The sequence below is a fragment of the Etheostoma cragini genome, chromosome 11, assembly GCF_013103735.1.
Source record: "Etheostoma cragini isolate CJK2018 chromosome 11, CSU_Ecrag_1.0, whole genome shotgun sequence".
Lineage (NCBI taxonomy): Eukaryota > Metazoa > Chordata > Actinopteri > Perciformes > Percidae > Etheostoma > Etheostoma cragini.
Genome location: NC_048417.1, coordinates 19,908,111 through 19,980,199, shown reverse-complemented (window position 1 = coordinate 19,980,199; position 72,089 = coordinate 19,908,111). Strand labels below are relative to the sequence as shown.

Genomic DNA, 72,089 nt, shown 5'->3' with positions numbered 1-72,089 from the left:
TATTTATTTTCTATCTGAGAGTTAGACGAGAAGAATGATGCCACTCTCTTATCTGTTTAATTAAATATGAAGCTACAGCCAGCAGGTGGTTAGCTTAGGTTAGTACAAAGACTAAAAATGTGTAAATAGCTAGCTTGCCTTTGACCAAAGGTAACAAAATCCACCTACCAGGGTCTCTATCGCCCACTTATTCACACTCGTTGGTTTATTTTGAGTTCATAGAGTTCAAAAGATGTTTCGCTAATTTAAAGTGGGTTACGTTCCGGAATATTTCTTGGTTGTTCAATTTTTGTGCAGAAAAATCGTCTCAATCGTAGCTTGCTCTCCGAATGCCAAACGCTGCATTCTATAATTGTTTGAAATTCAGGGCAAACACTTCCTCACGTCTGTTACTTTTAAGTTGTCCCTGTTTCTCTACGTTAGCTAGCAAAGACTAATTGCTTAGCATGCAGTTGGTATAACTTTGTTACACAGTTGCCAGTGAGACTATAAAAAGGGTATTTTGTCTTATCTTGTGTACAGTATCTAGTAGTTTCTATTCTCTAGTTCTTTGTGCATTTGTTATGTAGTTGTTAGTTTCTCCTGAACATTAGAAAACGCTTCCTGTCTCATCATGGCCTATAAATGTGCACATGGAGAGACTGCAACCTGTTCACATTAGCCTTTATAACACATGGGATAAATATATGGATTATTTATTTATTTTAATTTATTTTTTGTCTTATTTTTTTATTTTTTTTACATTTTTGGAGATCTGACACGTGATTCACTTTTTGTGTTTTCAACTGTTCACTGTAGCAGACCCAACATTTGGCAGCGCAAGGACACTTGAAATGTATTACCAAAGGTCAAACCACGCTCTGCATAATTCACCTGTGAACATCAATAGCACTTAAATCAAGCTGGGCACTGAATCAGCAAAACTGTTAACACATCCGAGGTACTTGATAAAAATGAGATGGGTTATACTGCAAAATCTCTAGGGAGCACTGTGCCTCAAACCACATCCTCTCCGTTTTGGTAAAATTTCGATTATGGGTGCAATCCTTTAAAATATTCTTTTCATCAATATTTAACACTGTTTCATCTTGGGGCTCTCATAATACACTATGCTAGAGACTCTGATTAATATGGAACATATATACTCTTCTACTTAAGTTTTGGATCACTACTAGGTAATCAGCCTTGGTTTAAACCAAGCACTGACACCTTCAATGTTAGAAACATTGATGCATTTAAGCCACTGCTCTCATTTAATTCTAGGGGCTGCGTTGTAGGGCAAGAAGTTCACATTTGTTTGGTTTTAAGAAAACTTTGGAAGTGATGATGTAACTGGATTCATTCCTCAAGTCAACAATTTTTGTTTTTCCTTTTTCTGGCACAATTTCTAGTACAAGGAAATTATAATATACAACACATTCTGTATATTTAAATTAAATTAGGTAGTCAGGGAGAATGCTAAAGTTGGTCAACAAAGACTTAAAAATTGTATGTTGGTTGCAGAGGGAGAACCCATGCCTGCAGTGTCTCATCATCTGCTTAGTATTTAGATTATTATATAGGACACCCACTTTAGGGCCATGCCTTTTGGGAAATTGGGTGCCTCATTTAAAAAAAAGAAAAGTTGTTTCACTTGGTTCTTCAAAAATAAATATTGTATGTAATGATAACATACCCCAGAGGCGGAGTTCAGTTTTGATGTTGCAGTGAAAATTGAACTAAATAAATGCCATTTTAAGTTTTGCTGTTTATATCCTAACTTTGTCATGGAGTTCATTCTAATCCATAACTTTTTGCACAAGATTGTATTTTAATAAATGAGGCCCCTGGTCTGTAATCTAGGGCCATTAACTGATAATCTGTCTCTTGCAGAGAGGAGCCAACCAACGGCTGGCACCGAGCAGAGGCCATCAGGCTGGAGCAGGACATTTTCACTGCCCTGGCAGGACAGGGCAAACTCTACGTCTATAAAACCCTCAGCTTTTGGAGCCAGATTAAATCTGCAGGGTGAGTGCACACGTCATCCATTGTCACATTCAACTGGACATACACTTATCTTAGTTACAACTCTGTAGCCTGTAGAAAGGTTGAAGGACAGGAGAGACATTGAACTGTTTAGATTAAACACAGTTGGACACACTTGACTTTCTTTCAGAAACAAACCTCAATTAAGATTTAAAATGTGCTTTGACCATCAAAACCGTACATTACTGCCCTAATCAAAAAGAAACGGTGTCCTATTGATGGTATAGATATCAGTCCTATAATCCTGTAATTTTTTCCTCAGGTCTGCAATTTATGCCAGTCGGTTGTACCTCAACCAGTATCACACAACTCATCCTGAAAGACTGGCCTCAAGTAAGGAGGGAGGGCCCAAAATAAGTGGTAAGATGCATTAGTCTTGTGTAGCTTTGTTCCATTTTCATATTGGAGACAAATCTATTCATACGTTCTCTCGTCTCCCTAGGTAATGTCTATATTCATCCTACAGCCAACATTGATCCCACTGCTATGGTAAGCAGCTTATAAAATTAAAAGCAACACTAGAGAACTTTTCCCACTTCGGTCCCTCTACAGGATGGAAGCAGAATTTTCCTGTACCTTTGCCAGATTGGGTAGCCGATCTGTAGTTTGAATGAACTGGACAATGCAATGTAATGGACAATTCCGCTTCTAACCTGTAGGGAGACCGAAGCGGGAAAAGTTCCCTAGTGTTGCTTTAACAAAAAATGTTTTTAAAAATACACAGTGTTACGAAATACTACAGATTTATCTTACTTTTGTTCCAGTTGGGTCCCAATGTCTCTATTGGCACTGGAGTTACTATTGGTGCTGGGGTCAGAGTTCGAGAATCCATCATCCTTCATGGTGCAACTCTACAGGTGAGCCCCTGTGAAATGGCTTCCTATCACTGCCAAAGAAAAGGACCAGCGGGGGCTTGTTGCAAAGCAGAGCCCCATTTAATACACAAACTAGAGCCTGTGAGGTGCACTATAATCCACAGTATACTGTCTGACAGGAATGGATAATGCCATTTTCAACAGATTGCCAGATAAATTGGATGAAATGTTAAATTTAAGGAGTTTTGTTAAGTAAGAGCAGCCTTTGCGGAGATTATTAACTTCACTCAGTGTTATAACCTCTAAGTCTGGAATTAAACTGGAGCTCAGACTGACTAAGCTGAAGGCAAATGTATCTGCCCATTCACTGCTGGTGACATCTTAACATTTCATTAGAAACATTATCCACACTTTAGCATTGACTAGTCTAGAATTTATCTTTTAGGCCCCACTGTCACACCAGAATTATTGTTGCCTGTGCGCCTCTCACAAAGATGTAATTTTTAACGGTTTGGAGGCTGTCATAATTTAATCCCATGTCTCCACTGATGACTTGGTGCCTCCAAATTTAATTTAGATTGTGGGTGACTTATTGGCTTTCATTGCATACTGCCTTCAAAGACAATTTGTGAGATGAGCTGTACTTCTAAATAAAAACACTACCTGTTTTTAATGTGAAGTTTATAAGTAAAATGATTGAGCCATGCTCGCCGTGTTTTGACCGTTTCTAACACAGCACATGTGGATACTTCCTCTGGATTTCTACAGTCATTGTACAGTTATCTACTGCTGAATGCTTTGATATCAAAAACCGTTTAACTTCAGATGTTTTTTTTGTCATTTGGTTTTTGCTATAGGATCACTGCTGTGTTTTGAACAGCATTGTGGGATGGGACAGCACCATTGGCAAGTGGGCAAGAGTAGAAGGAACCCCAAGTGACCCAAACCCCAACGATCCCTTTGCAAAGATTGACAGCGAGACCCTCTTTAGAGAAGGAAAACTCACACCTTCAATTACTATTCTCGGTAAGCATGCTCTGATCTTAAGCGAAACTTGCAATCCTCAGATGCATTGTATTCAATATGGTAATTGTATTTTTCTCGTGAGCATTGTTTTGTTTTTTAAGTTCTTCTCTGAAATGAAAAGTTAGTTGATTAATAAAGGAAATTATTCAATTTTCTAACATTTGGATGCTTAAATAAGGGTTTTTATAGCTTTATTAGCTTTATTATAGCTTTTTTATCACAGTTACAGTTTTATATAACTGCAATATAATGTCTTATGTCCTCTCTCCTGTATTATACTGCACAGACTAAATACAGCCCTGCTTTTTCTCCTCAGGTTGTAACGTGACCATCCCCTCCGAGGTGATTATACTCAACTCGATCGTCCTCCCTCACAAAGACCTCAACCGCAGCTTCAAAAACCAAATTATTCTCTAGTTAATCTTCCTCGCGCCTCTGTCCACTTACTGTCTCTGATAAAGGATGCAGCTGGGTGCTCGCCTGCACTGCCTCTGAGTTACTGTATATAAGATGTCAAAAATGAAGATGTGCGGCATTCATTAAATAGTTTTTGAAAGATAGATTTTTATATATTTGTCCTCAAGCCTTTATGCATCGTTGGGTGTCAGCAACATTAGAGAGAGGCTAATCACGCATGTTGATTCACCTTGAAAAGTGCTGTCATGCCAGAGGTTTATATATATATTTTTTTTATTAACTTTACTGAACTGTAAAATTACTGCAGACACTAGTGTAATTTATTTGGTTGGATGTAATTTGACATAAAAAAAACAGTTTTCTCAAGGTCATCCTTGACAAACCTGAGACCTGTTACTTCAGCAAGAGAAGAAAATATAAAAAAAAACTGGCTAATGAAGGCTAATTTTTTTTAGAACTGATCATTTGTGTGGAGCTCTGATTAAAACCGTTAAGCATCTTCCCCGTTAGTCTCAAAAATTGACTTCCACCAAAATCAGCAGGCTGGAGATTTACATTGCAATCAAGTAACGTTGCCTTCTTAAAATGTGAACCTGGCAGGGGGCCTTGAGACCACGCCATGCAAGCAGCAACAACAGATGCTTAAATTGTGCATTTGCAATCACTGGAGGAATTGTTCCAATTTATGGATACAGCACATTAACATTTACTTATTAAGCCCTCGAGCACTCATGATCACTTCAGCACTTTTGTTCCAATTATTTTAAAGAGAGTGTCTATTAAGTTGTGATGTAAATTGTGATACAGGAACTGCAGCATAATCAAGTCTCTTCAATGCTACCCTCCAGTGCAATGGGTAAACAAGTTTATGTACATCTTTTTTAATAGAATTTATTTCAGGTTTTACATGTAGGTGCCTGTGCTTTCCATTGTTGATTCAGGTGCCTTACTGTTTCAAAAGAACTGCCTCGTTCCAGTCATTCCAGTGTTTTTATCCTCTTGGTGGGATGTTCATCAATTGGCCTCCGCCCACGCTCTTCACACAAAAGGCAATCCTAAAATTCGTTAGAACAAATTAAAAAAAAAAAGCGTTTCATAAGGTTTAATTGGTTTCCTAATTGTAGGTTATCTTTTGGTTGCTCATATAGAATTTCTCATAGTGTTTATACATTAACAGTATAGGCAATGGTAACAAACCTTTGTAATGTGAAGTCACCTGCTGATGGAAAATGAAAATCAATGTCATTGTCTAGTACGTAGTGTTTATCTAATTAAACAATGTTGTACATGATGTCAGGTGATGTAAGGTTAGGATCTCAAAAAATATTAAAAGTTCAAAACCCCATTTGTGCTGTTATTGTGATATCCTAGGGTGACCATATTTTGATTTTTAAAAGAGGACACTGCCCGGCCTCGAAAGTCAAATTCAGACAGGCTTTTCAGAGTTTACAGAATGTGCGTTATTAAGCCTCAATGGTATAAAAATAACTTATGTAATAAAATATGTAACAACCTGTTACAAAATATTTGCTCTTTTTTTAATTAATATGAAATAATGTTAAATATGACCTATGCTGTGTCTGCTTAAAAATCCAGCTTCAACTGAATATCTCTTAAAACCTTTTCAGTGTAAAAACGTTAGTTTTTTTGGTGTCTATGTGAGCTTTGAGATCTCCAGCACCTTTATTAGACGATGAAACATATGTGCTAGCTTTGCACACGGTGCACTCCGCATCCTTTTTTTTTTTTGTAATTCAATTGTGAAGCTGCACTTAAGCTTTGGTATTTTGTGTGCAGTGCTGCTCCGCTGCCTGATCTGCTTCTTGGATGTACTCCCTGTCTGATCTGCTCCATGTATGTACTCCCTGTCTGATCTGCTCCATGTGTGTACTCCCTGTCTGATCTGCTCCCTGTATGTACTCCCTGTCTGATCTGCTCCATGTATGTACTCTCTGTCTGATCTGCTCCCTGTATGTACTCTGTCTGATCTGCTCCTTAGATGTACTCCCTGTCTGATCTGCTCCATGTATGTACTCCCTGTCTGATCTGCTCCTTAGATGTACGCCCTGTCTGATCTGCTCCATGTATGTACGCCCTGTCTGATCTGCTCCCTGTATGTACTCCCTGTCTGATCTGCTCCATGTATGTACTCCCTGTCTGATCTGCTCCATGTATGTACTCTCTGTCTGATCTGCTCCCTGTATGTACTCCCTGTCTGATCTGCTCCATGTATGTACTCTCTGTCTGATGTGCTCCATGTATGTGCATGTTGCAGAGCCGTCTGCAAGGCAGCCTCTCGGGAATTACGCCACGCAACAAAGTACTGTAGTATTGTGTGCAAAGCGCCAGTCTATTTAAGTACAGACTTAAGGGTCCCATGAAAAACAGTGAAAAGAGTACGTGAGAGTACATAAAAAGTGGACAATGATATCCTTATTTCCCCTACACTATATTGTATGTGTAATGTGTTACAGAGCTGGTCGCTATGCATCTGCCAGAAACATGTCAAACTGAGACACCAACTCAATAAAAATGCTCCTGAGATGTTGCAGTTTAGCAAAATTGAAGAAAAAAAGCAAATTGTTAAGCACCTTGCTACTTCTGCAAACAACTCAATCATCTTTTTTCTCTGTTCTACAAACTGGGGTCACTTGCACACTGTACTCTTAGAGGTAAAGTTGGACGGAGCTAGGCAACATCCAACAAACCGCAAGTGAAAGACCTCAGTGATGCTGAAGCCTTTCTGCAGAGATTTTCCAGGCAACAACCAAATGGTGTTGGTCTAAATATCTTGCTTTGATAGTTCAAAGAGTATTGTTTGTGTCTCTTACAAAAGGTAATTATTTGTGTCTTTAACAATTAAAACCAGAGAAGACTCCTTTAATTGCACAGGGGGAGTTTGGTCTATTTGACACAAAAAAACACACCATTTGTATAAAAAGCTATAAATAAAGGTTTGTTGAAGGGCAACTGGATCAAGCTGAATTATACTGAAGGTGTTGTTTTCTCATGACATTAGCTCCTCATTTCAGGCTTTTGCACTAACCGCTTCAGTAATCTGACCAGTCATTGTTATGCCAGGGGTTGTGTGTACCACAGGGCAGTCAGTACAATCAAACAGGTCTGGTGTAAATGAAGCGTGAGAAAAGACAGAGTGTCTATATTATCTTCTGGAAAGTCCCTAGTGGCTGAATGTGTTTGGTTTTTAACAGAAATCCCTGGTGAGGACACATGTTAGAGTTATGAGTTGATCAGAGGGCAATGAGTTATGGCAGTACCGGCATCCTGGAACTATGGGAATACATGCAAAATATTCTTGCTCAAACTTATGCTATAGGAATGCCAATATGTAGGAAAATTGGATTGATTGAGTTGCTTCTACTGACTTGTGACATTTTAAACAGGAAATAATCTTACAGGACAAATCCAGCACAAAATGTACCTATGGGTTAATAACAGGTGTTCGAGTCAACCATTCTTTGGGATTTGGTTTTCATGCTAATCGAATGTGACCAGTTTTCGCGCAAATCGCTAATTAGCTCATTACGCTTGTCATCGGGGCACGGGTAAAGTAAAAAGAAATAAGTATTTCTACTCTGCTAATAAGGCTCAAAATAGGACCGTACTTTCACGATAGCATAATGAGGGTCCCTACATGTAAACATAAGCCTTGAGAACTTTGTGTGCAGACAGTTTATTAAAAAGATAGTTAATAAAGACATTACTATTCACATATACAGACCATAGACCGTTAATATTAATGGACAGAGCATGTGTGACGTCAGCCATTGGTTTGTGGAGATCAGATATGAGTTTTCGAGTTTGCGTTTATGGGTGCCGCCATCCTGGCTGCGGATGTGACGATTTTAGAGGAGAGGGAGGAGTGAGGGAGGAGCCACAGACCGTTGGGCGGGATCATGGACTGTATATGTATTAATGGTCTATGGTTGCACTGCGTTCATTCTTCAACTGGTTGTGACAGTTTTCCCAAGATGGCCTAAAACGGCTTGGTGTTTGATCATATTAGGATACCAAGGCTTAGATAAGGTCTTCTTTCCTTGTATATATCTTGAAAACAGGTCTCTTTAGCTTCAGCTTTGAGCTCTTATGTTTGCCACTTGCTTGCTCCACCTCAGCACCATTCCACTTCTTTTCTCATTTGCTGAAAATTTTTGTTGTTGTTGCTCCAACCCCTGAAAATATGGAGGTTAGGTTACTGCTCAACTTAAATTCTGGGATTCAAAAAATCTCATCAAAAATAAATGCAGACATTAACTGTCATTGTTGCACTTGGACTTGATGATTGAGAGTGAGGTGATTAGACAGCCTAAAAGCTTTTAAAAATCTGTATTCCTTTTGCGTGTGCTTTGACATCTTAAGTCTGTGATGAGAGGCTCATGTAGATTCTCTAAACAATCCTTGCCAAAGCCACATAAAACAAAAGTCCACTTTTCTGAGCATAAACAATACGCCTCATTCCTCAGCTGCTCCCCATGAGGTTCTCTGTGAACTCTTTCCTCAAATATTAAGGCAAGGAGACAAGGAATAGGAGGTGATCAAACACTATACTAGTCCTAATACTTTAAATCTAACCTCTTCTGGATTTTATTCACACATCCACCTATCAAGCATGTTTTCTTTTGGCTCTTCAAACTCTACCAATATAAATATTCAAAAAGAAAGAAGATCGACAACTGGAGATGTAATTAGAATCACTGCCATTGTAAGAGTTTTTGATTATACTCAAGTCTGGACTTGAGATTTTTTATTTCCTTGTAGATAAAAGGTAAAACATCCCAGTCAGTTGCTCGTCACACTCCAGGTCATGAATGGACGTTAAACTAATTTTCTGTCTTTAACAGTAAATAAATGGTGGTACTAACTTGCAAGCTTGCAAAAGCACTAAAAATCAACCAATGTGAAAAAAGTTGTAAAAAGCCTTTCGTGGCTCCAGAGGAAGTCTGATAAATTTGTCGCCAGTATAGCAGACTTCCAATATGAAAATATTGAAAATGAAAAAACTACTCTGGGGGTTTGGAGTTACCAGCGTTACGATCAAGAAGTGATGTGACCAGACCTCTGTTGCCTGCTTCACATGACAGCTTGAGGCTACATTAGCCACTGTCACTAACCGATCCATAACTGATTTGTTTTAACCCTTCCCCCGGTGGCATGTGGCTCGCTTAGAATGGTAGCCCCATAACAAGGTCGGTGGATCACTCCCAGGCTAAATGTCGGCCATACGTGTGTGTCCCTGGAAAAAACTGAACCGCAAGTGACTCCCCGGAGATATATATCTTAATAATTGGGATTGGTTAAATGCAGTACTAGAATTTGCCTACATGCATTGAACAAATCAGATTTTAATCTGACATCATCAGGGGAGTACTCCTGTCTGGTGTTGGGATCAGCCAAACAAACAGACACTATCACAGGAGTCCATATCTTTCCTGCTTTGGTAGCTTGAATACAGAGACGCTCACAATGATCATTTCCAACTAAACCAGGACCATAAACATACAGATTACAAGGTTAGGTTTGAAAAGGAGCCACTTAAGAGGTTAAAAACCTCAGTATACAAACCAATGTCTACTCATGTTAACGGAAAAAACTAAAATTAAAACAGGTGCAGGGTTTCCTACCAGCTACTGTGTAAGTGTGTGTGTGTGTGTGTGTGTTTATATGTATGTATGTATGTGTGTGTGCGCACACAATGTAAGTGTGTCTGTCAAGGTCTGGCAGCACAGGCCAATACGGCAGTACGGGCAACGGTCCAGGGATGTTTCCACGTGAGAGGACAAGGAGGGTTTGTACACCGAAGGGATGATGCCTTCTAGAAGCCTAGAGGACTGACAAATGACCTGTCAAATAGAAACCGACATCTCATACTGCACAGATTCTTACGGTAAAGAAAAATAACATTTTTTCTGTCATGCATCACCAGTGAATACTAATGTTGTGCTTAACTGTGCTCTATAACATCTTAGTGCCAGTTCCCTACTTCCCCATAGAGGTGTAAAACTGGCGTTTTTGTTCCTCACTCAGCAGATATGCTGTGTTCCAGAAATGCAAGTCTGACTTTTTGACTTCTTACTTTAAAAAATGCATTGTAATGTCCCCTGAAACAGTCAGAAACGCCTACTAGACTACAAACTTGTCTCAACACTGAGAATTTTTAAGTTGCATTTGTGCCAGCGACATGGCAGCACGTTCTGTCAACACTGTGCAGAAATATGTATTTTAACTTGTTAATAAGCCTTATACAGGTTACATACAGGTTCACTTTTACTTGACATACAAAAAAATCTGTATTTTCTTTTAATGTTGATCTTTGAGGTGTCAGTACATGTGTTTGGACTGGAAAGAACATTACTTTTTATAAATAATTTTACATTTCAGTGAAATACAATGTATTAATAAAAGAAAAAAGATTTTGTAGCAAAACAGTATTGTATTATTGTATCATAAATGTGAAGTCGCAAACAATTAGCAACATAAATAAGTCTGATTTTGTCAATAAATTGTCTTATATTTTTTTATTCACAAGATTATGTATATTAGCACCATCTGCCTTTCAGCCACTGCCGGCCATACTGAGTCCACGTTTAGCAAGAGCACTGACCCATTTCTGTTCAAATATGGACAGTCTGACTAATATCGCTATGAATTTAAAACTTCATAGCAATAAATACCAGCTTTTAAAATAAAAACCTGTGTGTGTTTGTAGTAATTCTACCAGTTGGCAATTTTCATCTGACTTTGAATGTAGCATTAGTTACAGTTGTTGAAATATGAAGTCATGAAGTTGCCATGCAGTTTGATTAAAACCCAATGTCCTCCATTTGTGTTTTTGTGCTGTATGCTTTGGCAAGTTTAATACTGAGAAGCTAAGCCAAGTCAGAATCCCCACATTGAAAACAGTCTTAGTTCCACTTCTCAGCAGACTGAACTTCAGCTGCTCTCTCTCTGGTCAAATACGTCTTAGCACAGGATTTAACACAAACAATTAGAGAAATCATTAAATGTGGAGCAGTATGACTGCATGAACGTGAAATTGTGTAAACTTTTTTAAAACTGAAATGCACAATGCTGGGATAAACTTTAGTTTGTCACCTCTGCTCCATTTGAAAAGGCTGACTAGGGCTCCTTGCAGTGTTGTACAACAATTCATAAGCGGACAAACTAATATAGGGTTTGATGCTCCTAAAAACTGTACCCTAAATCAGTAAATGAAATGACTGTTTAATTTACATCACTTCATACAACAATGCAATGGCAGTGGTTAAGGTATATTATATTATGTTCTGGTGTTTAGGACCAACCTACATATCCACATGTGCTACTGGACTACAATAGATGTAGAAATGAATGTCTGTAATTTGGCCAATTCCTTCAGTTTGGAAGATGTATCCTGTGGATTCCCTGTTTCCCAATATAATGTGGTCTACATGTCATACATTATATATTTTGTTGTGTGCTTTTTTTCATTTTGCTCTAATTGGATAAATGTTTTCTTGGCCTGTAAAGCCCACTGAGACACTTTATGTGCTACTGTAGCTTGTTTCAAGACCTCTGAATTACTGGCATCTCAGATAGGATATCCACCTATTATTTAATTTATGGCATAATCATTAAGTGAAATGAAATGGCAATTCAGTCTGGTTGTATCAGGCCTTGTGATAATGAGCTATCAATCATGGTGTTGTTCTACTTTGCATACAGTTGTGTGGCATACTGCAGTTTATCCTCTATTCCCATGTTTAGAATCTGTGTCCAGGTCCAATTTAAATAGAAATCAGAAGGGAAACCTCTGTAGAGTAATTTAATCTAGTTGGTGTCTATGCCATAATTATTGTGTTCTATGAACATAACCATGTCTGTTGCTGATAAGTGTGTACAAATGAACTCATGAGTGACTGACAAATTGTTGAAAAAAATAGGCATTTCAGTAATTAATCACAAAGGACATTTGATATGTTTTTGTTTTTTTGCAAATGGGCAATGAATCTATTTCAGTTTACTGCTCTTGTGCAGAGTGAAATGAACTCCCTTCTGATTAGCCAATGGAGACTTCTGCCCATTATTCAGACAAGTGATGTATTTGCAGTAATGGTTCAGAAACCAGACATCAGCTACATCTACAATTGTTGGAAAACCAAGAGGGTGCCGAAGTCTTAGCCTGCCCTAAGGTTAAAAATACTCAAATTGCCTACTTCTAGTTGAATGGTTAAGTTTTTAACTATAGACTAGCACATATCAAGCACTGATGCAGTGCAAAAATGATTTAAAAAAAATTGACACAACATTCCAGAAGATGACAGCTGAATTCTGGTCTACTGACTACTTAGCCCAGAGGAAAAAAAGTTAACTTTATATACTGCTATACTTTTGATTGATAAATAATTAATCCAGTATTCTACCCCTGCAGAAATGTGATGTAAGTACAGGTGAAAACCAGCGTTGCTATCTGAGAGCCTCACCGTGATAGCCTGACTGCCTCAGGTTTGAATATCCACATCCACCTGGTTGTGGGTTACTGCCGGGTCCAAACTCACCCCTCACCCCTTTCTCTGACCAACTCCCAATTTCTCCCTTAATAAAACTAAATTCTTGATGACTTTTCATTGACTTTGACTATGTCGAAATTGTTGGTGAATTCAACATTCATGTTGACAACTCCCAGGAAAGCAGCTCTAAAGAACTGTGTTGTGGATAACTATGGACTGACTCAGCATGTGTTAGAGCCAATGAGGGGCACACTTTGGACACAGGTGGAGAAAAACAACTCTCCAGGTGCACAGACCTTATTCTCTATGGTTAAAGGCTGACATTCCCTCACTCTATGCACTTCTAAGTCATGCATTGATTTTGCCTCCTGCTTCACACACACAATTCTGACAATTATACAAGCCGTTAGTACCCTCATATCAGCTATTGGTTCTGAATTGCAGTCACTTCAAACCAATTTGCCCAATACCATTTTATCCAATCAACTATGAAACCTTGGAAGAAATTGTGCAACATCCAAAATCCTACAGGTTTTTTCAACACTTCTATACTGTCAAGCTATTTCCTCAGGCCCAGAAGACTAGGCTGCTCTTAAAAGATTGGCGCTTTATTTAACTTTATTGAATGTATATCCCTTTTGTGCTATCTTAAACGTGCAAAATAACTGGTATTGTATAATCTACACTGGATAATGTCAATGTTTTAGTGTTTAGGTGTCAGTAGATTACAGTAGTGGGATGACTGACCTTATATTGTGTATGTGAATAGCAGTCCAGAGCTCATTGGGACCTACCCACATTTTTACAATCAAGTCAGTAGAATACTCATTATTTCTGCTACTGGTGTGATATGTGAAAGATATGGAAACAAGTTAGACTATTTATTTACCCTGTGTGTGTGTACATAGATAATTATAATAATAATAAATAATTATATAGCACTCATATACAAACTCATATACATAACAATATACTGTAAATATTGTTTTTTTTAATATTCAGTATATGTATTTTCTTTTCCTTTTCTCCTCATTTTGTTATGGTTGGGGTCCAGCTGGCCGTGAGTATTTGGTTTGTTTTCTATTTGTCTGAGTTTTCTGTCAACCTGCCTTGTTTTGTCCCTGCTGTTTCTTTTTCTCCTCCCTCTCCCTCCTGCTGACATCGCACACCTGAATCACATCCACAATCACCTGCTCCCGCCGCTCACACCTGCCTGCCGTCTTCAATCAACCGCAGTTTACCAACCCCGGCTCTTCAACCCGTCTTCGCTTGATCGCTGCTCCAGTAACCGTGGTGAAACTCTTCCAAGCGCTCCTGAGCGTCCTATTCTCTGTGTTCCTTACATCTACACCTCCCACGGCACCCTGCTTCAGCCTGTCTCCGTCTCAGCTCCAGTGTCTGTCGCTCCTGGCTCTCCCACGCTTCCCCCCGAGTAGGCTACCCTCGCCCTCGAGACTCCCCAAGCTGCTCCGTCTCTGCGTCCCTGTCCCCGGCGTCTGCGTCCCCTCTCCCTCCGAACAAACCCATTTGCATTTTGAGCCAATTGCGTTTGAGTTCTCCTGTTAATCTCATCACACATTTGCTATCTATCTCGTTTTAGTGGGAGATAACTGTCGGTTTCTATAAAATGAATGATTAAAAAAAAAGTCGCTAAATTATTTTTTCTATAGAACCTTTCACAACTACTAGGAATTTGCATGAAAACCCCCTGGTTTTCAGAGAAGTTTGATTAAATGTTAAGTTTTGACTACGTGAAGTTTGTAACTTGCTACTTTACAGGCGCCAATGTGACGTTAGCCTAGCCCCAGTGTTTTTCTGCCACGACGTAGCAAACCACGTTTTTTTTTTTTTTTAATTCGGACTTTTGCACTGATTTTGTGCAGCAGAAGAAATCCTCATTCCACCCGAATAAAGGGTGCTCCAAAGGCAAAGTAAGTGTTGTCAAACGACGACTTGTGAGTTGTTTTTTCCAGAGTTGGGCGTTGATAAACCCATTGTAACTGCATATCAAATCATTAGAAATCAGAGTAAAACGACGAGTTAGAGGTTTGCATCAGGAGAGCTAATTGTAGCTAAGTGTTGAGTGCTACGTAGCACTCAACATTTAGCTACAATTAGTACAGCTCAGTCTAACTAAAATGTGACCAAAAACATTTATCTGCAACAGTTATTTAACTAGTTAGTAAAAAAAAAATTCACTCTTTTGGGTTGATAAAAAAAATACCAATTAGCTTACTGTAATTTGGTGTTTTTAAACAGCTATATATTTGGCATAGTGTAAATAAAGCTGTATTTGGCATCGCTACTAATTGACTCTGGTATGGACCTATTTAACAGCAGACATTTTGACTTGTCATAGTGGGAAGCACAGCTGAAATGAATAACCTTAATTATGGCTGAATTTCATCACGTGCCTCAGTAAGCTATTTCAGTAAGTCAGCATGCACAACACCAGGGCCTCTCCTAAGTGGAACACAGCAATCATGAATGGTTTTGAATACACCTGTGCTTTTCCTACTGCCCATCCCCGATGTAAGTCGAGTGCAAATTTGAGTTGCGCATGCTCAGATTTAAACGCTTCACGACATATACTGAAATTTGTGAAATCCATGAAATACTAAACTTTTCTCATTACAACCAATAACAGAAAATGGGATTTGTTTAAAAAACGTTTAAGCTGTTTATGATTGATTGCTAATGTTAGCTCAAACCGCTATTTAAGTGACAGCCTTCGTTGTGTTTGATTGCTAGCTTATAAACTAACAGTAATTTCAAAAACGTTTTAGCTATCTATGGTTATTTTATTGCTAAGTTGTAGCCAGCAGCGAACAAACTTCGTTAAGTAGGTCCATTTTTATTCTGTAATGATATTACAGAAGTCTCTCGTTAGCATCTTGTAGGCTACTTGTTGCAAAGTGACGCATGCGCGACTCAAATCTGCATTCGACTTACATCGAGGAGTGACACCTAGCCTGCTACATGTCTGCCATGAAAAAGATGCTTTCACTTGCTAACGGGGACAATAGAGGGAAACCGTAATTCATGTTTTAGTCGCACCCATGCTTTTCTTCCTGTGACAAATCATGTTTCCTTGAAAAAGGCAGGTACATCATTGTTGTATTGTATAGGCTAGCTTACCGTGTTGTATCTTACTAAATAGGTTTTAACCAGTTAATTTTGAAACAGGCAGAGCATTTGGTGGAACAAGGTAAATAAGTAAAAGTGAAGTGTTATGTAGCATCGAGCAAACTAGCTTGTCAACAGTTATGATGAAGTAATGGGGAAAAGTCAATCCTTCAAACATTTTATGGGGAAGGACCTCCAGTCCCTATACCCATAGCTATTCAAGTCATTAACTTACACTCATGTAGGCTACTTGATAAAAAGTGAACAAAAAATTAAACAGACTAAACGTTAAACTTCATGTAGTTTGGTGTAGTCCCCAATCCATAGAAAGTGTAGACAAACAGGGGTTATAGTCACACAGATGTTTATAAGTAACCACTGACAGTTTGCTGGAGAGCGGAAGGGCAAAGCGGCCATGCAGCTAAGCGAAGCCGTGATAATGTGGGGCTGGAAAGCTTCTTGATTTATGCAGTGGGGTAGATGGTCCAAATGTATCCTCCTGCAATATTTATAAGACATGCACACCATCACTCTGCATTCTGAATGTAATCGGGGTAGGTGGACAGAGCCCTATGCATTGCATTGCATAATGTAGGGCTGTCACATACCCATAATGGAGGATGGCAGTGTGATTATTTGCATCGTTTCCATAAGATCATAATTTTGCACATTCTGTACATCTAAGATTAAAGCGTCTGAGGAACACCCTGTCCTGGGGGGTGTTTGCTTCTGCTGTGCTGGCTGCATCTGTCAGACAGCTACTGCATTAAAATAGACTTATGTATATTGATGTCTTTTCAAAGTATAGTTATGTTCACTAACACATCAGCTTCCTGTCTTCTGAGTGAGATGGTTACTCAACTAGAATGGATCACATATTGTGCCGTCCGAATATGTTCTTTGCTATTGCCTAATGCCTACCAGTACTGTTTATTACTTAACGTATTTTGTTGAATATTCCATTATTTTTTGAAACAATATAAATACCAGTATTTTTAAGTACTTGCATTGTTGAATTAATATAGAACTATATGTTCACCTATGATCGTGAGGGCTGGGTCATGACCAAAAGAACGAAATGGCTTTCCTCAGCAGGGGGGTTGGCATCTCCCTTAGAGATAGGGTGAGAAGCTCACATTATCTGCTAAAACACACCTCATCCAAATTAATGGGGGTCCTGCAGTAGCTGTGTGTGTAGTACTTATGGCCAACCATTGTACATTTTACGTCACTGCACAAACTAAGCTTTGCTGATAAACCAATATTACAACAATATTGTATTTGTATAATATTGTAACTCTATTGAGATTGCTTTAAAAAAAGTATACTATGAATGTATACAATAAATTAGATTGCCTTGTATTATTTCTTTTTTAATATAGATCTCTAGAGGCTCAGCATCCAGTTCTACATCAATCTCTCTGTGTGGCCGAGGCAAAGGCCCGTGCAATTACAGGTAGGAACAAACTTTCATTTTATATTAATGTGAACACCTGTTTCCTAAACTGGGAGTCCTGTTCAGAGTTACTCTAGTCAAAGAGGACATGGAAGGGTGCATTTTCCTTTTCCCAGTAGAGGGCACTGTGGGTATTTATTAAGGCAAGACATGTCTTGTGTGTCTGTGTGTGACCCCCCCACAGTGATTACAGTGTTTGAGTCAAGCTATTTTATTTGGTAAACTTTATGGCACTCGGTAAATAAGATGCAGGGTAGCATTAGAGTTCTAGCATTCCCTGTGCACCTGTAAGGTCAGCAAAAATCAACAAAATTTAAAATCACATTTCTTATTGATCTAAAAACCTTTTGCAGCAGATTAGAAGGTTGGGATCACACTGCTAGATGCAGACACATGTCCAAGCCTAAACGCAGTTGTTTGTTTAGTGCAATATTCATGAGGACATTTAGATTTACCACAGGGATGTTGATTCAGACATGTAAACTCAAATATCTCATCATGACTCATGCTACAGGCTTTTCTAAGAAAATGTGAAGTGTTGTGCCAGTCAAGCTCAGATAAAAACAATAACATAGCAAACATTTCAGTACAAAATGTACAGTATAAGTCCACCTACTGTGATGAAAATGAGAATTGATACATCAGAGAAAAAGAATGATTTGAAGTCTTGCAGGTGAGTCTATACCCTGCTAGCACTTTCATCTTCCTAACTGAGAAACGGGGAATCATATTAATGGATCCTTTTGGATCCTTTGTGTAGAGTTATTTCTGATTTTATCTTTCTCTTTTACCCACCTTTTCATTTTCTATCCACACCTTACTACCCGTTACTCTTCTCCTATTGCACACGAACGGACACACACACACACACACACACACACACGCGCAAACTCACACACTTTTTAAAATTATTGGTGTCCTCTCCGGTCTCCTCATCTGTCGTTTCCTGTGTATATAACCCTACCCTGATTATAGAAATAGTTATGCTCTCTAAATTAAATGCTGTTGCAGAGGCTTGTTAACTTAAAAAAAGAAGTGTGATTCTGATGGGGACAGTTGTGCAGAATCTTTTACGCTCTTGTCTGTACAAAACATTGTGCATAAAAGACTCAATTATCAGCAGGCAGCAATAAGACATTCAATTAACTTGGCATGTTCATTTAAATAATATGGGGTTCATGTAAACTGACATTGCCGTTAATTGTCCTCTTTACTGCAGTTAAGTCTTCATAGAAAAATATTTGTTCAAAAATTGGTTTACTCTGCATCTATACCCGAGACTCAAAACTGGTAATCAGATAATTGACATCATGTGGGCTGTATTATCTTGCCTTATATCACAAAGATGACTTTAATCTTTTAGTTGTTTTTACATTAGGGCAGCCTCGCACACAGGACCCTTAACTTTTGTTTATTGAACTTTCGAAGGAGAATCGCAATGTCAAATTTACAAGAATACGTAATTTGTATGATCTGTGTGCTGATATTTGTGTTGATTCCCCCTTAATGCAAAAGAAGACACTCTGGGACACCTTGTCTTGCGAGCTGCTATGTTTCACCTGCTTTCAGTGAGCTTCGCCAGAAAAGCGTTGCCCTCTCTAGTCCTCTCGTAAGTGTCCCTACCGATGCAGTAGGCAAACACAGAACATAGGCCCTGGCTGGATTCCCAACACAACCAGTCACAGCAACTACAACCAGGATTTAAACCCCTTCCACCGAAGTCTTCTGACTTGTATAGAATCCAGTTTAAAGGTCTCAATGTCAGAGAAATTCTTAGAAATGCAGTTAGTTTTTTTCTTCTTTTTCCTTTTTTAAAGCTATGTGCGTAGGTTGGCAACGTGGTAATTACTCATGATCCTAAATTGATATCATCTTTTTTTTTTTACTGAACAGTTAACATCGCGCAACTGACAAAGTGTAAAGACAGAGCATGGTAACATTCAGCACTGCTAGAAAAACAGATTACAACCAGAGTCGTTTTGATAAAATGCTGTTCACCCTACCAGCCAGTCAGCCCTCAGCCCCCCCTTTTACCTTACAAAATTGTCATTACATTTCTTACCAACACATTGTGCAGTTAACTGTTAATGGCAGCCTAAACTTGTAGAGTTTCACATTATTTCACAAGAAAAAAAGGCCTTAGGGAGTGAATTCATTAAAAATCATCAGTGAAATCATATTGGTTTTCTGGCTGAAAACGCTTTTATTTCCTAAAGTCATTAAATTTGATCTAGTCTGATTGGATTTAGAGTGAATCTGGGCCATTCACAACATGTTATATGGCTCTTGTAGTCTGGTATGGGATGACATAACCCAAGGACTTAACAGTTAAAATTAGAGCCCGACCAATAAAGGGTTTTTAAGGCAGATACTGGTACAAACATTTGTTTATTTAAAAATCTGATATGCTGATGTATTGGCCGATACACTGGATATTAAAAAAAAATCCAGAATTGCGTAACAACATAAACAGATTTCTCTAACATTAGTTATTTGAAGTTATTTATGAGTTCTCACTAAAATAATTTGTTTTACTGTAACAACAGAACAGAGGAACATCAAAATATATTAAAGCTCTGATAAAAACAGGATAAAAATACATATATTGGCCTGCCAATCTATCACTCGGGCTCTAGTTAAAATATAGTAGCTAACTTCACACTTTACTTGAAAGATGGAGACAGAAACAAGTAGGGACAAAATTCTTAGGGTCCAGACCAAAAACTGACTAAAAATGTAACCGGACCTCCTCTGAGGAATGCAACTCAGTAAGAATGTAAGACTGTTTAACAGGAGCATGATGGGTCATATGAAACTCAATTTAGGACCAAAGGCTTCGAACACACAAACACTGCACTTCGCCTACAGAAATTCACTTAGTACAGTACTTAAACACTGCAAGTCCTTGAAACGTTGATTTGTGTGTGCGTGCATGCATCTTGATTTTCTTTTCTTCTTTTTTTTTTTTTTTCTTTTTTTTGCAGTGAAGTGAAAGTGTGGCTCACCAGATTCCTCTGGGAGCCATTACTGGCATCGCTGATGCAGGAAATAGATTCAATGTAGAAAATAATACCCTTGAATAATTAATTAGATGAGTTTTAAATCAACAGCAAACACACTGACTGCTTAAAGGTAGCAGGTAAAATAAATTCCACCTGTTCTTTAAGGATACTGTTAGATGCTTGTGCAACTTAGACAATCAATAAAAAGATGAGTGTATGTGGTTAAGCTTAATAGTACACTTTTAAAGTCTATAATTCATGTTCCCTACTGCATTTGCTTCACAGTAAAGGCCATAGCTATTCACCAAAAATAAACTCCTTGTGCATTTAGAAGTTTACAATGTTAAGTTTTGAGTTATAAGGAACTAAGCATAAACATAAAATTAAAGCTTAAAATATATCTTTCTAAAAACTAAAACGTACATTTCTCCTTTGATCTCTTGCATTTTCCTCCATTCAGTGAAAATAACTTAATTTAGTTATACTAATATTTTGACTCTCTGATTCAGTACAAGTACTATTTACTTTTGTATATCCTCATTGTCTTTTGTATCACTTGATCTGTCCTAAAAAACTTTATAACAATATTATATAAATAAAATATATTAAGTTAGCTCGTTATGCTAAAGCTAACTTTGATCTCAACAATGCAGGTTATCAGCTGTCTCTGGAAGTTCTAAATCTTTCAGTTTAGATGAATCCCATTAAACAGCCAAATCCTTAAATGAACTGCCAATCTCATGTACAGTATCAGACAGACAAGAGGTATACATTTAAAGGGATACTTTGCAAATATTTTACCAATTTTGTATCATTATAATGTTGGGAATTATGTTAAACTTCCCTCCATTTTATCAGTGCCCAGATTGCCCTACTTGCAGGCTAGCAGACCAACTTCCAAGTGTTGTCTGACACAAAACGTTAAAAACACACAAAACTAGTTTATATTTTAACATAACACACCTAGCAACTACTCAGTAAGGCTGTCAAAAAATGTATACATCAAATCCACAATAAAACCACGCAACATTTGATCAAGTGATGTATAAAGCCTTTGGGACTGTTAGATGCGTTACTAAACACTTATTGAGTTTGTTGAATACTTGTAGGTTTTACTACCCAGATAAAATAAAAGTGGACATAAGATCACTCTGTTTGATAGAACACTGAAAGACTTTGAAGGTCAAACAGAATCAGTCAGGCCCCTCCGGAGATTTTGATACTTTATTACTTCTCTTTGTTCGTCTGAGATGTTTCTCTTGAGAATAAAAAAGTAATCTTTGCAATACCCGGTCTCAGTGATTAGGGACAGAGAGGTTCAGAGGGGTTGGGGAATGAAGAAAACAACTGGACTGAAGACTGACTGTTTTCTAACCAGAGAAACAGTTTTAATCTGTAATGTTTACAGATATAGAGTTAAATACCAAAGTCCGACCTATTTGATGTTTCTGCTGTGCTTTTTTTTTCAGGGCTGGGACAACATGCTTTTGTCTCTAATTGATTCTTTCACGATACATTGGTGCCAATTTGATTTGTATTGCAATTTTCTTTTATCGCGATGCTGGAAGTATTGCGATTTTCATTTATTGCGATTTGATAGTAATGAGTATTGTGATTTTCTTTTCCTTTAACAAAATCATAAGTCTCGAACTGTAGTTCTAGAGACTTTTGATGTATCATAATGAGACATTTCTAAAAAGGAATTGTTCTCTAAAAAGAAAGCACCTCGGTACACAGCACATCAATGCTCGTCAGTCTGTCAGTCTAGCACATACCGTTTTTTCTGCTTTCGTTTTGCTGGAAACACATATAATGTAGTTGGTCTCTCAGCATACCGTATAAATAAAAAATATTTAGGTGAATAATTGGTAAAAAATTTAATAAAAATTAATTCCAGGAAAAATGATCCCTTTATAAAAAATCAATTTTCCCCACCCCTAATAGGCAATTAAAATCAAGAATGTTATTATTACACTATATTCTATTAAACTTCCACAGCTACAATTTTGACAAACTTGGGCTACACAAAGGCTGCACAATTTGGAGAAAAAGTCACTGTTGCGATATAATCGTATGAGTCTACTTGCTTGATTATCGAGGAAATGCACAAAAACTTGAACCTACAAAGTTAAAGAAGCATAAAAAGAAACACAAAAAAATGTGCAATACTTATTTTAAATAACTTAAATTTGTTTTGTGTGGGAGTGTTGAAGATGTGAAAGGGGGGAGAGAGAGGGAATGACATGCATATATATATATATATATATATATATATATATATATATATATATATATATATATTACAACAAAAAGCAATCTTTTCCAAATAGACAGTTTTGCTTTACTAAACAGTACAAATTGAATAAATAGAACAAATAAGAAAAAAGCAAATTCTTAATAAAATAAGACATTTTGTATTCCCTTTTAAATAACATTAAGAGGGGTATTATATAGTAACTAGTGAAGTTACAAAATATTATTTGTACAACCTAATGTAGTTTGCATGTTTTGAAAACCTCTACTCTTCTTATGCTCACGTGACCATACGTGACACACACGCTACAGCCTAAACACACTGACTGGTCATATCTTTTGTGGACGTTGTTAGGAGGGTAACACTTGCATCCATGGGGAAGCGTAATTCAGAGGGCAGATTTAACATATAGATTCAACACAGAGCTATAAATTGGGCATTAGTGAGAGCGAGAATGGCAGGTGCTTATTATTGACGTCAGTGTCTGAGTGGTGAGGCGAGAAGAGAGCGATCGCCGGGTAGCGGTGTCAGCCTCGGCACAGTGGCTGTGTAAGAGGAAAGCAAGGAAAAAGAGACTGCTAAAACGATGGAAAGTAAATTAACAATGAACAAGTAAACAACCAGCTTCTTAAGACCCGATGGCTTCATCTGTTAGTTCTGTTGGTAAAGGGAAGAGTGTTGGAACGTGGAGACTGCAGTGCACACAGACAAGTATCACGACCACAGCACACCTTTTTGTTAACTTAAATTACACAAATTCTGCGGTTATGTAATAGCACCGAGTGACATCTCAATTAGATTAGTAATGCAGCCCTACTTAGTACACATGCAAAATTCAAATTTTCATGGCTGGTTTTGTACATCTCAGTTTGTTATTTTTGTTAAGTAGTTTATTTTGATACCTAGATGGACTTGACATACTTGTAATTAATGTTTTAGTTAAACCGTAATAAAAAAGTCTAAGTGAATACACATCACAGTGGATGTAGCTCAATACATTTTATTTACTTTACTAAATTGCCATAGTGACATTTCAGTGGCAGTGTGGAATTACTTTCACATAGCCACGTAGGATAACTTAATTAAGACAATATGTGCCAAAGGCAATTTGACATCTAATATAACGCCTTTCTGGGGCCTTGTGGTGACGTTGGGACTGTTCAGAGAGGTTATACATTAAATGAGATCTAAACATTTGAGGTTTGACACAATGTGGAAAAACCGTAGAACATAACCCCTGGTGGTTTTTTGCTTGCTTTTTTTAAGTTCTTTTGCATCCAACGGACCAATGTGCTGATTTAGTCATATTGGAGGTTTTCCTGTTTCCCATCCAGCAAGTCAGGGCGGCTGCATACAGATGGTGCAGCTTAATGAGTGAGAGACCTCCGTATCATGGATATATGAGTTCCACTCTCACAAAGCACATTAAAATAAGTAAAGCTGACAGATTTAAAGCTGGGTAGCATAGGGTAGAATGCTGAAAAACCTAGTGCCTACCATGGCTTTAGCTAATAAGATCTGAATACAAATGTAGGGGTAGTATTTTTGGAAAAAGACTAAGGAAACAGGAAAATCATTGGCAACATTATAACCTATTACACCACCGTTTTGTCATCTGAAATAAGCCATAGATGTGGGTTGTAGAAAAATACAATTGTATTTGTATTTATCATGTTTTGCGCTTCCAGTAACTTATTGGTTTCAATAGTCTTTCCCATGAAAGTACATAGAGAGGAAATTCTTAAATATACAGTAGTTTCAAATAATTTTGACCTCCTTAAATAGTCTCAAATGGCCTTTCTTTGCCGATATTTATAGTATTTTAAACTTAGTCTTGAAGGGGGCGATATAATTCAGCAAATACATAATATACTTACTGTGAATAGACATGAAAATATTAATTAGCTGGGTGATAAAATTTTGTGAAACTAATTATAAACACAGAACATGGTTTTTCAGTCTATTTGGATGATAAGAGGTAAAACCATGACTGCTTCTGCTCAGCTACTTCAGGGTAATTTTGGAACATTATAAAAAAAAAAACTCAAATCAAGTGAGATTAAAAAATCATTATCACTGTTTAATGAGCATCCATTGTCATCCTGTGATTTTAATATTTACACATTGCAGCAAAAATAAACAACCGCTAAGAAATTACAGATAATAATTTTTTCTCTATTTTTCTGCCTGGTCTAACAGACTGTTATAGTGTATGCTCATGACCACTGATAGCTTGGCATTATTGAATAACTGATACAATGGAATGTAATAATGTCGCTGCACATACTGTCTTTTCACAGATATTCTGTGATGTGACGAACTTTCCTCCTGAAAAAAAGAAGTGATAATGATGTTGGTGAATAAGCTGATATCAGTAATGGCATGGCAATGATGCAGCTGTCAGTCAAGTGACATATGATATAAAGAAATAAGTTAAACTATTTATCATAGACTTTTAACATGTTTTAAAACTCAGTGATTTGGTCTAAGAGACCCTATCCCTGAAGAAGAATTGACATGTCATCTAGAGGTTCAGTGTGTGTTTGTAGGCAAGAGAGTTAAATTCCTAATCTGTGATGACACTGAGAGATAGCCCGGGGCTTTATCAGGAACAATTAGGAGACGGAACTTTCTTAACTCAAAAAACTACTCTGAGATTAGTACTGCAAAAAGTGTATTTTCACAAATCTAGAGTTGACATACAAAGATAAATTCTTTGAACTGCATGTGAATGTTTCAGTTTTATTGTTTTAAAGGAAACTGTAAAAGGAGATTATGTAAGGCTTTGGGGAATTTAAAAAAACAACTGTACACAAAACATGCTCTGAACATTGAAGTTATGTTGATTATTTTCATTGCAACAATGACCAGTAAAGTAGAAAGCACACCTTGTTATCACATTCAGTTCACGTTGTTGCAAGTTCTTTCAAGTCATATGGATGGTTTTGATTTCTGGAGTCGGGTAGTATGAGGTACTTATCCATAGCCCGTGTATCAACTACAGTATGTGGCAGTAAGCTCGGCTCAGTTTAAAGAATCGGGCAGGAGGGCAGGCACAGCAATGTACTGCTGTAGCTATGGGATGCAGCTGAAGGTATTTTAGCTAACCAAAGTGTCAGTTTTAGTAACCGCTATATTTAGCATATTTTGAAAGCTTAACCTTGCCGTCAACAACCCTGTTTAAGTTTACATGGGGAAAACTGAAGCCGTTTATTGTACTTCGCAGAACACAGGAGGTGCTGGTCTACGGCTGCCTTGATTGGTTAGTTTGTTTGAGTATTGTTAGTCTTTGTTAGTATTTTTAGTCACACCATAACACAAACTAACTGTGCATTACGTGGCTGTGCTCCTTTTTCTGTAGTATTTACAGAATACTGTCTTTCGGCTCATCTCTTTTGTCGGCTTTGGAATAGTTTTTCTGTAAGTCTGCCTGCAGCGATGATGAGACCCGGAACAGGAGCAGGTCTTTAGGGTATTATAATACATCATTACACTGAAGTTAATGTTGCCTCCAAAGAAATGTAGCAAGTTAAGCTATAGCAGCATGGCAGAATTTGTCAAAACTATTTTTTTCACATATTAATGTACATCACATACTTATCTTTCTATGACAGTGGCGTCACTGGTCCTTGGCAGTTTATTTCAGACCACAACAGAAGGCACTGCTGCACTTGACACAAATGCTTGAGCAACTTAAGCAAAATAAAACCTAAGCTACTGCCAAGCTTTAGATTCAGAAAACCGCAACAACGCTGAGAAATGTAGTTAAAGTAGTAACGCCACTGTAGCGCCTTACTGCCTAACACTGCTATGCAATAGGCCACAAACTTGAATTAGCACTGTAAAGCCATATGCCGACTTCAGCACAGGTTGATGTAGGCTACTTTTAATTTGTTAGAAGGTATCATAATGACATGCTGATGATAATGCTGCTTCAGCCTCTTTGCATAAAATCACAAAAATACAAACATGAGACAAAAGCAAGTTGAAGCAAGTGTGTCTTCAGATGCTTTCTAAAAGCGTTAACCGAGACTCCAGATTGTAAGTTATTAGGAAGGGCGTTCCACAGAGTTGGAGCTACCACTTCAAAGGAACGGTCACCTTTTGTTTGGAAACAAGTGTGTGCACTTTGCAATGGAAGCTGATAGTATGTGGGGTCTCCACTGCAAAAGATCGCCAGAAATGGACTTGTTCCAACATTGTAGGTTTTACTCTCACTGATTATCTTTGTAAGAAACATACTTTCAAACAGCAAGTGTTTACCACTAATGAATCTGTTCTAATGTACGCATTGCTCTAACACTGATGCCGTGTATGAGTCAGGAGTGCTGTCAGTGTTTGCTCCCATTAGTCCCTACCACTTGACAATTAAAATTTTCTGACTTTGCGTTAAGTGTGGCCATAGCAATTGCAGGAAGCATACCATACTGGGGAAAACTACTACTTCTACTACTGCTGACATAGAAGTACTCTGTATTATATGATTATTATATAATTATAATTATATTTACCAGTGCAGCTCTAAATATCAGTAAAAATACATCTACCTTTAAGCAAAAAAAACTTAAAAGTTGAGTTGTCTGGTACATTTCTGTTTCAATTAGGATGGGCACAAGTGTCAACCTAAAACGGTTACCTTTCAATGTCAAAATTACATCTTAGCATGAATGCTATGGTAGCATTGCCTGTCAGTCAAAAACAAATACACCAGATATGTTTGGTGGTGGAGTAAGTGGTAGTACCGTCACCTCTATATATCTCCCTGACATCCTCTTCAGTTCCTGTATGTTCATTAATTAATCTTATGAGGTTTAATTTTCAGGGTAACTGGCAATGGAGAATGGTGTCTGTTCCAGATTGCATCAATAAACACACTGAACAGGTTGTAACCTTATGCCAGAGACTAGGGCTTAGCAATTATTATTGTTTATATTTACCTCACAATTTTAAAGATTGCTATTTCTAAATTCCAAGCGTAATGATTTATAACAATCTGTAAAAACAATCTTACAACAGAGGTAAGTTTTAAATTCCGCATTGTTGGTCAGAAAAATTACATTTAGACATTTTCCTCAAATCATTTGGCCCCAGCATAGACTGATATTCATACCTCAGGGTCTCAGAGCCAAATGTAAACTCCACAAAAAAGACATAACCCATGTTGTCCTGGGAGGCGTGTAAGTAGCCATGGTCGATTGACCAGAATGGGAGTGACCGGTACTTTATGGTTATGTCATTACCTCAATTATTATATTGTCTAAGATTGTCAGTCTAGGTTGGCAGCTGATAATGGGAGCAGTGTTTCTCATATCAGTGTCTTGACTATGTTTATCTTGGTTACTTTTTGGGAGTCGTATAGTCTTGATCAACTGAAATGCATGTCCAGTAAAATTTCCTGACATCCAACGCCTGATGTCCCTTACCTTGTGCGCTGTGTGTTGCCATTCTCAAACTTCCTTCGATCTGGTAAACAACAACAAACTTGTTTTGGGGAATGATTGTAAAGATTTAAAAAGAAAATGTTTACGGAATTATCTCTCTAACAGGGATGTTGTGGGACCATTTGGTGGGCAGGGTTCAGCGTTAAGGTAATTTCTACTTGCCCCTAGTCCTTTTTCCCTGTCCCCTAAAAAAACTGTTTCATTAGTGGTTATCAAATAATGACACAATCTGGAGTGAGTTGTTATAGTAAATCTAAGTTTACAATGTACAAACACTACGTGAACAGTGACATGAAAGAGAAGTTCATACTGAAAGTGGAGATATTATTTTTTTAAATATATGAAATCTAACAGGTACCCTTTTAGGTACCCTCATTTCTAGCTTCACTGTGGACAGGAAACATTAAAACAAAACAATGTAGGTGTTATGGATCCTGAGTGCGGTCACAGATTATGCTAAATTGTCAACATTAACTTTATCTAAGTGGGTTGTTCCACTTTAGCATAATATTTCTTTTATTTTCAAATATTCTTTCTTAAAATCACCCTATTCAGTTCAGGATAAAATGCCCTTTCAGTCACAGTTATATTTCAGCAATTGGACCGGAATAAAATTTGGTTTTAACTACTGTAAGTCCATTCAGCTTGACAAATATCACACAGGGCTATGCACAATTCCAGATACATTTTGCAATGTGCATCATAGATCACATTTTCAATCACAATGACCACTTCTACTGTCATTACCAAACGTTAAGACAGTTATTGATCAATGTTGAGATCATAATTAATTATCACTATTAATTGTTTTTAACCAAAACAAATTTTATAGTCACATAGGCTATTTATTACTGCTTTTCACATCCACATTTCTCTTATGTGGAATTTGTGTGTTGTACATACAGTACATAGAGCTGCAACACATGTAAATGAACATCCAAAATAAATAACCTAGGATATACAGTATCTACAGTATAATTTTTTTTAAATGTATCTCGGGGAAAGCTCCTTCACTCGTTTTCAACAATAATAGATTAAAAGAGCTATTGAGAGAGGGGGAGTGGGATGGACGTACTCACAGAGAGATGGCTGATCATTAGGAATGGGTCCGGCGGGCTCCGTCTCACAAGCTATTATTCGACGAACTGAAGTTAGTTGCATTCTATAACTTCTTCAGTGTTTTTCGCCGTGGCCGCAGGAACAGCAGAGTTACCAGCGGAAACACTGGTACAAATACAGGTTTGCCTCTCATGCTTAACAATATACAACTGTGTTATAATTTAAAACCGTGGACAAATGTCAGACATGTGGACCAGTGTTTCGGTGTGTCGCCGCACTGTCTCTGTTTTTGGGAGCCGTGTGTGAGTGAATGGGGGCGGGGCTGTCCGGAGAGTAAGAAGACAGATCCAGGCACATCTTTACAGAATAAATGGGTCATGTAATGCAAAATTAAACCATATTGATATAAACAACATTGCTGTGTTTGTAGAAAGGCAGCGGATGCGAGGAAGTAAAGTGCACCGTTGCGACCTAGAGGAAAAAATGTTAGTCGGACCCTAGAGCCCTGAGAGCTACCAGACACTAACTAGCACCGCCACCGACTAGCACTGGATCTCTGCTGTTGTCTGAAAAACTACACAAACAGGACAAAATGTTGGGTTCACCAGTGAACTGGTAAACCTTGTGACTGACGTATAACCGACTTCTGTCTGTTGTGGAATTTTCCTAATGCTACTCTGTCCTCTTTGACTGTCCACATCTAGAAACTACGTATAGAAATGCGGTGGAGGAAACAAGTCTGACTGGCTCATGATCAGACAGTGATTTACAAAGAGGTAGATGGGCTTTACAAAAAAACGTCCTAATTTGATCGTGGGAAGCCCAAATTGTGATCGTGATTAAAATTTGATTAAGTTTAGTTTTGGTTGAGTGTTTCCGACCGAAGCCAGATTGAAATTTGTCTAAAACGTTTTTATTCAAGACAGCAGTGAGTTTAGCAACAACTTTTTCTAAAACTTTGGAAACAAGTCATCTTGGAAATGGACCTATAATTTGCGGAAATTGATGTATCCAGGTTGGTTTTCTTTAGTAGTGGCTGAACAACTGCATGTTTTTAAAATACAAAGAGACACAACCAGATTGCAGAGAGCTGTTGAGTATAGAGAAAACCCAAGTACTCACAGACCCAAGGAAGTTGGTTTAATAGCTTCTAGGCTCAAGAAAGATTTCATACTGCTCCAGCGAAATCGGAGCAAAACACTTCAACATTACAGAATATGGAGGGGAAGAGGGGATAATGCCATTTCTTACATCACAAATTTTATTTACAAATTGATAGGGAAAGTCACTACAATCCTTACTTGAAAACCCTGTCACTTCAGGAGGAGCAGGATTGACATTATAGTTGATGGTTTCAAAAAGGACTTTAGGGTTACATTTAGTGGAAGAAAAAAGGTTAGCAAAGTAAGATCTCCTCGCCATCTTAACCATGTTGTTGGTGGGGTACTGACTAACTGTTAAAATAGTGTGTATATGAGAATAGAGCAAAGAATGTGTAATTGCCAAGGTCAGGCTGTAGGGGGGTTAACACTGTTACCATTGTCCTGAGGGAAGTAGTAGTACTAGTAGTTGTTTTATGAGACATTTAGCAAGCATTGTAAACTGAATTATTAGTATTGCGTCGCTTAATCTAGAAGCAATAAGGGTGAGAGAAGTTGCTTAACTGCAGTGTTCCCCTAGAGGGTACCGTCACATGCACGCATGTAGGCATTGGTGTTTTTTTGTATGCATTGTTAGTACTCTCCACACTCAAGCCAGAGTTATACTGTCATTGTTTCAGAGTAAACAATTACATCACAAATTTGTTTTGCTGCAGTGCTTTCAAGCTAAAACTATTTTGAATCCTCTAAAATGTATTGCTGCTGGGGCAGAGAAATTAAACTTAATTGTAGATCAGTGAACCTTTTGTCATGCCTTTTTTATTAGGACCAATGGAAACAAGTTTCATTAGAAATTCCTCACTCTCACTCAGACAAAAAAGCTTTTAATGGGAGCTTCCATTTACTTCAATTTTGCATGAGTTTGCTTTTATTTTTTCATAATGGTCTACATAGATTTGAACTTGGCTTCCTGTTTGTGTGAGATGGATAGTTGATAAAAGGTTTTGTTATGGATAGATAAAGTATTGGAATTCTCTCCTACACAGTTAACACTTTACCCATTGTTTTCTAAAAACCCTTAGATTCCATTTTAACATTCTGTGCTGCAAAATAACGTGTGGCCTGGGGTGAAACTGACCCAGTGTCACCCCCTGCCCCAACCATTCACTTACTAATCCAAAGAAAGGGAGTTTGCAGCAGTTTGGGTTAGTTAGATTGTTACAAGTTGTCAACAAGGGATCCTCTTGAGTCCAGCAGGACCTTTGCTTTCACTGTCTCAACTTTGTCTACCATAGCATTAGTATATAAATCCTCTTAGAAAATCTGCACTCACTGCATGTGACATAGAATATCTGAGGGCAATATGGCATATACCTGCAAAGCATACAGAGAACATCACAAGTCCTATGTTTGAGGTGAATAGGAAAAATTTCAAATACCTCAATAGGACCAAAGCAGAGCTACCATGCTGTGGCCAGTTTGACTCCAAAAGGCTGTACGACCGTTCAGCTAACCGCCTGTGGGACATGGTGAAGTCTTGTCACTTTAAGAAGGCCCACTGCACGGCTGAAGACTTTGAGTCTGTGAGTAATTTTCTCGCTTGCCTTTGAACTTAATCCTTTCAGCTGAGGTTTTCGCCTTAAGGCTCTGACAGTTGTATGGGAGATAAGGATAAACCAGGAAATATGCATATAAACCACAGTGTATTGAAGAATCAAAGACTTCCTCCCTTATATATATTTTTTTTTTACCTGGTTTCAGAGTGTGATTGGTTTCACAGAAGATGGACAATTGAGTTTTATATATATATTTATATTCTCCTAGTATGCACATTGCCTCATGTTGAAAAAAATCATTAGGACTTATTTAATCTTTGAAGACCATAACTAGACATCAAAGTCAAAAACATTTTCAATTTGATCTCCATGCCTTACTGATGAATTTCTGCATCAATTAATTGATGTTTAGCTAGTGGTAAGCATGTAGTGTATATGTGCAAAGCTATGCTTTTAGTTTATTAGTTTATCGTAGTTACTTAAAAAACTCACCTTGCTAACCTACACGCTTAATTTTCAAAGACAAACCATTTATAAAGCCTTGATGGTCTGAATGGCCACAGAATGTCTGAAGCCTTTTTGCTTCAGACATTCTGTGCTGAGAGATGTGCGTGATAGTTTTCAAACAGGTGCTCAAACCTGGGAGTGCAATTCGTTTGTCATCCGTGGCACATCTTTCATGAAATCACTAAAATTCCCTTTTCTCTAGTTGGACAATGTTTAAATTTGGGCAACTGAAACCATTTGGAAATGTTCATGTGTAGGACGATTTTATGTTCGCACTTATTATGGCAGTTGAATGATAGACTAATAGTGAACTCATTTAAACCAGTTCATCTTGATTGTTGATCTTATGAGCTAATATAATGGAATTCACTGTATCAGAGTTGCATTCTAAATAAATAACCACATTTTACTTTGGTCATTGTTTTGCATTATAGTGTGTAGTCTGATGTGTATTAACATTCCTATTTGTGATTTGTTTTGTAGATCTTTTTGTTAAGTAGAGTATAGGAAATCTTTGGATGGAGAATAACAAATTACCTTCAGACTGAAAGAACAAATTGCAATTCCAGACTAAGTGGAAGATGCGGTGCCACTTAGGGTTTTTATGTAAAATTTGGCCTGATGTTCTCACAAGTATCTACTAAACATATTGTATGTTACAAAAATGAAGTCTTTTTCGGTTTATAAATGCCCGACGTCATCGGACTGAGTTTGGAAGATTATTCTGTGGTATTTACAATGCCTTGTATTTGATTTGAGATCTAAGAGCATCAAGGCAGATTAACTCTGCCCCTATGGTGTTAATAACCTCACCAACCGCTTCACATCCATGGCAGCATCTCACAAGGCATTAAGTTGTGAAGACTATCGATAGCTCTTGTTTGGGGGATTAATTAAGACCCTGCTCAATCAGAAGGCAGTGTCACTGCACTGATGTATATTCCACAAATAAAGGTCATGTGTTATCATGTTTTTCAGAAATATTGCACTAAGAAAAAATGGCACATCCAATATTCAGCCAGTGAGCAAACAATGAAGTTTCACTAAAACCCTACTGACTTTCCCAAAGTGGGATAATAATGTGACTGAAGTTTGAGCAACACAGTGTCATCAGAAGATGGTCAAGACCAGCTTGTCCATTGATGTGCGGAGGTATCTTGAGGCTGTCCAGTATTGGGCAGAATACTTGAAGTGATTGGTTTCCTCTAGAATTTACACCTATATGTGGTCCTGGGGTCAGAGGGCGCATGCTGCTCAACACTTCCCATGTTCCAAAGAGTTTGCTTCTTTGACCTTGTGGTCCAAAAAAGTGTAATTGCATTATGAATGTAAATTGCCTATGTATTCATTAAGCTCAGCATATAAATAATGCATGGAAAAAAACTAGTGTGCCAATTAAAATGTTGAAGTTCTACTAACAGTATTTGTAATTGCATTAAAAATTGCATTTTCTGTGCAGCATTAGGGGACATATAAAATGGAAGTTGAAATTTTTGTCAATTGTTGCCTTATGCTCTTTGTGTTAACCTCTGGTACTGCCAATCACTTGACTACAGAATACTTGTTGAAATGACAAGGTGCTTACGTTTTTTAATAGAAGATAGAATATCTTCAGCTGCTCGCTAGTTAAGTTGGTAGTAAATGACTTCATCAGTTACTGATGACTTGTGACACAGGGATTAACACCTGGGAAGGGGGTTGACACTAAGACATATTTAACACTATGAATTGTAATTTACTACCTAATAAATTACTTAAAACAAGGCACACAAATTTGCAAGAACATCTAAAAAAGTGTGACAGGACAACAAGAAAGTGCTGTTATTGGAAGAACAAACATATTGGTGGCTTTGAGATGTCATCTGTGGTGGTAAATTAATTTTTAACAATTGGAAATCTAATCTTTTAAATAATTTAGAAATGTTAATTTAATGTTTACTTCCAATATAGAAGGTTTCATGAATCTATGTTCCAAATACTCCAAAGCATTTATAACTTATAACTGGAGTTCTCATCTGAATGTTAAGATATTCAGTGAGTATACGGAGCGGACATTCGGAGGATTTTTCGTAGAGCGGAACATCTATTGTAATGGGACAGTTTTGGCACTGGTGAAAATCTCTGACCCCCTGGGCTTGAACTAAATGGGCAATAAATTGAGACATGATTTTGAAGTTACTTAAAACAGTGACCTCCACAAACATGAAGAAGTGTCTTTTCCCTCAGCCTTTTTTGGTTTTGCTATTGAAGGTTGTGGCTTTGTTAGTAGTGATTTTTGTTCCTCACTAGGGATGCTTATTTAGATTCAAATTGTGCAATACATAGGCATTTAAATGGGGTATATTAATGTTAATGGTAGGGATGCAAATTTTGATTTTTTTTCTTACTGATAGCCAACCCGCGTTAATTGATCAATAACTGTTAAAGGTGCTCTAAGCGATGTGCGCGTGTTCTAGCCACAACATTTGTCACATACAGCAAACATGTCCTAACTATCCACGGGCTACCTGTCCCCAGAACACACTGTAAAAAAACACGGTCTCTGTAGACAGCCCACGGTCTACAAACGGCAACAAAAATAAACTGTGCGCATCTGAACCACAAAGGATACACAAACAGTATTCCAGCCAATAACCCACAAGAAGGATTTGGGGGTCGAGGTGGGGGATTAGTGCCGAAAAGCAATGAAGGGAGAGGACGGGATGAGGACGAGGAAGGGGCAAGCTAGTCTCATTTTGTTTGTACACAACAAGTAACGTCACCCAATTGCTTAGAGCACCTTTCAACCAACAAGCAGGCAACTGCATTCCCAGAGTTCCCATATCCAGGAGGCACCAGCAATTTTGTGTACAGCTACGGACTTTTACCGGTTGTGTTGTGGACAAATGGAGCCACTTGGAGCCACTATGGAGCTGCTTGCGCGACCGGTTTCTACAAGGCCGCAGCTGTCCGGACACTGAACTTGTCCATACCTGTGTCCATCGCATCAATTAGTGCAGAGATGTCAGCTGTGTGTCTGCCTGGCATACTCTGTGTATAGGATGGCTGATTTAACTCACCAGTCCTCATCTTTATAGTGGCATGTGTCACGTAGATCTCTGCTGTGAGCAAGTGCCATTCACCAGAGAGCCATTAAACTCGGCAAAAATAGAGCTTAGAAAATGCAAAGTTTGCACTAGCAAGTTCACTAGTAGTTAAGTTCAAAAGATTGTAGCGCTTTATTTTTTTTAATTATGTTTTTAATTGTTTAAATGACAGCCTTAATGGGATAAAAAATGTATTGTCAATTAACTGTTAAACTGTTCATTGTCAACGTCCCAATTACACAGGGTGACCAGAACTTCAGGGCATTTACCTATAAATTAACTGGATTAACACATAGCTTTGCTTTACATTATGTTCTTATCCTACTTTGAGAACTTGGCAGGAAAAATCACATGTCTTCTGTGCAATTATATACAATAACATGAAGTGTAATATCCTGCAATTCAACTGGTTTATCTTGTAAGATATTTAGAAGTCCAGGAGTCCAACCTTAGCCACAGGCAAACAAAGATGTAATGAATACATTTAAGATGTTGTCATGTAGGGTAAGCATCTCCATTTCTTGCTCAGCAAGTATCCATGGCAACTCCAATTGTGCAGGTAGGGCCAGATCACTGGTGGTAATTGCTTCAAACCAATGCATACTTTTACCAAATTGACCTTTATCAAAACCTTGAGCCATATTAATCATTTGTTTAGTTTCCTTTTAGGCTGTGTTCTGACTTTGTCGAGTCATATTGATTTATAAAGCCGTCTGCATGGAGGCACCAGACAACATCTTTCCAAATAGGGCTGAATGGCGCCATTTGGTACTGTATGTCAGGGTGAAAAGAAGTATAAATCTGTAACATCATAACCGACTTTAATATAACGGTTTTGCTGTGTCGCTGAAATCATACAGGCTCCACCGACTTCACATGGTGGCCATTTGGCTTCCCTTTTCATTTTGTTAATCTTTTTTTCTGAGACATTGTCAGCTCAGACATAAGTTGAGTCATCAGGGATCTTGGAAGAAAGTTGGGAATATAAGGTGCTTAACCAGCTATGTTATGATAGGCATACACACTTAAACCAATGGTTATACAGAATGAAATCCTTGATCTTGTTTTGGAAATGCAAAGAGTGGAAAAATGGTAGAGAATTACATTTTTGTTTTAAAGATGCATGTCACATGAGCTCATCTTAAACTCTGAAACTCTTTCCATTCAAGGTGCATGGCCATGAAGATCTTTACTCATTTGCATGTTACCATGCCTTGCTCTGTAACTATATTGTTTAATCGCTTAACACGAATCACTGGTTTGTGTTGCACAGCTCATTGGATGTTCTAATTTAATAATATGTTGTTTTTTTTTGTAACCCGGGAAATGCATCTTCTCAAAAGCACAAAGCAGACCATCCAATGTCCACTGCTGTTCTCTGTGTATAATTAGATTCAAATCCTGTTCTCTGATCGTTGACAACTCATTATCCTCTCTCATTCCCACTAGCCCCATTAGTGTGAGTGGCCTTGCTTCATTTTCCTCTCTTTTTTTTCTTTGTCTTAAGCTGTGACCCCAAAGCTGTTTGCTGAGCGGCGGGATCAAGAAAGGATTCACTTAGATGAAATGACAGGCTAATAGCATTTAATAAGCTGTTTCTGCATTAGGTTGTCCTCCCCAGCTTGTTTGCAGAGCAAGGCTATCTGACAATGTCCATCTGCAACCTTCAACTGTGTTTATGCACATCTCTAGCAAGCATCTGTGGCATTGTATGTCTGTATGTATGTATGTATGTATGTATGTATGTGTTTTATGTTTTGTGTATGTGTGTGGCTGTGATTAGAGAGGGACAGGGTGACACAACTAATGGAGAGAGATGTACAATGGGCAGACCTGGCAGCGCACAATGGGCTTTCAGCACCTTAGCCTTGATTCAGAAACTCAGGAAGAGTGATGGTTTGAAAGGATCCCAGCTATAGTAAAATCCCAGGCAGGATAAGAGCTCTAACTGTTTTTCCAAGAGAAAAGACATGATTTGAGTGGGATAGTTATTAACCAAGATGAGAAGCAAACCTCCCACATGTATCCCAGCAAAAACCCAGTGAGTTCCTAGAGGTCTTTAGACTTTGATATGAATATGTACCGTACTACTGAAAGATCCACTTCTTAAATGGATGATTAGTCATTTTTCACACAATAAAAAAAATGACTGTTCTAGTTTGTGTGCATTTTCAATTCAAGAGTTTGCCGTTTAAATGACAAATCATCAACTGGTCATAAAAAAATGTCAGCTTACAAAGATTCTGTGAAAGTACACTGCACGTTTCAGAGAGGGAGGTGGACAACGTTTTTAGATCAGATTTTGGAAATTGATAGGCCCTGATGGAATTCCATCCCAGGACTTAAAAGCATGCAATAGATCAGCGGTTATAGCGATTTACTGGCATTTGTTTTTCATAAGATACTGACATTTTCTTTGAAGACTATTCTTGTACCTGTATCCAATAAAACATCAGTAGCATGTCCAAATGATTGTAAGCCTATCGTGTTATTATCTGTGCTAACCTGAGAGCTGTAGTTAAGCGTCTGCTTCCAGAGTAGGGCTAGAACAATAATCTACCCTGGTTGATAATCGGGCAGTTTTTTGGCACTGTGCAGATGATCTGTTCTTTATTTAGCGGAAAACCGATGCATGAACAAATCTTAATTTTGAATAAAGATTCTCATTTTCTATGTAAATGCATTTCTGTTCGAAGATCTGTTATCAGTTTTATTAACTATTAATAATTAGTATCAGTTTTGGCCTTAAAAATCAGTATCCGTTGATTCCTATTCCAGAGAGCCACTGCACATTGCCCATTGTCACCTGGGCTAATAGGTCAGTTGAAAATGCACTTTCCTTGTCCTGTACACTGCTCTTGAACACCTTGACGGGAGGAATGGCTCTGTCCAATTTTAGTTCGTTGATTTAAGATCTACCCGTTTCAATACCAATGTGCCAACAAAACTGGTGTTTAAACTCTGATTTGTTTTCCACCCCACCTGTGCTTGGTTGTATGCAGTGGTTAAACATTTACAATATAACTCATACCATCTGTGTTCTTGGAGTTGTGATATGTTGTGAAAAATAAAGTTGTTATAATAATAATAATATAATAATAATAATCTACCTGCACCATATTCTGCTGTGCAGTACCCGATTGCTCTGCTGATACGGTAGATCTCAGATCCCTGTTTGGGTCTCTGGTGTCTGAAGGAGACAGTTTAGGGAAGTGGCGCTGCTCTACATTGAAAATGGAAAACCGAAACTGCGGCAGAAATACACGGAGCAGAAACGCAACACATCTGCCGCAGCATGTTGACAGCAGAGCACCTCCATAAACCTGAAGCTGCACCGCTTTTTACAGCCAGAGTGGAAACTAAGCAACATGCAATTTCATAGTTGTCAGTCAACCTTTTAAAATACATTTGAGGGTACACTCAAAACATTCGGGGCAAAATGATTGGTGCTGAAGGAGATGGAGCTGAGCTCCGGCAGAGTGTGTTGTGAACTTGAAGAGGCGGAGCTGCGCTTTGGTGCGCTCCGGCCCAAATTAACCTCAGATTCTATGCTTTCAACAGGCAGAGTCAGAACAGTAAGGTTGGGGGAAAATCTTTCATACACTATCATCCTTAATTCGAATGTACCTTAGGGATTTTGCCTTAAGCCTTTGCTCCATATTATGTTCACTCAAGAGTGTATCGTTAAAAACTATAATAACCAAATTGTCAATTTAGCAAATATGTAAGAGCTATGACAACAGTATGGTTGCGTACAGAACAGAGTTGAGATAAATTTCACTGTGGTGCAGAGAGAACAATTTATCCTTCAGTGTAGACAAAACTAAATAGTTTGAGGGTACAGCTGTTGAGACTATGATTTGTTCTATTTTTAAATACAGATCTTCAAATTACTGTCTTACTTGGTTTGAAAACTCTGTCTACACTAGAAGCAAAGCTCAGCAAAAGCCTTTACAGTACTTGCCCTGATGTCTTTAAAACTTAAGCACATTGGAAATGTCTGTGGTTTGTTTCTGTTAACTTTCCAAGTTACTGAATGAATGAAACTACTATAATTTTAAAGGATAATAACAGGCTCTCTTACCTTATCCTATCTTAAGACGTCTTTTTTAACAGAAAACTCTGCCTAAAGCACTTTGTCCCAATTGTTGATTATAGTGTTTACAATATTTATTGTTGTTGGAGATTATTAAGTCCAAGGATAAAGATGGGCAGATAAAGACTCTTTATTGTACCTTGAGGGTATGTACAGACTGAGCTACAGTACATAGAGCAGGAGTGGCTAAACACTTGTAAAGGTTTCTGCCTTTAAGAAACCCAGTAAGTAACATTTTTATGCCGTTTGAAGTACATACTGGAAACACTCAGGCTAATTTGACTTTCAGTCCTGAAAAAACATGGTTACAATAAATGGTTATGCACTGAATATGAATTAATTTCTCATCTGCAGTAAACATTCACCAATTAAGCTTGAGGTGGCGTGGACCTCGCTGAGCGTGCAACACGCAACAGCAACCCTTGGTTGAAATAAATGATAGTGCAGTGTTGGTGTTTTATATTAGCTTATCTACTGGGATAATTCTGTTTGTCATGCATTTAAGGAAGTCGTGCATACTTAAATGTTACAGTAAGGTATGCTCACTGCTTAAAATTAATTTCCCCAACTATAGGGAACTTTGAATTTAATAAGCTATTATCACATAATCTGTATTATAGTTAAATGCACCAACTACTGCAGGCACACACTCACAAAAGGAAAGCCTAATGAGGTTTGTTTGACTTATTGTCTGTCTTGCAGTCGGCTTCATTTATAGCCATGCTAAATTGATTTGGAAAATATTATTAAACCTACTGAACCGTCCTTTCTCTAATTATTACAGTGCAACTTCAACATTTACATTACTATATATATGCACACACACACACACACACACAAAGTGAAGCTGTTTCTGCAACTTAAACTAAACCTTTTGAGCCCCTCTCTCATCTCTGTGCTGCTGCATGCCTAGAATGTTAAACTGCTAAAGAATACAGCCCATTTCTAAGACTTCCTCCTACCTTGTTTAAACTGGAAAATCACCATACACCCACCTTTGGTTGGTGTCTCTGTGTTGAGCAGCTACAGGGATAAAGTCCTAACAGCTTAGACATCCAGAGCTATGATATGATTGTTTTTGCAAGACTGTTGTCAGTTTGAGCCCCCCAAAAGAATTATGACATTTTGATGCATAGATTAATCTTGTTTTTTTTGTTGTTGTTGTTTTTTGCAATGTGTTCAATCTTGACATTCTGCCATGTGGCCTCTTGAGCTTGATATTTAATATGTTGTAATTGTAAGCAAACTCCATCACTCCAGCATCATAATTTCATCACCACTGTTCACAAAGAGATGTAAACCTCTAGAGGGGTTGGTAACTTGGTATCAGATTACTCCTGGTCGAATGATGGCTGTATTGTAGCCTCCTATTTTAGTTGAACTAGACTTTGCGGTCGTGCTGCGCTGATAATGGCAGATAAGGCCAAGGTTGGCTCAGTAATTCAAGAGGATGGACGCTAATTTACGCCAAAAGACAAAAGCTGTGATTTTTTTTTCCCCCTCTCATCTATATGGATGGCTGTCTGCATGTTGTGCACTATAACTGGCGCTGCTGCAATCATTACTGCTGCTATGGAGACAGGAGGGCGGACAGGGTCTCATCCAAATCCATCAGCAAGTCTGAGTTATTTAGACCTGCCCTGCTCTGGACAGACTCATATGTAGAGTTCATACCAAGGGAGGGGCATGAGGGCTGCTAAATCATTCTACACCAGACCAGCTTTATGAAATCAATGCTTCTTAGTTTTTTCCTGCAGACAGTAGTGCATGGGGTGAGATGAGGATGATGTCTAGTAGAGAAGGAATAGTGTCTGTCTGTGTGCAAAGGGTGGATATCAACCTAATGTTAATAAAGATAAAGGGGTCAAGGAGGCAGTTGCGGTAAGCAGGAGCCAAGTACAGATAGCTAAGGCCTCATCAGCAGGGGCTACTGTACCATGTAGTAATAGTACACACAGTGATCACACAGGGGCGGCATCACATCGAGCCACATGCTTCATAAAGCAAGCCCAGTGCAGTCACAGTTACATGAGTGGGGTCATGTTGAGCCAAGCCTGAACTATGACCTTGGAGCCAATGGAAAAAGCAATATAGCCTGTTGTGTGGCTGTACACACTCACCTGTCCACACCAGCTAAGGATGAAGTGGAAGCATGTGACTCTGAGACTGTCAAATGTTTTCTTATTTTATTTCTTGAATTTGACCTCAAAAGTAAATAACCTAAAAAAACATGATAAACGTGAGCCATGCACATGCTCCTGACAGTGTAGGTAAATCACTTTTGAGTTTGAATAATGTGTATTCCTGGCAATGGATCTATGAATGGCAAAATAATCCAAAATGAGGGCAGCATTCCCCCATTCCCTCTGTGCACATAAACAGAGCCAGTCCCCAGCTCCAAACTGTATGTGTGGAAGTTTAAAAGAAGTTGAAACTAAAAACAATAATCATCTGTCAGCTGCCAGGCATAGAGGGGCCATGGGACGGGACAGTCAGTTCCTGACTAACTGAAATGGATGAGTGCATTGGATTTGTGATAGTAGAGACTGGACTTTTGGACCTGCAGTTGACAGACAGACAACCAGACAGACCTGTACCAATAAACCCATGATTTGGTCCATATAACGATTTTTGAACCACGATTTGATAAAAACATCAATTTTTTGGGGGGGGATGTGGGTGGGAGGAGAGTTATACTTAGTAAGCGTTACACAACTTCTCGTTTTGTTGGTGATTACATGTCATTTTACATCACAGTAATACAACAGAGACCTTATTTATTGATTGATCTCAATATCCATCGTTCCATCATAAGGTTAGCCTACTAAAAAAAGAGGCTGGTCGACAAGTTCTATAACGCTAACTAATTCTTGGTGGGTAACATAAGATTACAACATCTTTAACATGCTTATTTATTGGTATTATGCTTCTTTTGACTACTGTTAACATTTCTGGGCTAACCCACAAATTTATCAGTAATGTTAACTGTTTAGATGGGCGACTAATTTAAAGGTAATTTAGTTAGCTAGCACACCTCAGTCTCCCGCCGCTGCGAGGTTTCCGTCAGGATGAGAGCTGCTAACAGCCCCAGGGACACATCCACAGTCGGTCCCCAGCCTGCTAGCAGCCAGCCACTGTCATTACAGCAATCCAAACAGGATCAGCTCTTAACTCCGGTGCTAAGGACGCTAACAGCAGTTTTCTGATCTGTTGGGAAACAGCGGCCATTCGTAAAGTCACAACTTCATTAATGTTACCGGTATTTGTGCCGAAAATCTCCTCACTGCCAATGTCCATGCATTCTGGATCTCCACGCCCCCAAAACCAGAACCGTCACTTTCTCCCAATTAGCCCCCTGGTACAATGCTGAGCTACGGAAAATGAAGGTGGCTTGGCGTGCCATTGACCGGGGATACGAAGCCACAGGTCTCACTGTGCACACTGGGAACACCAAAAGGACTACTCAAAGTCACTCACAGAGGCACGGTCACATTTCTACTCAAACCTCATCAGAAACAGTCCCAGAAACTACAAACAGCTGTTCTCCATCATAAATCATCTTCACAAACCACAAACCCCCTCACTTCCACAAAATACAGTGTGATAATTTCCTGGCCTTTTTCAAAACTATCCAACTATCCGCTCAGCGCTTGCAATCTCTGTTTCCCAGAAATCTCACAGCAAGAAGTTGAGAAGATAATCAAAAGGATGAAACCCGCCACCTGTGCCCTCGACCCCTTTCCTACATCTGTAGTGAAAGCAAACTGCCCTAAGCCCTCTCATTACCACTGTAATAAACCACTCCCTCCAGTCCGACAATGTTCCATCTGCCCTTAAAACTGCCATAATCGGACCACTTCTAAAAGAAAAATACACACAATTGATTCAGGTACATTTGCAAATTACAGGCCCATTTCTAATTTTTCATTGTTATCTAAACTACTGGAAAAAGTTGTTGCACCCACCTCCAGGATCATCTCAAACATAACCTTTTTGAAAAATTCCAGTCTGGTTTCCGCTCTGCCCCCAGCACAGAAAAAATCCCTTGTTAGATTCACAACCAACCCACAAATGACAGCTGATGCTGGTTCACCTTCCCTCTTCATACTCCTTGATTTGTCTGCTGCTTTCAACACTGTGGATAATGGGATGCGCCTCAACCGGATACACCAAATCACTGGACTAACTTGGAAGTGCAAGGTCACCAGAGGTGTCCCAGAGGGGTCCCACTGGGGTCAGTCCTTAGCCCCATCTTCTTCATCATTCTGATCCTCCCCCTTGCCATGTCATTATTTTTTATGGAGTCTTATTTCACTGCTATGCTGATGACACGCAACTGTTTATGAAATTGGAAACACACCTCTGCAGCTTCACCAACATCATCTCCGTCTTCAACACTCCTGTCTCCTGCCTCCTGTCTCCGCCTGTCTGGAGGAGATAAAGGTGTAGATTAAACACAACTTCCTCCAGTTAAACGGCTCCAAAACTGAGGCAATTGTTGGCACCTCACATCAAATCCAGTCTTCCTCCATAACTGGTACAACTATGTCTGGTCGTGAGATCCCCCCCCCCCCCCTCCAGAACTGTCACCAATCTTGGTGTAAGTTTTGACCCTCAACTCACGTTTTGAAGCCCATATGACAGGGGACTACCTTTGACACATTGAGCTCCTCTCTGTTTTCTATCCATTTTTGGACATCCACCTGGGGAGTTATTCCCTCCGCTCAACAAACTCCAACTGCCTCCTTCTCCATAAGACTAAGCTCAGCACCATGGGTGATAATGCTTTCTGTTCTGCCGCTCCTCAGATCTAGAATTCCCTCCCCGACCATTTGAGGGCACCTCAAACTACTGAGACGTTTATAAAAGAAGTTTTAATTAAACCTGCAAGTTGTTGCACTATTTGTATTTTTTATGCTTTTATAGCATTACACTTATTATTATTATTATTATTATTATACTGTGTATACATATTTATCTATATCAGGTGTTAAAATTAAAAACAGATAAGGACTACTATTTACAACACTACGAGACATTTCTAGCTGGTGAAACTGTCTCAGTATAACACTGATGTTGTCAGACAGCAGTCTGAGCCTCAGCCCACTTGCAGGTGCTTGGCGCTGCGCTTCTGGTCTCCAGGGCAGCGAGGTCACCAGGAGAGTGCAGTGCAGCCTTACTTTGCTAATAGAGATTCCATTAGGGCTAGCTTCACAGCGGAGCATTCAGTTTCAATCCAAAACATGCAGCTCACCTGGCATATCAGCGCAAGCCGCATGTGTAGAACTTTGCAGCTATAGATGAAAGGAAGAGAGCTGAAAATAGGATGTTTTGGCGCTTGTCATTTTTCTTTGGCGCTGGCTATAAACCCCTTTGGGGGAACCAAAACTCTCTTTGCTGCAAAAACCGTGCTTTTATTCTTAAACTCTTTTAAAGTATTTCTGTGAACTATATTTTTCTTTTTCCTTCAAAGTATTTCTGTGAACTAAAACAAAGCGGTGTATTTACTGCTGCTCAATGTCATTGGTGTCAGTGCTATGATTTAGACAATAGGTAATGTTTCTAAGCTAAATGACAAATATTTTAACAAAAAAATCTTGAGCAGTAACACTATTACAAAATTGTCTTTGCATTATTTAAATATTATTTCAAATATCCGTTCAGCACATGCTTAAAAACTTCAGTGATTGCATTATGTGTTACAAGTTGTGCCGTCCATTTCACAGATAAAAGTTCATAAAACATAAGAACTTTGTGTATCTGTACTGTTGGAAAAGCTTTCCACCATTACCTGTTCTCTCAGTCCTCTGTGTTATTAGTATCACATCGCTCACCTTGTGCGCCACAGCTCAGTAGATTTATATCCTTGGTTTGGTGCTCAGGCCTTCTCAGGTGAGTGGGGGTATTGCCTATAGTCTTAGTAGTGGAGGCAGTGAGCAAGAGACATAATGGACTGGAAATGGTTTTCTGCATCAGATCATGAGTGATGGCACTTATTCACTGGAAAGATTGACATCTACAGTGGCTTTCATACTAATTGTTTTTGTTGAAATCTTAGAAACATAGACAAAAACATTGTTCTATATTGTCTATGTGATCCAAAAGACATGTCTAAGTGCACACTACTTTAATCTAATATGAATTTTTCAATCCCCGGGGATTTCTTTAACTTTGAAAGATTTTGGTCTGTTGACTGGAGAGTTTCACAAGGAACTACAGTAAAATGTAACAAATTTCTTAACACACTTTCCATTTCTGTGCTCTTTTCACTTCAACAGACTAACCGGATGATGAGCAGTGCTTTTAGCAAGTCCTAGATCAAGTCAAATGTGTAGGATATAATAGACACTGTCTGTTTTGAACATTTAAAACCAATACCACAGTCAGTATCTCCAGCTGAGCTGTGTTTCAAGTTATGCACTTTATGGAAGTTGTTTCAAAGAGAGTTCGCATCACAAACACATTTCAGTACTTATTTCTCGTATAGGACAAGTCTCTCTAATAACTCTAGTGTATATTCTCTCTCAAAATATTTAGAAATTAATTGTGGAAACACGATTTCTAAACAACAGTGGGCACATCTAGGGCTACACAATTAATTACAATTGTATCGAAATTGTAATAGACATGTACAATATCCAAATCGCCGGGGGGGCGCAATATATGTTAAAGGAAAAAAATGTGTCTAACCGTTCTGAATGAAGTATTGTGGCGCTGCAGAGACATCCCAGCCTACAAATGCTATTCTTCAGACCACTTTAAATGTTTCACTCTGTTTCATTGCAGCCATTTTCCAAAAATCAACTAAGTTCATTTTATTTCTCATTAATGTGTCAGCACCCCATCTTAGTTTTTTGAGGACCCCATCCCAAAAAACTGAAATGTAGAATATTTTACAAATTTATCAAAAAAGAAAAACTGAAATATCACATGGTCATAAGTATTCAGACCCTTTGCTCAGTATTGAGTAGAAGCACTAATTTCAGCTACTCATGCCATGAGTCTTCTTGGGAAGGATGCAACAGGTTTTTCACACCTCGATTTGGGATCCTCTGCCATTCTGCCTTGCAGATCCTCTCCAGTTCTGTCAGCCATTTTCAGGTCTCTCCAGATATGCACAATTGGGTTTAGGTCAGGGCTGTGGGTGGGCCAGACAAGAATGGTCACGGAGTTGTTCCAAAGCCACTCCTTTGTTATTTTAGTTGTGTGCTTAGGGTCATTGTCTTGTTGGAAGGTGAACCTTCTGCCCAGTCTGAGGTCCTAAGCACTCTGGATGAAGTTTTTTTCCAAGATATCTCTATACTTGGCCGCATTCATCTTTCCTTCATTGCAACCAGTTTTCCTGAAAAAGCTGAAAAACGCACCATAGCATGATGCTGCCACCACCGTGTTTCACTGTTGGGATTGTATTGGGCAGGTGATGACCAGTGCCTGGTTTTAACACCAAAAAGTTGAAACTTGATCTCATCAGACCAGAGACTCTTATTTCTCATAGTCTGGGAGTCCTTCATGTGTTTTTTGGCAAATTCTTTGCAGGCTTTCATATGTCTTGCACTGAGAAGAGGCTTCAGTCGGGCCACTCTGCCATAAAGCCCCGACTGGTGGAGGGCTGCAGTGATGGATGACTTTGTGGAACTTTCTTCCATCTCCCTACTGCATCTCTGGAGCTCAGCCACAGTGATCTTTGGGTCTTCTTCTTTCTCACCATGGCTCTTCTCCCACGATTGCTCAGTTTGGCTGGACGGCAAGGTCTAGGAAGAGTTCTGATCGTCCCAAACTTCTTCCTTTTAAGGATTATGGAGGCCACTGTGCTCTTATGAACCTTGAGTGCTGCAGAAATTGTTTTGTAACCTTGGCCAATCTGTGCCTTGCCACAATTCTGTCTCTGAGCTCCTTGGGCAGTTCCTTTGACCTCATGATTCTCATTTGTTCTGACATGCACTGTGAGCTGTAAGGTCTTATATAGACAGGTATGTGCCTTTCTAATAAAGTCCAATCAGTTTACACAATGCAGGACTCCAATGAAGAAGTAGAACCATCTCAAGGAGGATCAGAAGAATTGTACAGCATGTGACTTAAATATGATTGTCACAGCAAAGGGTCGGTATACTTATGACCTTGTGATATTTCAGTTTTTCTTTTTTAATACATTTGCAAAAGTTTCTACATTTCTGTCAAGATGGGGTGCTGAGTGTATGTTAATGAGAAATAAAAGAACTTGTTGGATTTTTAGAAAATGGCTGCAAAAAAACAGAGTACAAATTTAAAGGGGTCCGAATACTTTCTGTACTGTGTGTGTGTGTGTGTGTGTGTGTGTGTGTGTGTGTGTGTGTGTGTGTGTGTGTGTGTGTGTGTGTGTGTGTGTGTGTGTGTGTGTGTGTGTGTGTGTGTGTGTGTGTGTGTGTGTGTGTGTGTGTGTGTGTGTATAAAATGTGTTTATGTATGTAATATAACATTCAATGAGAATAATTGTACAAAAATAACTTTTGAAAGAGTTGGACCAGAGGTTATGGTTGATTTGTATAGACCTCCAAATTGGAGGGAAAAACTAATTCTTTATCTGAAGTGTTACTAAACATGCTGATTTTCATTGTTCTTTTTTTTAAATACCATTCAATAAAATCAAAAGTCCTTATCCAGCTAATTTCCATTAGAAATAGCATGCTTGCATATTGAGTTTTGAAATTCAAGGCCCTGTGAACCCTCAAGGCTCGCATATACAGTGAATGCTTTATAGTTAATGCATGTAACAAAGCCCTTCTCTGGTGACCTCATCACCTCACTCAGATTTCTAAGCTTTTCTGAAGCCCATCTGAGCAGCAATGTATAATTATCTCAACAAGTCACCTCTTCAGTTGGGTGCTTTATTTGGCAGCTGAATGGCTGGGAAGTAATGCACATGTTGATACTTGGAGTCTGTAATAATTGTCTTGATGTTTCACAGAAGGCTGTGTACATATGCTTTTCCTGTTATTTTGTCTTCCATTAAACATTTTCATTTTTAATACCACAATATAATACCACACAATAATGCGTATATATCTACAGTTATTTCCCAAGGTGTGAAGAAATTCTGAGGCTTTGATTTAAAGCGAAAGGGGCAGTGATTTACATGATTATACAAATGGAAGACCAGCTAATGTGCAAGGCAGACGAGATAGCAGGGAAATTCACACACAACCTCTCATCTTTCATATAGCTGGATGTAAATATCAGCCTATTTTGAAACCTCACAAATAACTCATCAATTGGTCACAGACTAAGCAACCTCTAAGAAAAAACATCAGTTGTTTCCCCATATAGAATGTTTTATCATGGTGGCCTGCCACAATTATAAATGTGGCCTGAATAAAATAATCTCACTTGGTAGTCTTGCCTGTTTTGTGGACCTTTTGGAGCATTCCTAACAGAATTATTGGCCTCATAAAACCTTCTCTGCTTCTTCCTGTTGAGTGTGTCAGCAGTGTGGAAGCAGCAGACTCCTGCAAATACAGGCATGTCTTTGATATTCTCAGATCAGACTGCTATCCATCAAAAAAATGAACAGAAAAGAGAGATGGTATTTTTCACTGATTAACTGTGACCAAAGTTAGCTTTGAATAAAAAAAAAACTGTCAATGATGATCTGACAGCATGGGTGGACTGGCCATCTGGTGCAGTGGGATTTCCTCCGTAGGCTGTTCCACCTGTGGGTCGACAGTGAATCTGGCTACAATAACACAAACAGAAAATTGTCAGCGTTATCGTCCTGCGTCAAACTGATGAGTAGCTTCAGATAATTGGAGTTCTAAAGAAATAATTTAGAGGGTCTTTAGAAAAGTGCTTCATGACCAGAGAAAAGAAGCTACGAGATTAGTTTGCTCAGAAAGTAGAAAACCACCAACTATCAGAAAGCACAGAGTCATACACGACAAATAACCTGGGGGACGTAATCAGTGGTGGAGGACGTATTCAGATTTTTTACTTAAGTAAAAGTTCTGATTCCACACTGTAAGCATGAAAAATGTCACTTAAACCTACTTGTGTAATTTCTTTAGTTGATTCTTAGCAAAGTCACCTGTTCTATTCACAAATATGTGCTCATACATGTTATTAATTCTACCAACTAATACCCGTAGAATCTGTCATTCAGAATACATACGAGCAAGTCGCTCGAATAGCAGCAGACATGTTGCTGTTGCATGTTAAAAAACATTAGGACATACCTCAGCCTTTCGCGCTTTTACACTCAGTGGCACCATGACGAATGCAAGGGGGAGATTACTCACGACTGCCAGCAGATTTGAAAGCCTGTTGAAGATGGAGGATCACACATATTCTCAAGAACATGCAACAGAGTCACCAAGGAAGCGAATAAGAGAAATAAAACGATAACGCGACGGGCAAAGCAACAAGACTAAAGATGCGTGTAAACTATTGAGATACTAAGAGCTAAATTCAGGTTTGATCACCAGAAGAGTTAAAACACGCTCAGAATGGGAAGGTCTAGAAAGTAATATTCAGTTGATTGTTATATACAATTTCACCGCTAGAAATTCTTACACAATGTAGCTTTAATTAAAAGTATTAAAAATAAAAGTACTCAGTTCAGAAAAATCATCACACTTTAGAAACTGGAAACCATCAGTTTTGTCAATCAGGGCTGTGGTACTCGAGTCCGAACTCAAGACCGTTTTTCTAGACTCGGACTTGTCTCGGTTTCACCCACTGGTCCCTTGGTCTTGCCCGAGTCCAGTTGTCTTTATTATGTTAATAATAATGTTGGAGGGAAAGTAATGACTGTCTTGATACTGTCATGCATAAGACCTTTTTTTTATTTTTTTTCCTGTCCTGGACTTAGTCTTGACTCAGACTCAAACCTCTTTGGGCTCAGTCTTGACTTGGACTCGACTAGTCCTGGTCTTGGACCTGACAAAGGTGGACATGACCACAACCCTGCTGTCAATCAACTAAGTATTTAATTGTCTCATTTCAGCTGTAGGCCTAGATATTGTTGGAGTTTAATCACAACATCATATTTTATCAACTAAATGTTTTGTTTGCAGAAATCTTAATTGGTAAAGTAACTAGTTACTAAAGATGTCAGATTAGTGCAGTGACGTAAAAAGTACAGTATTGTGTGAAATGTATTTCAGTAGTGAAATGTACTGGAGTAGAAGTAGAAAGTTATGACACAGAATGGCGGCCGGTTGGTAACAATCTGGTATAAGAGTTAAGTGGTAAACTGAATGTTTATGAAAACATTTTAGGTGAGAAATAGGCAACATGTTTTAGTTTTATGTTTTTATTTTTTTCACTGCCTTGTTTTACAGTTTTTCCTGAGTTCAGTCTGAGAAAGTGAGAGCGGGGCAGCTGTCTCTCTCGATCTGCTATTATACTGTTAGTCTGTAGTTAAAGCAGCAGCCCTTGGCCAGCAACAGTTTGGCGTCAAACATGTCACTTGGAGGGTTTGCTGCTGGCCTGTGAGTAGGGATATCTGGGCACTGCTAAAGTGGAGGGAAGTGCAATATAGTTCATTTACACAGACTACCAACAACATTATGATACAAAGCTGGTTGAATATTGGCAGTGTATCCCTTCAACTTTACCAGGTTTTAACATTGTCGAAAGCACTGGCATACACTTCCACTTAAACTTCATGCTTAACGTTGTCATCAAGGTCAAAGGTCACAAAATGAAAAAGACAAAACAAAAGATCTCACTAATTATTGTTTATGCAAAGACAGCAGCATGCATACCGGTAAATGTTAAATGAATATATACAGAAAGAAAGGGGGTTTTCTGCTGTTGTGCTCATAAAGCGCAAGCTCTATAACATGGAGCTGTTTCTGTATCAGACGTACTCTACAGGCAGTGTATGATACTCAAAAGGTGACTGAGTACTATAGTTGGTCTAGAGCAAATTAGTCTCTCTTGGTCCCTCCAAAGCTGCTGGGCTGATGAGGGATGCTGTGGTGTTAGGACATTATCCGTCACCCAGCTTTGCCCCAACCCTCAACCTCTGTCACTTTGACAGATGTTTACATAAGTCAAATGTGAGGGAGTACATTGGGCCAGAAACTCAGCCTGTCACCACACACCTCCCATAATCACAACCTTATTTACAGTCATCTCCCACGAGCCTTGATTGATGACAGCCATCTCATTAACGCCATAGCAGTCCAAGGCCTCCTAACATGTCCGAACGGCACGTCCTCCCCCAGTCAGGCTGCTGCACTGCAATTAAAAGTCCCCTGGAAAGCAACTGTACTCCAGAGAAAGAGAAATGAACCACACTGTAGCCATTCCTTTTCCGCTTTGATATTGTTTGGGAAAGCAGCAGAGAAAATGTAAAGAGGCAAGGGGAGAATGAGAGTTTGGAAGGAGGGTTGCCGGTGTGATGTGAATGATTTATTAGTGCAGCTAGACACTTAATAATTACTTAACACACACACACATAGATCACCTTTACAGTATTTCTGTCATGCAACGGTGCAAGAATGGAAATGATATGTGATTGATACCATGAAGCATAGGCATGGCCCAAGGGGAAAGCGGTGCAAGGTCTTACTTATAAAAACATCAATCAGAGAGCGTGGTCTGTAAAGCCATGGGTTGTGAAACACCACAGGTCCATCACCCCCACTCCTCACACTGAACAAGACTTGCCTCAAAGGGAGTTGGTTCCTTTGCTCGGTTTTTGAAGACAGTGATGCCTTGCATGGCTGCTAGATACTGAAGAAACGTATCACAATGTTGTCATCATGCAAACCCGAGCACAACCTTTTGCTGTGTACCGGAGCTGCAAACAAACATGCACCACACCGTGGAGCCGGCCACATACTCTCCAGCTACAACACAATATAAAGATGAACGTTAATGCTGCCATGTAACTGGATATGTACGGTCTTAAATGAAAAATGTAAATAAGTGATTGTTTTGTAAATCAGTCTTAACAATTGTAATGCTCTCTGTTGCTGCACCAAAACACATTTTATCTTGGCCGTAGGAGGGGAGACAGTTCATTAGGCCTATTTCAAATGGGATTGGAGTACAATAACTAAACCTGCAAAAAACCTTTATTCCACAGAAGTACTAAAATCTAATTATTTCAGATCATACATGCATGCATACTGTACAAGACCTAGGCCCACAAGCTAATTGCTTTTCAAACTGAGACAACCCCACTGCACGATACAGTAATTTTAGCCGGCATTATTCAGCCTCTGATGCTGATCTAAATAATAAAAAATAAAAAATATGTAACATCAATGTAAGGAAGTGTCTTAATTAGAATAATACACTTTATGGTTTTAAAAAATTGTGGGATTGTGGGGGGGTTTAATGAAGTGAGCTGTGGATTTGGTCTTTTGACAGGTGCAACTGTTGAAAGTTTCTCAGTTGGTTATTAGCCCCTGTTAACATTCTCATAATGACTTTATGGTCTCAATCGCTGTTTTAAGTCTTCAATGCAGTATGGTGTTTATTTTGTAGATTTATTTTAAAATAGACAACAGGTGTAGCTACACGGCAACATGTAAATCATACACTTAGCAATGCTAACCTTTTCTTTTCTTTTTTTTTCTGCCACAGGCATCATTTTGTCATTGATGACATCCCACTTTGCAACACAGTAAAACAGAGACCTTATTTATTGATATTGATTGATTTCAATATCGATCAATCCAACCCCAAAGATTCTTTTGTAGCTTTAAATGTTTCCAAAATCGTTTCAGTGGTTCATTTACTCGTTAGAATGAGACACAAGAATAATGGTAACAGTAATGGACGATTCCTCTTCCAACCTGTAAGGGGAACGAAGAGGAAAAGTGCTTTGGTTCCTACTGTAAAGGTGCTGGTTGACAAGTAGCTAATGCTTAACACGCTTAGTTATTTTTAGTGTGATTGTTTTGACCACGGTTAAAACTCTGGATTACCCACAAATTCATAACGTTAAATGTATAGATGGACAACTAATCTAATGGTAATTTAGCTAGCTAGCACAGCCCTGTCTGTCTGCCTCGGTCTCCTGCCGCTGCAAAGCTTCAGTCGATATAAGAGCTGGTAACCGCCCCGGGGACTCGTCCACCGTCAGCCCCCAGCCAGATACCCGAGTCAGAACAGTGGCCATTTGTGACGTGACACCTCCATTAGTGTTACTAGTGTTGGTGCCAAAAGTCTCCGTCACGATTCTGCCTTCTCACTCCGCGACACAGGTTTGTGGATCAGAGTGTTGCGATTTTGGTTTCATATTGCATATCGTTACCGCCCTAGTTACTTTTGAAGGTATTGGATTCAGTGCTGCCTCAAGTCATGAAACCTTTGTTACAACTGTTTACCGCACACTGTTGTGCTTATTATTTTTACCTTCAGAAAGGTAATTTGTCAAGCCTCTTTTAATTGGGTTATTTTTCATTGGGCAAACACAGCCCTCTGGAGAGTACTTCATTTAAAATGTTGATAAGCACCTGATTGTTTCTGTGCCTGTCATCTGCACAGTGTTATGCTACAGTATAACAGGGGGGCAGTGGTGAACTTGGGGTTTGGAATTATGCTAATTAGCATTTTTATGCTCTGATGCAGATGAAATCAACAGGTTTCTTTCGCAGAGAAAAATAAACTTGTGGTAGGGCCACATTATTTTCCATGTGTTTCTTTATAAATATGAACACTTAATAACGAGCATAATTGAACAGCAGTGTTTTTGCCATCTGTGAGGACATTTGTGGAGTTATTTTTGATTGTTTTTTCTTTTTATATTCTGTCATTTAATTTGAGATTTCCTTGAGGGAAATGTGAAAGCACTTCAGTTTCCCCCTGCTACCTATTTGCATTGCATTATGGTGCAGGTGCAGTGGCTAGGGAAGGGTCTGGAACCATGCTAATGAACAACCTTGTTTTAATTAACTTCAAGTTAAAATGGCGTGAAATTAAAAATGATTATTGCCAAAGTAAACATGCCTAATTAGGATATAAGGGGTGTAAGTAAATTATTTGATAACTATTGTTTATTTGGAGTTGTGCATCACCTGGTTTGAGTTAGGAATTAATCTGCACAGCACAAACTGAATGAAGGATGGCAGACATCTATTTTCCTATGTGTGGTAAAATCCTCAGTACGGCTAATGTAAAGCTCTTTTACACTTTAGCTTACTTATACAAATTCTGCTCCTAATGATAGTAACAGGTAACAGGTTCTATCAGTTGTGGAGGATAAGACCACAGCAAGTAGGAGAGCTAGATTGGCCTGTGCTCATACGCTCAAATAAATGAGATAAAATAATCAATAATATAAGTCAAATAAATAGCACTGTGTATTAATTATGTGCTGCGCCCTTGTAAGTGCTTCTACGGTCATAATCGACAACTGAAACAGTTGATCTGTACAGTGTTTTTGTATTTCTTATACTTTCAGAATCATAACTGAGACTTAATACTAAGAGGCTTTTTTAAATTAGGTTTTATTCTAAGCTCTTTGTAAAAGTCTCAGTACCTAATCTAAACAATACTTTCATATCTCAATCAGTGCAGCTCAGCAGAACAGGCTGAATAGCTTGCGCTGATGGGAAAGAATCTGCCATTGGGTGATGAACGAGTCTGTCAGATTAGATATGATTTGATCATGTCTATCGACTCCACGTTTAATTTCACTGATCGCAAAATGAGCAACGATGCATGTAAAGACATATGCTCACTCAATACAACCTGGACTAGCATGCTCCTCCTTGCCTTCTTATGATTTCCATTCTAACATTTTGTATTGACATTACCGTTGTGTTCTGTGGTGCTAATTGTGGCGGCTATTGTACGAGTCAAGACTCATTCGGATGGGATTTATTTCTTTTGGTAAATTCTGGTGATTTCAATTTTGCATGCACTGGTTAGTGATTTTAATCCTGTCCAGAAAACAGCAACTGCAAAATCTATCCACGCACAAGGTTGTGGTTTTGCATATTTATGACCATGGCTCATTCCTCACTCAATCTAGAATGTGGTAAGAGCTTGTTCACAGTTTTTTTCGAAATAGTTGTAAAAATAAATGGCCATGATCAAGTGAATTAACCTTAAACATAAACCATGCTAGAATTAAATGCGCTGCAGACCATAATTCAATGATATTATAATTTTTTTTTACTAATTCTGATAAAAACAAAATATTGAAAAAGGCTAGAAAGAGATATTGTATAGACTATTGTTCGCTGACAAGAATAAATCATACATCTACATCCTCTTATTCGACTTTGGAAGCATAAAACTTTCAAGGACAATGCAAATAGACACAATAGGGCATGGATCACACAAATAAGTTAAATTAAACAGCATAAGATACCTAAAACAAATAAAAATAATAAGTGGCACTGGTAAATAGCCCGGCAGTGTGGGTAAATTGGGAACATTTGGAGGAGACCCCGTCAGACACACTTTCAACTCACACCTCCGGCGGAGCTTTTTGTGCATCCCTGTGGAGGCTGGGGGCATTGAACCTGAGTGGACAATGTTCAAAGTTTCAATTGCTAAAGCTGCGCTGGAGAGCTGTGGTCTTAGGGTCTTAGGTGCCTCAAGGGGCGGTAACCCACGTACACCCTGGTGGACACCGATGGTCAGGGACGCCGTCCCACTGAAGGAGTTTTTCCAGGAAATGCTATTCCAGAGGGTGACAGAGGCAGCTGCAAGGTACCAAAGGGCCCTAACGGCTGCAGCCTGTGCCGTGAAAGAGGCAAAGCAGCAAGGTGGGAGAAGTTCTGAGAAGATATGGAGGAGGACTTTTGGTCAGCATCAAGGTGCTTCAGGAAAACCGTTGGCCACCTCAGAAGGGGGAAGTGGGGAACCATCCAAGCTGTGTACAGTAAGGTCTCTGTTGCCCGCAACACATTAGCTTGAGCAGCTAGCTTGAGCTAACACATAAACACGCGGTCCCCCGACCACCATTTCCGTAGTCTTTGGACTGAACTACAAAGCGTCTCACATCCGGCGGTGCTTCAGCCGCCCTCTTGATCACTTGGCTTAGCTACCCACATGGTCTTGTCACCTCCTCCTCTTTCTCACAGACACACACACACGTATTTACGTACGTACGTAAACAGACACATGAAGAATTATACATTAATTATACATTGAAATAGCTTTATTATTAGCTAGATTATTTGTTGTAATAACAGATGAATTTCACCCTTTTTTTTTACTTTCAAAGATACCAGATAAATTAATCAAATTAATTAAGATATGTATTCTAAAGGGAACACCACCTATGAGGCTGTTTCACAGCTCAGTTATTGGTCCCTGATTCCAGGATGGTGCCCTGTTTTGATTGTGTCAATTTGTTAGTTATTAATACAAATATTCATAACTTTATTGACATTGATAAAAACCTTTGATAATTCGCCAATTATTGAATCTGTACCCTTACCAATTCCCAACATAATGAAGCAAGGGTAAATTCTGTCATGGTTTTCACTTATGTTTGTTATAAGTATTTGAATACTTAACTATTTAAAAATCATTACTAGAAAAATCTGAAGATGCATTCTAGGAACACAGTGTTTTGTTGGACCTGACCTCTGTATGATATTGTTTTACCATAGCTGGTTACCTTTCCAGTCTTCAAGAACAAGGATTAGAAGGATTTTATCAGTTGTCTAGTCCTGAAATTATTTTTTTTGTTTTTTGGACGCATTTTGCTTTGTATCTGTTTTACAAGGTAAACTGAATGCCCTTGAGACTTTTGGACTGTTGATCAGACTAAAAATGAAATTTAATAACATTGACTTGGTCTCCAGTGACTTGTAGTCAGCTTTTGTCATATGGTTTGAGTTTTTTTTTAGAACAGTTATATAAACAGTGACTAAAAATGAATCAGTAATGAGTATAAATGTTAGTTACAGCCCTAGTTGGGATGTAATTAACCGTTGTACTTAAAGATCCAAATGCATATGCATTTTCTTTTTGTTATAGTGTTGGTTGAAAAAACAGTTTAATTTCTATACAGAAACAAAATCTAGACCTGTTATGAATTCCGAAAGTTAATTAACTACTTGAAATGAGTATTAAAGGACTGATTAACATTTTGTAGAAGCGAGTCTCCTTCTGAAAATAACACCAATACTGTTTAGACATGAGGCAAAGTGGTGGCTTTTACAGAGTCTGCTAAGCCAGGCCTTTTCTTTGAAAATGTTGAAAACGGTCATCACTGTTAAGATAACCAAGTGGTTCTTATTGATTACATTATATCCTTATCAGCACTAACAACCGTGATTGGGGAATGTTGCTTATCAACAAAAAGAGTAAAAAGTAGGAATAAAAGAATTAAAGCTTCCTTGTTTACAAAGTAACTTTTTTTGCTGACAACCAATTATACAGAGGGCGAAAACAGTCATTTTATCAGTCAGCCACTGCCACTTACAGGTCAACAAACAAATAAAATATGCTAGCAACACTGAACATTCTGACATGCTTTTCACCAATTCTGGTGCACAACTGAGTCTAGGTCTGACCGATGCCGGGTTTAGGGGGCCAAAACCATCAATGCGGATTGCTTGAAGGAAATGAGGGCTAACCCTAACCCGCAAATACTCCTGTCTGAACAGCTCAATTGGTTAACATAGGGGTCAGAAGGGAGCAAGTAGCGCTTTGTGGCACTTCTATTTCTTGCGTGAGTCTCTAAAATGTGTGGCTTAACCCCTCCAAGGTATCTAGCCATCTTCATGCCCATGCTTTCTCACCAGTTAACCTAACGCAAGCAGTGGTGGTGGGTGGGGTACATGTCCAGATCCAGAATTTGTCAATGAGGGAGAGAGTAGTCTGGGACACCATGTTAAACAAACTATTAATCATTGCAATGTATTTTGTACATACTTTATAACTTTTCGGAGCGGCTCTTTAATAATTCCAATGCTTTGCAAATTGAATTGAAATATTTACAAAGGCTTGGTTCACCCGTGTGTCATTAAACATGAATCCTCGATGCATAATGTTTGATACTATTATTAACCTTTGTATTGTCTTCACTTTAGGGCCCCTCTCGTATCCCTCGGGTCAAATTGACCCTTGACTTATTTGGGGTTTTAAAAAGAATTCTGAAATATAATTTTACTTCATAATCTATTAACTATATTAACTATATCTATCTAATCTATTAATATTTTCTTTATCGCAATTCCAAACAATTGAGATAATATCTATGTTTAGGGAATGCAATCAGTCTCTACTAGAACACAATTAAAAATGGAAGTGGGATTAGTTTTTTTTCATAAGGTTATAATTAATGTTAAAAATCCAATATGTGATCATTATTATGGTCCTATCCAGAATAATTTTTTGAATTGAGTCAGGAATGCATGTTTATTACAGAAAATAAGGTAAGGTCATTGATTTTCAGGTGGAAAAAATGTACTTGTAACATTTTTCTTCTTGTAAAAATTTTAAATGGGTCAATTTGACCCGAATACCATACAAGGGTTAAGCTTTTTTTGAAAAACATGAATAATAAAATAATGACAAACTTCCCAGGGTCTCCCTAAGGTGGGCTTCCTCACAGTTTAAAATAGTGTACTCTATAAATTTGTTAGAATAATTGGGACTGTATATGGAGGGAACACTTTGTCAGAGGGAAGGCCAAATACATATCTTTTAAGCACTCGTTGCATCAAGATGCTGCCTTAAACAACTTTAAACTATGGACATGTGAAAAACCCAAAATAGGCTGTAAATAGACAGCACTTAGAAGATGCCCAAAGGAAGATGTTGATAGATACAAATCTGCATTAGACTATTTGTTTGAGCAATTTCACCATAATTTGCTGTGCAGAAAATATTTGTCCTGTTCGTACTCGTGGTTCAGTGGTTGTTCTGACAGCTATCATGAATTTTATTTAATTTAATTTAATTTGAAAGTTAAAAAAAATCTTTAATGCGTTTAGTGTTGCATTAAAGATGCATGTTCTTTTTGGTCCATTCAAGTTAGTGACTCCCTTTGCTAACAGTAGGTTGCTGTTGACTCCAGAATTCTTGTGCATCTGGTCTTCACAAAATAAGCACATTACATTTCCCAGCTGCTGTGGAATGCGAAATCACAGCCAAGGCGATGCAAACAGGCCATTGGGAGCAGCCCAAAGAAAAACATATAGTGTGCCCTTAAATTCAGAATAGCGGTGTATAATTTCAGAAAATGCGGGGACTCAAGGATAGTCACATTTTATTAGCATCATCCAGAGCAGTTATGTCTGTTCAGATTGGCTCTTTGTAGCAAAATAATATGAAGTGTTTTTTATCTGTTTATTTGGCTTTTGTCACATTTGCAGCCAGTACACACAATTAACATTAATACAGAGACCTGTGGTAACAGGAAAACTATTACGCCCCAGTCCAGGGGTCCCTAGGACACAACATGAAAAGGCCCCATCTTCCACGTATTCCAATGTATTTATTTTACATTAAACAGAACATATAGAAATAAACATTTATATACGGGAAAATCATATGCGGCTTCATGGTAGCCTACAACCAAAATAAATGATTCTGTGAGACAAGACTATGAACTAACAAAAAAATGGCAAAGAGAATGACAACTTACTTACCTTACTAAATAAACAGGGGAAAACAAGATTAGCACACCTGGCAGTCCACCCTTACAATCCAAAAGAAACTGTACCTAATCTGAAACAAGGCAAGGCAGCTTTTTTTGTATAGCACATTTAAGCAACAGGGCAATTCAAAGTGCTTTACACAAAATCAGTTTAAAAAAAAAAAGTTTAAAAAATAAAAACAGAGAAAACACAAGAATTAAAGTTAAAGTGCAGTATAAGAAATTAAACACTAAAGAAATGAATAACCATTGAAAGAAATCAACATCAAAAAGAAAGGTCTTTAGCCTTGATTTAAAAGAACTGAGTGTAGCAGCGGATCTGCAGTTTTCTGGAAGTTTGTTCCAGATATGAGGAGCATAGAAATTGAACGCTGCTTCCCCCTTAGTTCTGACTCTGGGGACAGAAAGCAGACATGTCCGAGACGACCTGAGAGGTCGGGGTGGATCATAGTGTAATAGCAAATCAGAAATTTATTTCCCCAAACCGTTTAGTGATTTATAAACTAGCAAAAGTACTTATTCTTTGAGGCACAAGAAGCCAGTGTAAAGACTTCAGAACTGGAGTGATGTGATCCAGTCTCTTGGTCTTAGTGAGGACTCGAGCAGCAGCGTTCTGAATCAGCTGCAGCTGTCGGATTAATTTTTTAGTGAGACCTGTAAAGACGCGGTTACAGTAGTCAAGTCTACTGAAGATGAAAGCATGGACAAGTTTTTCCAAATCCTGTTGACACATAAGTCCTTTAACCCTTGATATATTCTTAAGGTGATAATAGGTTGACTTTGTAATTGTCTTACTGTGGCTGTTAAAATGTAAGTCTGAGTCCATGACTACACCAAGATTTCTGGCTTTGTCTGTTGTTTTTAACACTGTTGTTTGAAGCTGAGCGCAGACTTTTAATCATTTCTCTTTAGCTCTAAATACAACCACCTCAGTTTTTCCTTCATTTAATTTCAGAAAGTTCTGGCACATCCAGACGTTAATTTGTTCAATGTACTTAGTCAGTTTTTGTATCGGACTATAGTCCCATGGCGTTAAGGTTATGTAAATTTGGGTGTCGTCTGCATAACTATGGTAACTAGGCCTGCATACGATTGGAAAAATCCGACATTGCGATATTTTTTTTACCCTGCGAAGTAATTCTTAATAGATTACACAAATGGCTCTATTTGGAAATAAGAAATCATTCTCAACTACTGTGGTGATTTTGTAGGGGAGTGCATTTACATAGAAGAAAAAAATTAAAAACGATCTTTTCTAATGTGAATCATTCTTTGTTGAACTTAAATGCTTTACAAACACCAAAGCAAGTAAGCACTGTGACTAACGTTACTCTTCTGGAGTGATTTTGGAGAGGGAAATTAAATAGAAATACGCTGGTTGGCTAGCACAACAACATTTAATTCACATAATACTGTCAATCCAGGCTAACATGAATGACAGTGACTGCATGTTGCTTCCTCTAAATTTCAGGTTGTAGTCATCTAGCTGGGCCAGCTTGTTAGTTTGAGAAATTGATCAGACTGGCATGACATGCGCACTAGCAACAAACTCTGTGTATCCAACAACAATTAAATCACTGTAAATGACGTTAGTTGGGACAAACGGACCCCTTGTTTCTTTAGGCTTACTACATTAGCTTTAGCCTGGCTGGTAGCAGCTTTCCGCGGGGGAAATGGACGGGAGATGTTGTGATTATGTTGGATTAATCAGGTGATTTAGTTCGTATTTGCAGCGAACACAAAACACTGACTGCTGTAGCTTCACTGACTACCCATCAAAAACTACGCGCATCACTGTGTCAGCGGCATCTGATGCCTACGGTACTTTTCTAAAAATAGACAGCCTTACTTCCCATAAAAAAAAAACGGTCAGACTAACGTTACATAGACACGCTGCCCACATGGCTACCTGTCTTAAAAGGGAAGGGTCGGATGTTAATAATCATGTAAAGGAGAATGGTGGAAGTTTACTTTTCTATCAAGCAGCAAAAAAGGATTGCCATCAACATCACAACATCCTGCGATGTGACTATTGCGCGTGCACACATTGCGACGTCGATGCTAAAACACAATATCATTCAGCCCTAATGGTTACTTATTTTTAGTTTTCCATAATCTGAGCCAGTGGAAGCATGTAGACGTTAAACAGAGTGGGCCCCAGAAGGGAGCCTTGGGTAACACCGCACGTCATATTTGTATGCTCAGATGCATAATTACCTATTGACACAAAGTAGTCCCTATTTTTTAAGTAGGATTCAACCAGTTTAGTACTGAGCCAGAAAGGCAAATCCAGCTTTCCAATCGGTCTAGTAACATGTCATGGTCGACCGTGTCAAATGCAGCACTGAGATCAAGTAATACTAAGACTGAAATTCTGCCACTATCTGTGTTAAGGTGGATGTGTTTAAAGGCTTTGACAAGGGCCTCCTCAATGCTGTAGTGTGGTCGGAAACCCGACTGAAAGGTATCAAAACTTTTGTTTAGTGACAAGAAATGGTTGCGTTGTTGAAAATCCGCTTTTTTTAATGATTTTACTTAAAAACAGAAGGTTTGATATTGGCCTATAGTTGCCCATTAGTGACGTGTCTGGATTGTTATTTTTTAAGAGTGGCTTGATTACTGCAGTTTTTAGATGTTGTAGAATGTTCTCCAGGTTTTTATGGTTGATGGTATGAAATTCTGTCATATTGGAACTAGTGTTGCTTGTACACTGTGAAAACACATATCCTGTACTTGGTATGAAGGCACTGACTGTTTGTCTAATCTTCTGAATTTTGTCTTTGAAGGAGGAGGCAAAGTCATTGCAGGCCTTGGTAGATAAAAGTTCAGATGTTACTGGTACTGGGGGGTTTCTTAACCTATCGATAGTGGCAAACAAATTACGTAAATTATTGTTTCTAGCGATAATGTCATAGAAGAAGGCCCTCCTTGAATTCCTTAGTTCCAAATTATAAATGCGAAGTCTCTCTTTATAGGTGTTATAATGGACCAGGAGATTTTTTTTTTTTTTTTTTTTTCTGTTCTCACCAGTAGGACAGTTCTCTATGGCGATCTTTTCTTATCAGAGAAAACTTTGACCTTAGTGGGAGCAATAGCATCAATAACATTTGTAATTTTACAGTTGGAATTATCCACAAGCTCAGTGACTGAGACCCCAGAGAGGGCGGGTGTGGTGGAGAAAAGCTGAATGAATATTTACTAGTGTTTTCAGTAATAAACCGTTTTCTGATTAACTTTGTTTGGACTCTTTTGGGCACAGAGATGGTGCCGTTAAAGAAAACACAGGAATGATCAGAGAGAGCAACGTCAGTCAACACAACCTTGGAAATATTCAGACCCTTGGAGACAATCAAGTCCAGAGTGTGCCCCTTATTGTACGTGGGCTCTGTCACATGCTGAGCCAGTCCACAGTTCTTTGGTCCCTCTAACGTGGGGGTTGTAAACATGAATGTTAAAATGACCCGCAATGATTACACAGTCAAAGTTAATAAAGACTATAGACGGCAGTTCAGTCATCAATGAAAGTTGCACAATATTTAGGTGGCCTGTAGATGTTCAGAAATATAGCTTGAGGGGAGGACCTTAACAGAAGAGCCACACATTCAAAAGAAACAGGGCAAACTAACGCAGAAAAGTTAGCTTAACGTTTTTAGGTTATATGCCATCTTTGTAGTCGAGCTGCAACATACAAACCTTTGCTTGCAAACTTTGCATTCATATTTTTTCCATCTATTTTTGTAAAATGCTGCCACACTGGCAATGTCTTTGACATGGTCGTTGAGGACTGACTGTGAATTAAACACTCCCAATTAAATAAATATTCATCAAACCACTAAAACAAGGCTTTCTAGTTCTTTCTTCAATCGGGCCCCAGTGGGTCGGGCTAATCCAACAAAAGAGAAAACAAGGGGGGTGTTCTGAAGACAGACTGTTACCTGTGAAATAGAGATGCTCTGTAAACACCCCCGTTAGCAATAAGTGCTTCCCACCCATAGACCATAACGGTCTATGCTTCCACCTGATAAAATGACCACTGCAAAAAATCGACCAATCAGAATTTTGGTTGAGCCAGAACGTATCAACCAATAAATCAACTAGTCAACTGGGAGATTACAGCCCTACTTCCCATGCATAGATAGAAGAGAGTGTAAAAGCTTTTATTGAGGTAATCACTAAACACTCCTGTTGGCAATTCATTCAGTCATTCATTTCAAATCATTCATTTTAAATATAATCAACTTTCTTCCTAAAGTTAAAACTCTTGTTTTGAAATCAGATTGGACAAACTCTTATGTTATAAATGAAATGTTGATTGCTCAGTGCTCATTATTGCTCCTCAAGTTATTGTAAATGAATAATTTTGTCTGTGTCCATCCTGTAAAAAGAAGTGTGATCAAGGCTTTAAACTCCAAGAGAGCTGGCTCTGCTAATCTTCCTTTGTGGTACCGGCTCCTGGGGCCTCATGTATAAATGTTGCTTACGCGTGAAAAGCTTGCGTACGCTGGTTTTTCCGCACATGGTGTGATTTATAAATTTAATTTTAAGTGAGAATGTGTGTCGTCACACAAACTTTTGAGCAGACGTGAGAATGTGCAAGCCGTCTGCAAAGTCTTGTCTATGTAAACTTGTGCTTTTCCACCAGCTAAAGGAAGACCATACAAACAGACAAAGAAATACACAAACTTTAGCTTCTCTATGTTGTACTACCTCCATCTTTCTGAGTTGCGTCAAGCACATATTTAAAAACATGGAGACGCTGGAGAGCCCCCGTCTGCTTTTAATAAAATGCTGTGTTTCCAGAATAAAGAATCTGTCTCCCTTCTCTTTCAAACCTGAATAACGCTAGCTGCCGATACATGGCATACAATACATGGCGTACAATACATGGCATACATGGCCTGATTTTGCATATCAATCAGTAAAACACTCATCATAGAGCTTGTCAAACTTTTGCACTGCTCATTAAAACCACATCTTTCCTATCCTTCATTTTGCAAAAATAAAGTGCCATGCTTTTAAAATCTGGAGCTCTGACTAAATCTGGTTTTAGTTGTTGGTACAAAGTTAAAGGAACACTCACATCACTCATTTGTGACTAGCCATTTTTATACTCTCCAGAATGTTAAACACCAAGTAATGGGGGTGCTCTAAGTAAGTGTAGCTCTGTGAACAGCCAACTTGATTACATATTTTAATAAGCAAAATCTGTAACTCAAGAATTTCAGCTCCCATCCTTTCACTGTTTTCAACTCCTTCTCTTGATCCTTAAAGTGCATAAATTCAAATTTTTCTTAAATAATTTTATTGGCTGTCTGTTTTTTAATTGGCCTCTTTTTTTTAAATATAAAAACCTTTCAGCGGTAAAGCAGTTAAGCACTGAGTGATGGCCTTACACTTGAGGCTGTAGGGTTACAGGAGGTTAACCTGGGAGAAGTCAGTTAATTTTTTCCACTGCAATGCAGTTTGATAATCAGCGGATGTTTTCAGAGCTCAACTCCACAAAGGGCAGATCTCTGTGGAAATTACTCCAATTTAAATTAAAAAGAAAATACTGGCAGAAGCAGGAAGAAAACCAACTTCAGTGTGTACATTTTTAAATAAATAAATTTTTGGTGTATTTTCAGTGTCATCGAAGGCCCTCCTTATATTCAAGAATGGATTATTTTAAAACGTGAGCTACAGTACAGCATGTGACATTTTCGTTAATTCCTTTTTTATGTGTTTGTGCGTGTGAGGTGGGGATGCTCTATTTACTCAGGCTACCTGTTAGCATACAGTATAGTGTGGCATTTTCTTTTTTAACTTATTTTTTTATATATAATATTCTTCTTATCTTCTTTTACAGCAGTTACTTCCTCTCAGAAACTATCTTTTACAAGGGTTCAAAACACTCCCACGTTCTTAAATATCTGGGCAAGTCCACAGAAGAATATGTCCAGAAGTACAGGGAAGAGAAGAAATAAAAAATAATTAAAAGAACCTAGAAGATAAACAATGTAAACAGAACAAACATCAACTTAAAACAAAACATGGGTTGTGTATGTAAGTTCACCTGGCAGATCTAATCAGTTAGTTCTAACGGTCCTCCATCACCTTCGTTAATGGTGCCCATCTTTCAATAAAAAGTTGCCTCTGTAATCTCAACAAATATGTCATTTTTTCCATAGTGTAAATATTTCTTAACGTTGTTCAGCTTGGTGTGGCGAGTCATTTTAAAGCCATTTTATTGTTATTATTTTCTTTGCTGCTACCACCGATATCTGTAATAAATACAATTTTTTTCTATTGTGCATCACATCTGCTTTCATCCCTACAATTGCTATCACAGGGTCTCTAGTTCAATATTCAATATTGTATATTTATAAAAAAGTATATTTCCAAAAAGTTATCCAACAATGGGCATTACCAAAAAAAATATGTGAGTGAGTAGCCATTGTCTCTCCACAAGCCCTCCAACATTGACTCAGTGCTCAAGACTCCCTTGTTGCTCCGAGAATAAAAAGATGACAATTGCATGATGAGACATTGTTGAGCTCGGAAGTAGGAAGCACACTAACGTTTTTCTTTACTTGGAATCAATGCCATGCAAGTAAATAATCCACGATAGAAGAGGATTGCATCTTTGGCGCTTACCACGGGGGATTTTCTCTTTTTCATATGTTGTGTTTATCAAGGACTGACTAAGCTGGTGGTGGTAATGTTGCTCCTAAACGGTGTAATACTCCCTCACGGGCCAACATTTTCTTTTTGTGTAAACAAACCACAGGTGTACATGTCACCCTTCGACCTCTGCCGTCGTACGTCATGTCAGCATAGAGTCCAATCTGTGGCGTCCTCTCCGAATCAGCAGCGGTTATTCTGTTGTACGATTTAGACCACAAAAAACAACGCATAAACATTGGCCACTGCCAGCGGGGAATGCCATATTATTGGCCGATTGATTGCACTCAATGAGTCAAATGTTTGCCGATACCAATGTTCCGTTGAGTAATTGGTGCATCTCAACCTTTTATCGAGGTCAAGGTCAACATTATTGTTTGTTAAAGAAAAACATCCACAACTTCTATGATGTACTTCAAATAATTTCCTTCTTTAGCACTTCTGTCTGCAAAAAATGAAATATATATACACAAAATTATAAATGCGGCACTTTTGTTTTGCTCCCATTTTTCATGAGCTGAACTCAAGAATCTAAGACTTTTTCTATGTACACAAAAAAAACTACTTTTCGTTTTCAGATTCATTGATTAGACAGCATGATTATTGCACAGTTGTGCCTTAGGCTGGCCACAATAAAAGACCACTCTAAAGTGTGCAGTTTTACTGTATTGGAGGGTTCCGGGGGGGGCTCCAAAAATCAGTCAGTATCTGGTGTGACCACCATTTTTCTCATGCAGTGCAACACATCTCTTTTGCGTATAGTTGATCAGGTTGTTGATTGTGGAATGTTAGTCCACTCCTCTTCAATGGCTGTGAAAAGTTTATGGATATTATAAGGAGCTGGACCACACTGTCGTGTACGCCGATGCAGAGCATCCCAAATATGCTCAGTGGGAGACATGTCCAGTGAGTATGCTGGCCATGCAAGAACTGGGAGGTTTTCAGCTTCCAGGAAATACATGGGGCTGTGCATTATCATGCTTCTACATGGTGATGGTCGTGGAGGAATGGCACAAAAATGGGCCTCAGGATCTTGTCACAGTATCTCTGTGCATTCAAAATGCCATCAATAAAATGCACCTGTGTCCGTTGTCCATAACATCCGCCTGCATACTATACTCCACCACCACCATGAGCCACTTGACCCACAACGCTGACTTCAGCAAATCGCTCACCCACACAACGCCATACACGCTGTCTGCCATCTGCCCAGTGTAAGTACAGTGTTAACTGGGATTCATCCGGGAAGAGAACAGCTCTCCAAAGTTCCGGATGCCATCAAATGTGAGCATTTTCCCACTCAAGTCGGTTACAACGACGAGCTGCAGTCAGGTCGAGACCCCGATGAGGAAGACGAGCACGCAGATGAGCTTCCCTGAGATGGTTTCTGACAGTTTGTGTAGAAATTCTTCGGTTATGCAAACCGACTGTCCAGGTGGTTTGGTCTCAGCCGATCTTGGAGGTGAAGATGCTGGATGTGGAGGTCCCGGGCTGGTGTAATTACATGTGGTCTGTGGTAGTGAGGCTGGTTGGATGGACTGCCAATTTCTCTGAAACTCTTTTGGAGACTGCTTATGGTAGAGAAATGAACATTCAATAATAATAATAAATTGTAATTTCCCCATAGGGGATCAATAAAACGATTAAAATCAAAATTAAATTAAATCAATTCACGGGCAACAGCTCTGGTCGACATTCCTGCAGTAAGCATGGCATTTGCTCGCTCCCTCAAAATTTGCAACGTCTGTGGCAGTGTGCTGTGTGATAAAACTGCACATTTTAGATTGGCCTACCGATATTGGCCAGCCTAAGGCACACCTGTGCAATAATCATACTGTCTAATCATCATCTTGATATGTCCCACCTGTGAGGTGGATGGGTTATCTTGGCAACGGAGTGCTCCCTAACACAGAATTAGACAGATTTGTGAACATTATTTAAGAGACATAAGCCTTTTGTGTACATAGAAAAAGTCTTAGATCTTTGAGTTCCGCTCATGAAAAAGCAATAGTCTTGCGTTTATAATCTTGGTCAGGGTATACTTGTGTATAATAAAAATAAGTATAGCACCATGCCTTAAATAATACACTATTTGTACGGAGACGTTCAAATTGTCGATCTCCTCAGTGTCACACAGCTTGTCTTTCTCCATTTCTCTCACTCATAATGACATTTGAACACCACCTCCCCCTCCCCCTCCAGACTGATTAGCACTATACAATAGCTGCTGCTGATGTGTTCAAATCAATGACTCCGGAAACACTGTGAGGAAACAAATCAATTATTGTTTAAACACAACACGGCTCCGATGTCCAGGAATCAATAGATGATGCATTAGATTGCAGACAGTCTTTAGAGGTCTGAGAGTCATTTTTATTTTCCCCTTTTGAAAGCAAAATCCCATGGAGCTCTTTGTCATCTGTTCTGCCATTATGTTACTACCAACCTAGAGTAATGAAATTTGGACGTTAGTAATCAAAATCGTATATACTAAGACACCAATCTGACAATGCAACACATTGTGATATTACCAGGGTATCACCACATGTCCCTATTGAATAGGTACATAGGATTTTTATTCTAGAAACATACAGTATATGCCTGGTGGCATGATTTTAATTTTTCTAAAATATATGCCAATATTGTGCTGTTATCATTCATTCAGTGATCAATAATATGGCATATGTCCAAAATTGGATACAACATATCCTCTTTGTAACTCAATTTAGCTTATGATCTTTCATCGTTACTTACTTTGTCTTAACACCATAAGCAGTCATACACTACTTACGCTGAGGTAAGTGGAGTTTACTCCATATATTTTAGTAAATCAGCATGTTATATATGGACTGTTTTCCCTGATTTAATTCGTAAACATACTTTTTAGCATTTAACATTTAAGCAGGTTCAGGACAACGTGTCTAATTGCTGTAATTTGCCTGTACAATTCATGTTTCAGAGGGCCATACATGTTCCTATATTGTAATGCACACACAGTTGTAATGGAAAAAGCCATGGTTGGCACAGAGGTACTGTACATGCTTCCTGCTCTCATGCAGACCTCAGCTGTGAGCAATGAACACGGCTGAGGAACCCAAAGAAGTACAGCAACCATTCTCTGATCTTACCTCTGTAAAGCTTCACTCGCTAAGTGATGCAGATACTTTAGGGCGTAAATTAAAATATAAAACAGCATCTGTGTGGTACGTAAAAGGGATCTTTATGGTTGTTAGGCCTGTTATCATTTCACTTGTTAAACTTAAAATGTATAATCTGCAGCAGATCAACTCCAAAAATCCTTTGGTTTGTTCGACTTAAAAACTAAATCATCTGAGGATATGAAATTGAAGAGCTCTAGATTTGTGTTTTGACAATAGTTGTGATTCCTAGTTGGATTGGCAGTACAAGCAACATCTATTTCTTATTAGACTGCCATAAAAAAACATATACAACCAAAATTTAGACTTTCACATTCTGGATTTCTAGATAGTTTTTTTGGCATATGACGTGACAACATGATGAGCTGCTTTTTTGCAGTCATTACTCCACCGTCATGCTGTCACTCAAATAAATTGCGGCAGAATTATCCATGATTGCATTTGAAATGCAAAACAAGGAAAGCATTTGAGGGCAGGAGGGCGGTTGATATGCCAGCAGTTTTCAAGGTTCTGTAATGCAAACTTCATCACAAAGGTGTTATTAGAAATTCCTAAATGTACATCTGTATTAACATGACAGCACACAACGGGCAGCCATCTCCTGTATCCGGCTCCTCCTATTAGAACGCATCCAGTAATCTCATAAAAAACTAAAGGATTATGCAGGGGGTCCAGCGTTCATATTTGATGAATTACATGACATGAAGGAAGACACTCTGGTGATTTTTGTCTTTCATTTTTGCAGTTTCTTGCTGAGGATTTCTTGACTTCAGCCAGGATGCTCACGGTGTTATTTATCAGAAGTCTGCTACCTGTGATGTCTAGTTCCAAGCAGAACAGCAGGTGATGCAGTTGACACCCTGGAAACTCAGTTAAATCATGCAATGTAGCAGCTGCCCTTCAGCAATTATGGTTATGAAGCCATAAATCAGATCTTAATAGGAGAGAGAGCGGAGTGAAGCTAAAAGACATGTGCTACCTCAGTGGAATTGTCTCATGTATATTCCCAGTTAATTTATTAAAAAGAGTTCTTCAGACCTATATCTTTAAAGTGCCTTTTCATTTTACCAGTAGTTTTAAACAGCTTTTAGGATTTTGACTCTAAACCTTCGTAGGTTATATAAAAGCCCGTAAAATAGGTAATTTCTTTAAATATGGTTTAATTGGTTAACTTTCAAAGTGCAAATTATAAAAATGGGGATCTGTATTTGTAATGCAAGCTCTCTTCTTTTCAATGGATTATGTAAGCAGTAATGTAGAGTGAGAGGGTCATTATTGCGATAAGAACCCTAGCAGGGTGATGCAGGACTCCGACGCTCTATATTATACCACTTATTACACAGGTACTTACTAAAGAAATCGATAATTTGACGCAACAGTGCTTTTACAAATTATTGTATTGCTTCCACTACAACTGACCAAACACAGATCAAACAGATAAAATGACCGCGGCGCCTGCCTGATGATTTCTGTCCCATAACTGTCTGTTGACATTTTCTTTTCCATGAACCAGTCTTTGAACACTGCTGTAGCTCATACCGTGTTCTGTGTAGTGTTTACTTCATGTCTGTCTTCTTCAGTTTGCTGTCTTTCAACCTCTCTTGCTTCTTCTGCACTGTTTTCTTGTTCTTTTTATTGTCTTTACTGGGGACATTTCAGCCGTTAACCGCGAATTGAAGGTTATGTGCTCTGCAAATAAATTAAAATTAATATTAGATAAATCGATTACATTTCATGGTGGTTTCTGACAGTTTTTTTTATTTTTTTTGCCACAGCTGACATTACATTTACCAGACTTCTTTTTGGGGATTGATGGACATGGTCCTCCAGAGTCAATGATCAGATCTGCAACACTTTACTTGAAGGTATCGACATAAGAGTGTCATGACACTGTCATGAACACCTTACACTGTCATGACACAAACCCTAACCCTAACTTATCATGAAAAAACTGAATGACACCTACTGAAAGAAGAGTTATGTCATAAACGTTCATGTCTTGTTTATGACACATTCATGACAGTGTAATATCACCCTTATGTAGATACCATCAAGCATCAAGTGTAACTGAATGTTTATTTAACAAGTTTTCATCACTTCAGAGGTCTTTAGCAGGGTTGGAGCACACTTGTAAATGAAAGGAGCAAATATGAGGTGGTATGATTACATTAATCATTTACTGTTGTATACCCCTACTATGGCTCTACTGCATGTGCTTTCTTATAGGGAGTATTTATT

At 38.6% G+C, this 72,089-nt stretch overlaps 1 protein-coding gene and 3 long non-coding RNA genes across 5 annotated transcripts in view; 1 reads left to right on the top strand and 3 right to left on the bottom strand.

The window, feature by feature from the left end:
- Positions 1 to 4,627, top strand: part of gmppaa (GDP-mannose pyrophosphorylase Aa) — an 8,387-nt gene extending 3,760 nt beyond the window's left edge. For both annotated transcript variants that reach the window (XM_034884654.1, XM_034884653.1), the window contains 6 exons: positions 1,873 to 2,007; positions 2,288 to 2,385; positions 2,468 to 2,514; positions 2,790 to 2,882; positions 3,698 to 3,866; positions 4,183 to 4,627. In XM_034884654.1, coding sequence (XP_034740545.1) covers positions 1,873 to 2,007; positions 2,288 to 2,385; positions 2,468 to 2,514; positions 2,790 to 2,882; positions 3,698 to 3,866; positions 4,183 to 4,283 — 643 coding nt within the window. In that variant the 3' untranslated portion in view covers positions 4,284 to 4,627. The remainder of the gene's footprint in view (positions 1 to 1,872; positions 2,008 to 2,287; positions 2,386 to 2,467; positions 2,515 to 2,789; positions 2,883 to 3,697; positions 3,867 to 4,182) is intronic.
- LOC117952391 lies at positions 1,410 to 2,740 on the bottom strand. The gene is made up of 3 exons (XR_004658404.1): positions 2,602 to 2,740; positions 2,035 to 2,040; positions 1,410 to 1,420 (listed from the first exon to the last, which is right to left on the bottom strand). It is a non-coding gene; the product is annotated as an uncharacterized LOC117952391 (long non-coding RNA).
- A 26,299-nt stretch (positions 4,628 to 30,926) lies between the features above and the next one.
- LOC117953329 lies at positions 30,927 to 51,049 on the bottom strand. The gene is made up of 3 exons (XR_004658595.1): positions 50,907 to 51,049; positions 35,584 to 35,590; positions 30,927 to 30,938 (listed from the first exon to the last, which is right to left on the bottom strand). It is a non-coding gene; the product is annotated as an uncharacterized LOC117953329 (long non-coding RNA).
- On the bottom strand, positions 42,519 to 50,002 carry LOC117953328. Its single transcript, XR_004658594.1, has 3 exons — positions 49,992 to 50,002; positions 43,328 to 43,332; positions 42,519 to 42,637 (listed from the first exon to the last, which is right to left on the bottom strand). It is a non-coding gene; the product is annotated as an uncharacterized LOC117953328 (long non-coding RNA).
- Positions 51,050 to 72,089: the final 21,040 nt, after the last annotated feature.